Below are 72,089 nucleotides of genomic sequence, written 5' to 3'. Positions count from 1 at the left end.
ATTCATGTCAAATGACCATTTGGCCGACTGGAGTGATATGATTTATTCAAAGAGGGACTTGCAAAGAAGTGGCATGATGAATGGAGCATTGAAAAAAGAGGGAGGCTTTACTTTTTAGGTCCAAGAGTCTGGATTTAATGCAGTGTTTCCCACAGGATTCTGTATTGAAATGAACTATATGCAGTGTTTCCCACAGGATTCTGTATTGAAATGAACTATATGCAGTGTTTCCCACAGGATTCTGTATTGAAATGAACTATATGCAGTGTTTCCCACAGGATTCTGTATTGAAATGAACTATATGCAGTGTTTCCCACAGGATTTAGTGAGACTGTGGTGGGTGCACCTCGGACCCTCTATGGGGGTCTGGGGACGTGCTCCTCTGAAAGAAAAGTTTGTACATTTTAAAGTTAAATGCATAAATCTTGTGCACTTTGAGAGCAACATTAACAAATGAGACTATGGTAGAACAATAGATGTTGGTGGGCCGCCATAGTCTTTAGGTCATTAATGGGGAAACACTGATTTTGGAGGCGACATGACAGTTGCTGTTAAATGGACTGAGCAAACACCCAGGCAGGCTACGTGAAGCTATGTGCTACGTGAGTGTAGCGGTCCAGAGACACTACAGCATGCTGTATTTACTTGTAGGAAGTATGGTAAAGGTGGTGGGAGTTATTATTCAAAGAATTTGGCAATTTAGGAGTTTCTTCTTTTCCGTTCAAAACTTTGGTCAGTCGAGGTAAACAAACCATCAGAACATTCAATTGAAAACTTTGGACACATTACAGGCCCAGATCCTCGGGTATATTACAGGCAGAAGATGAAAGACGGCAGCACAACTCCCCAGCAGCAGCGCTAACAATTCAAAACAAACATAAACATCCAAAATAGCAGTTTTGACATTACAATTGTCAACCAAAACAAACAACTGCTGCCCTACTGGCCAAGTCTGCACACAGCCAATCTGAGAACAGTTGAACAGAAGAAAACCTTTTTTCCCCCGATGCAAGTCGGAAGTCTGTCTCGAGAGATTAGCACACAGCTGACAGTCTATCCTACTTAAGCCAGACACTTTTTCATAATTCATAACTGTGTGTGTGTGTGTGTGTGTGTGTGTGTGTGTGTGTGTGTGTGTGTGTGTGTGTGTGTGTGTGTGTGTGTGTGTGTGTGTGTGTGTGCAGGAGCCGGAGCAGGAGCTTCCAGACAGCATCCAGGACATTTGGGACCGTCTGACAGAGGAGCCTGACAGAGTGCCAGAGTCCAGCTGGAGATACGTCTCTCCCAAATCCCTGGTGGAGAACTTCCGTCGCACCATGCAGTGCCTCTTCACCGACTGCTTTGCCAGTACAGACTCACACGATGACTGTGAGTACCACAGATGCAACGTGTTAAAACAATAGACCGTTAACCGTTACTCCGGTAAGAAAAGCAAAAATGTGCACATTTAAATGTGCTTGCAGTAAAACAGTAAACGCCGTAAAACTTGTGATGAATCACAAAAAACGCACGAAATGTGAGTGTTGTCAGTGGACTGGTCAATAGCCAGGGACATGTGTTGAGCTTCCTTGACCCCATCAAGTACAAGCCGCTGGACGTCCTCTGCCAAGACGTGGACACAGCGGGCGGTACTTGAAGCAGACAGCCGTATTTGTTTAACAGAGCCAATTAACCTGTCCATATATTTGTCGGTGACAAGTTCCTCCAAAACAGTGACAATGCACTCATTGTAACCTCATTGTATGCTATATTGTAACCTCCGCATCAGGAAATGGTTTGTTATGTTCAGAGAGAAACCCGACAGCCTGAAGACAATGCACCTGTTGACCTCAGTTAAAGTTTGCTTAATAATTCCGCTGGCAAGCTTTCAAAGTGGCAATTAAGATTGTATTCAAATTGTATTAAGATTGTATTCAAACCTCTTCTAAAGCCACCTATTTCTGAAGAAAATGGTGAAAACGACATACCCAAACTAAAATGCTTACTGTGGCTGAACCGCTAGGGTTATAGACAACTGCCTGACCTTTTCTTAAAGGTAAGTTTCTGTTCCAAGTGTCAGAATGACTCACACAGTGGTTGATTCTCGCCTAGAATAAAAAACACTTTTAGAGTGTAAACAGTTACCTGTGGTTGTTGTATTTATGGCTAGAAACCCAATGGAGACATAGCCACAGGCCTTACCACATCCCAACTCAAAGAAGATGAAAAAATACCAAAACATGAGTATTTGGCAGTGGTTTTTGTAGGGAGATACCTAGGCGGATTTCTAAAAAGCCATTTGAAAAAGCCAAATAATCTGAAATGTTGTCTATGTTGCTATAACTTCCGCTGTGTTGATCTGACCCGAAAAAGGAAGACATGGTTCGATGCGCAAGATTCAGATGATTAATTTGGTATGTAGCATGAATAGCATTGTTCAGAATTAACCACCTAATTCATCATGTTAATGACAGATGAACAGCAAAAAATCTGAAACGTAACGCCCATGTTACGGTGCACTGCAAGAGAGATTGTATTCAAATTGTATTAAGATATTCAAATTGTATTAAGATTGTATTCAAATTGTATTAAGATTGTATTCAAATTGTATTCAAATTGTATTAAGATTGTATTGTTTTGCAACAGCGATCGTTTCATTGCAAACAAATGAGGCATTACTGGAAGTTGGCAGGATGAATGCATAGCTGGATGAACTGTGGTTTTGCACATCAACTTTCTGCTTTAGGCTGTTTTGCAAGTGACAGCTCCCCAATAGTGAAGCCAAAATATCTTGCCCCCTGGTGGCTGGCTGCAGTATAGGAGTTAGGAGTCAGTTCAGCTAATACAAGTAACATACATGTTGTAATAAAGTGAAAATATTAAACAATAATATGGCCTAATTAGGCCAAAAGTTAGGTGCCTGAAGGTCTCAGAGAGTCTGCTGTGGTCAGGTCATTACCTCTATAGCAGTGTTTCTCAAACTTTTTCAGACCAAGGACCACTTAAACCAATGAAAAAAACTCGGAGACCACCTAACTCCCAAAACATCCCCAAAAACAATAGGCCTACTACTTCAACTGTAAATTACAAATTACAGGCTAATTAAATGACAAATAGCAGTACAATTACCTAATCAAATTTTTGGCTTCCCACAATTATGAAAACAAGATAACGATATAAAAATATATATATATTTAGTCCATTTAACTTTTTTTTTTACATTTATTTCTCCTGTTCAGTTCAAATATATTCAAAGTTCAAAGAAAGTTTTTTCAAGTTCAATAAATGCACAATGTTGCCAAAGTCAAATAGGCTATCTTTTGCCATCTTCAAGTTGCATTCAGACGTATCTCCACAACCGTAAGTCGTAGAGAGTCGAGGGTGGTGGCATTGGATTCGGGGTGAAAAAATACATATAGTCCTTTATAGGCAATGTGATCTGACCTTGAGTTTCCCAGAAAATGTAAACATTTCTCTGATTGGGGTAAAAAAAAGGAAAAAAATATAAATCTACTCGTGGACCACTAGGGGGCGCACTGTTTGAGAAACACTGCTCTATAGGTGCCTGACGGTCTCAGAGTCTGCTGTGGTCAGGTCATTACCTCTATAGGTGCCTGAAGGTCTCAAAGAGTCTGATGTGGTTAGGTCATTACCTCTATAGGTGCCTGAAGGTCTCAGAGTCTGCTGTGGCCGGGTCATTACCTCTATAGGTGCCTGAAGGTCTCAGAGAGTCTGTGGTCAGGTCATTACCTCTATAGGTGCCTGAAGGTCTCAGAGAGTCTGTGGTCAGGTCATTACCTCTATAGGTGCCTGAAGGTCTCAGAGAGTCTGCTGTGGCAGGGTCATTAACTCTATAGGTGCCTGAAGGTCTCAGTCTGCTGTGGTTAGGTCATTAACTCTATAGGTGCCTGAAGGTCTCAGTCTGCTGTAGTCAGGTCATTACCTCTATAGGTGCCTGAAGGTCTCAGAGAGTCTGTGGTCAGGTCATTACCTCTATAGGTGCCTGAAGGTCTCAGAGAGTCTGTGGTCAGGTCATTACCTCTATAGGTGCCTGAAGGTCTCAGTCTGCTGTGGCAGGGTCATTAACTCTATAGGTGCCTGAAGGTCTCAGTCTGCTGTGGCAGGGTCATTAACTCTATAGGTGCCTGAAGGTCTCAGTCTGCTGTGGTCAGGTCATTACCTCTATAGGTGCCTGAAGGTCTCAGAGAGTCTGCTGTGGTCAGGTCATTACCTCTATAGGTGCCTGAAGGTCTCAGAGTCTGCTGTGGTCAGGTCATTACCTCTATAGGTGCCTGAAGGTCTCAGAGAGTCTGTGGTCAGGTCATTACCTCTATAGGTGCCTGAAGGTCTCAGAGAGTCTGTGGTCAGGTCATTACCTCTATAGGTGCCTGAAGGTCTCAGAGAGTCTGCTGTGGCAGGGTCATTACCTCTATAGGTGCCTGAAGGTCTCAGTCTGCTGTGGCAGGGTCATTACCTCTATAGGTGCCTGAAGGTCTCAGTCTGCTGTGGCAGGGTCATTACCTCTATAGGTGCCTGAAGGTCTCAGAGAGTCTGTGGTCAGGTCATTACCTCTATAGGTGCCTGAAGGTCTCAGAGAGTCTGCTGTGGCAGGGTCATTACCTCTATAGGTGCCTGAAGGTCTCAGTCTGCTGTGGCAGGGTCATTACCTCTATAGGTGCCTGAAGGTCTCAGAGAGTCTGTGGTCAGGTCATTACCTCTATAGGTGCCTGAAGGTCTCAGTCTGCTGTGGTCAGGTCATTACCTCTATAGGTGCCTGAAGGTCTCAGAGAGTCTGCTGTGGTCAGGTCATTACCTCTATAGGTGCCTGAAGGTCTCAGTCTGCTGTGGTCAGGAAATCAGCCACATCATGTTTTTTCAACACATTGAGACTCAGACCCAAGTCACTGTGGTTTAGTTTGAATCCTATGCTGCCAACATTTTTGGTTTAGCAAAGACAAAAGATCTCCGCATCTATCTGCAGCTATATCTGGCTCCCCAAAGTGCTGAGAGTTGAGAAAGGACAAGTCAAGTGTGCTTACTGTAAACTGAAGTATTGTATGTCCCGTGGGCAGTCTTTCCATATGGATTACTTCTAAACTTGTAAACAGTGCTGACAAGATGCTGAGAAACTCTGGCAAAGACTTTCTTTTTTTATCATTTCCCCCAGTCATCAAGCAACAGTGTCAATGAGAAGCATAAAAGGGCTATAGCCAACTCTGTATAGCAGCAGTGTGTACTTAGTACAGCACTCTACACAGTACTGTATAGCAGCAGTGTGTACCACTACCTACTAGAGATGTAACGGTATGAAAATTTCACATCACGATTATCGTGACCAAAATTATCACGGTTATCGTATTATCACGGTATTCGTAAAAAATTGCTGAAAATGTTCAAAAAGTACTGAGAGACTCACTGAAATCATTTTACAATGTTTTATACTGAAAACTCAGATGCAAAAAGGATTGATACACTCACTGAAATCATTTCTCCAAGGCTGCACGTTTGCATCGGGGAGACTGTTGCGAACTTTGGTTGAAGATGGACAGTATTTACCATGTTTTTCAAAGCACTGTAGTCACGGTACCACGGTTTTAATGATAATGAAAATTTGAAACGGTACGTTATCGTAAGGAATTTTATCACGGTTATCATTCAAACCGGTTATGGTTACATCCCTACAGTACCTACAGTAGTACAAACATAACAGTACTACTGGCACACAGGTACCTCATCACTACTCTACTAACAACAAGAGTCAGTCCTCAGCTCTGTGCGAGTGCAGGAATGCAAATACATAGTACATACTTGTGGTTTTGTCAGGGAAGTAGTTCTGGCTGCTTCTGTAGTTCTGGCTGGTTCTGTATTTGCTTAGAAAATTACAATGTCTCATAATTTTGCATGATTATTTCATAACGTGGTGAATGTACGAGTCACATGTACATAAGAGTGTTTTGGCGCTGGGATTTGGTGACTTAACAGGGGTAGGCTAGCCATTCCCCTGACTACCAGTCATTGTGCTAAGCTATCTAGCAGGAGGTGGCACATACAGTACCTACTTTCTACTGCACGCACAGAGAAGAGAAGGGCAGCCATCTTCTCGTCTTACTATCGGGAATATGACAAATAGGCCCGTTCCTTTAATGATCTCCTTAAAATGACCACTTAAGTCCCGTATTGCATCATTTGTCCAATACATTTGGCATCCTGAAATGGTGAATCGTGAACTAAAACGGCTGTGGGACGTTAAGAACCGACAGACTCAATGGCCTATAAACAAACAAACAGCAGCTGTGTAAGCATGGGGGGGAGGGGGTTGATGTTTTGAGATGATCTATCTGTTCTTACATCTAGAGTCATATTAGTGAGTGTTCATAGGAAGCAATGACTCAGGCCAGCGGTCAGTGAGCAATGTAGAGAATGGAGGAGTGAATAGAGATCACGGCTTGTGTCTCTTGTCATCTGTGTTTCAGACTGTGCTGTGGCCCATTGGAGGAAAGGCAGGAAGAAGCTCCTACAGCCAGAGAGCTGAGGGGAGGACGCTGTCCCTGTTGTCCCTGTTCCTACTGATTAGGGAGCCTGAAGGGTCAAAAGGACAATCCACCCTGAAACCAGAAAGCCCAGTCCTGTTTGGGAATATCAACAAGTCTCTCCCAACAGCTACCAAATAAAGGCAAGATTGCCTTGATGATGTGATTAAGCAACAATTGACAATTGACAAGGACCATTTCTGGATACAGTAACAGTTACCCACACTGATCTTATGGGTATATGGACACTTTTATGGTATAAGACTTTTACGTCTACAATGAAATAAATCTCCTTTGGGAGTAAAATGTCCAATTCCCCGTCCGTGGGGAAGCCCCGGGTCTTTTGCCTCTTGCTGGCATCTCAGTTCAGAGCCATGGCACTCAGGTTTCTAGCTTTGAGAGAGACTTCTTTGTGCTTCCATGTATTGGCTGAATGCTCGTGTGGTCAATTTGATGTACTGCATGTTCAGTAGGACCGGATTCTGTTTTAAGGTGGATTTTCACGTTAAGTCGAAGAAGGAGGGTGTGGTGGCAGCTGGGGGGCAGCAAAGGGTTTGAACTTCAGCCTGGACTGAGGACGTCACTGTTGCTTTGCCATGTCTCTGGACTGAGGACGTCACTGTTGCTTTGCCATGTCTCTGGACTGAGGACGTCACTGTTGCTTTGCCATGTCTCTGGACTGAGGACGTCACTGTTGCTTTGCCATGTCTCTGGACTGAGGACATCACTGTTACTTTGCCATGTCTCTGGACTGAGGACGTCACTGTTGCTTTGCCATGTCTCTGGACTGAGGACGTCACTGTTGCTTTGCCATGTCTCTGGACTGAGGACGTCACTGTTACTTTGCCATGTCTCTGGACTGAGGACGTCACTGTTGCTTTGCCATGTCTCTGGACTGAGGACATCATTGTTGCTTTGCCATGTCTCTGGACTGAGGACATCACTGTTGCTTTGCCATGTCTCTGGACTGAGGACGTCACTGTTGCTTTGCCATGTCTCTGGACTGAGGACGTCACTGTTGCTTTGTCATGTCTCTGGACTGAGGACGTCACTGTTATTTTGCCATGTCTCTGGACTGAGGACGTCACTGTCTCTGCCCACAAGAGACTGAGACCGACGTGAGAGACGTAAGAAAGGCTCGACATTGATTTCATCCCTTTGAGGAAATTCAACATTCAGCTGCCATGCTTTGACCAAACACCATTGCGCCAGAACCGACAGAACGGTGTACATGAACTGGATTTCTTCACTGAAGGCAAACTATACGATGATAACTGCTGTTTTCCCCGGAGATGTGTTGTCACATGACTTCCTGGCTGTACAAACACTGAGTGCACAAAGCTAACTTGACTTTGCTTCTCTGCAGCCTACAGTCAAGTGTTATTCTTTTTAGAGCGTGTTCTGCTGGTCTCAAAGTAGAGATTCAAAAGCTGTCAAAGTCTATTTATGCCCGTGTCATTCTTTTCTATATTACCGGTATGCACAAAGAGTTGCAATCATGTGTCACTTATAGAGTTCCATCCAAACCATGCATTTGTACATTTAGATATGTTGTGGAGTTTAACATTTGTGGCTGTCTTGACTGTCAGGAGGCTATTCACCTTATGTTCAGACCTTACAGTGGGCCAAATTCTTCCGGGTCCTTTTAACCCTTCCGGCGGTCACTGCGCAAAATAAGAGAATTGTTTTTGGAGCGGACAGTGAAGGGGTAAAATAAAGAACGTAGCCTACTACTTTGAGCCGGTACACAGCAAGCAAGCGAGTATCCACTGTTAGCCAGGTCAGATAACGTTATCGTCGACAATGACGAGCACTTTCTTGTAAAACATACCTGGACTCCAACAAAGAAAGCTTCAGATAGTTGTCTCTCCTCCGAGGCAGCGCGAGCCACTAACGTCAATAAGACCCGCAGACGTTAACGTAATTCCCTGGAATGCGAGACTTAACGAGCCAGTTACATGGCGTTGCATTCTTAGACATTGCCGTTTGCTTTTATTTGGTATGTTACATACAATTGGCTAAATTATTAGTTAATTCAGAGTTAGATGATATTGGAGCAGCGCAGCCATTTTTTATTTTATTTTATTATTATTTTTAGCCGGAAGTTTTGATACGGCCACACAACTGGGTCAAATGGGCGTGGCTACATAAGGTGAATAACACAGTAACAAGCGAATGCTTAGGGAGAGACTGGTAACATTGAGAGCCAATTAGCGGCAGCCTAAAAGTCTTGTTTCTGTCTAGACCTTCGATTGTAACAGAATTACAACATCTTGCAGCAACGGTGAAAAGCATGTGACAGGATGAGGCCAGCAGTGCACAGACATGTATGGTTTGGTGTGGCTTTACTCAGATATGAAGTGTAGCGACATGATCTGGAGGATGATACAGAAGGTGTTGTACCTGACACACCTGTGGGATGCCATGGACATGGCATAGACAATGACACACCTGTGGGATGGCATGGCATAGACAATGACACCTGTGGGATGGCATGGCATAGACAATGACACCTGTGGGATGGCATGGCATAGACAATGACACACCTGTGGGATGCCATGGCATAGATAGACAATGACACATCTCGCCTGCCTGATTTAATCCGTCCCTCCAGTCCTTGTTTAATGATTTATTTTACTCATTCACATACGGACATCTTGCAACCTGTTGCTACCATTTGTTTTGCTATTGAATGCTAAGATTGCTAACCGTTTTTTTTATTCGAAAATTCAAAAAGAGTATTTACACATGAATAGAAGCAGATATGAACTCTTCAAACTCTCTATTTTGACATATTTTATTATGTGTATTTATGACTGTCAGCTGCCAATGTATGCATTTTGTGTGTTTCAAATGTATTTAGCTAATGAATGTGTTCTGTGACCTGCCTATGTATGTATATATATATATATATATATATATATATATACAGTATATATATATATATACAGTATATATATATATATATATATATATATATATATATACTGTGTATATATATATATATATATATATATAGTATATATATATATATACAGTATATATATATATATATATATATATATATATATATATATATATATATATATATATATATATATATATATATATATATATATATATATATATAGTATAGACTGTTATTTGATGCAAGGGACATTATAATGTGCCATACAAGAGAGGTGGAAAGAGTAGTGAAATATTACCGTTGAATTTACTGTTACATCAACTGATCTTTACAATTAAAAGTAAGAGGGCTTGTTGATTTTACAGTAAGTGCATGTCAAAAATATTTCCCCAAAACTTGTTCTTTCTGGACCCTACAGATAACGTGATGGGTCGTTGTAAGTACAGAGAATATTTAGCTACTTTCCACCTCTGCAATAACAGACAATGCTTATTGCCAAAGGTCCTGTACAGTCTAACTTTTATGTTGAATGTTGTTGCTGTTAAATGGAAATCTTGTATTGCCAAAAAGTCAGTTTTTAAGGAATTAAGAAAAACTGATAGACCTCAGATTGTTCAAGTTAGACTTTTTGAATGGGTTTATTAGTCTGTAGAGCTAGGAAGTTCATTTAGCATATTAAGGATAATGCAAAGGTTCAATCCAGGGAAAGCTAAAAACACCTGAACAAAACATAAGGCAACATAGGAAAATATAGGCTCACCAAGGAAATTGGCAGCATGCTTGCATGAGCTATGTGGTGTTTCTGCTCTCTCTACTAAACTCTTACTGCAATAATGACCAAGAAAGCAAACATAATCCGTAAAGAACATAGCTATACTCAATTAGTTACTAATACACATTTAGACTGAATAAAATAAATCCTTCAAAACAGTCAACACAAACTGTACATAAGAAATAGAGAAAGATTGGTCGCCACAAAAGCAGCAGGCATAGCAGCCAGTGAAGCACACAGCTAGCTACGCTTATAGCAGCTTTAGTGTCACAAATCTCCTAGCATCCAGTAGCCTATGTGCCATATCTGAAATCGACAGCTGTGGAGTAAGTTATGATCAGGGTCATTACAGTCACATTTTAAGCAAAACAAAATCATCAGATGAGGTAGATTTGTTTTCAGCTCAGGTAACCTAAATAAATGATTGTTTTTGTTCTGTTTTTTTTTGTTAGGGAACAGACTATCCAGCAAGCTAATTTAGCAAAGCAACTAATGTCGATGTGCAGCTACCAGCCACTTGTAGCTAGTAGCCACTTAGCATCAGTAAAAAAAATAAAAGAAAGATCATTCCCATCTCCCGAGCCAAAAATGTCACAGAAAATAAACGTGTATTCCATGCTGTTGAGATGGAAAGAGTTTTAAAATGTCACCGAAAATAAAGCTGTATTCCAGGCTGTTGAGATGGCAGAGTTTTAAGTTGAGTAATGCAGTCACCTAATTCTTAGTAGCTTGATTGTTGTCAAGAGCTGAGGACCACTGATATGGCCACCAGAGGTGAATGACATCACCTGAGAGACCTCAGTCATTATCAGCACAGTTGGAATGTATCTTTGATCATATAGCTTGGCCGAAACGTCCCATTTCACGTAGGTTCATATGACCGTGTAACGTTTCCCTCGGGGTTACCAGCCTGTTATTATGATGTTCCTCTCTTAACTGAGAAGTGATGCATTTGGGAACGACTGGGATTTCCTTCAGCTTGATTGTTCATGCCTGGCTGGCACGTAAGAAAAATACCATCTTGTATCTAATGTACAAATAATTGTACATTGAGTCATATGGCTCAATGTACCTGGGCCTTCTGGGGTATTTGACCAACTACTGTCCCATAGGAAACTTGGCTTATTTAGTCACGTAACTCTATACCTGAGGCCCCATACATGTAAATGCACTTCCTGTGGCTGGGGGGCAGAGTCTTGCACCGGGTCGTCGGCACCCACTGGCTAACACACACAAAACGTGTTTTAACGGGTAAAAAAATGAATAAAATTCTGGGCGGGCAGCGGGTGAGAACAAACATGTGTTTTTGTTTTTTCTTGCACAAATCAGAAATGAAAATAATTGTGCAAATCACATAATATCACCTAAAATGATCAAGCCACTGCCAGGAAATTGTGAAAGCAACAACACAACCTTTGACTCCCCATCCTGCCAAGTAATGATCAGGCGACAGCGATGTAGGCTAGCTGCTAGCTGTCCGTCAAAATGGATATTTTGACATAAAGGCAAAAATAGCCACGGGTGAATACCAATACATCATCTAAGGTCAAGACGGACATTTGGGAGAAATGTGGTGTGATCAGAGACTGTGAGAAGAACATTGTCAGTGGCTTTGCTACTTGTAAAAACTGCCAAAAAGTATTAGCCTTTGATAGGCGTGAGCTGGCTCTTCATTGCTTTATTTTGAATTCATGTTCATTGTTCAATTGCAAGTAACAAATAAAACAATTTAAAGTGAGTGACTGTGTATGTAGCCTGTGTGTTTAATCTAGGGATGTTCATTTTGAAAATTTTCCAAAATCGATAATCGGTTAATATTAACGATCAATTATCGATCATCGATTTTATTAATACTTAGAAAATTTTCAATATTTTCATTTTTTTTTTTTTTTTTTACAAAATGAATGCCTATGGCAGAAAATACGAAAGACAACGTGTTCTCCTCAATGAACTCTTTATTTCAATGTGTCTCCTCTCCAACACTGCTGTCCCCGGCGCATGCCGGTGTGAATTTCCCATGTTTAAAACAGTTTTGTTGGCACAAAGGCCCATGCCCAGCCAGAAAACTAGAGACTATATGAAGCTCCACCTCACGTTAGTCGGCTGTGCAATGGAGTGGGGCGAGGAGGAACGAATTCCACCCAAACCTAGTCCAAAAAAAAAAAAAAAAAAAAAAAAAATTCTTTTTTTTTTTTTTTTTTTTTTTATAATTAAAAAATCGATCCAAATGCCACAGGATCGATTCCAATCCTTAACGATCGATTATCGATTTTCGATAATTGATGAACATCCCTAGTTTAATCACAGCTGGGCTCGCGGGACTTCTATTATTGAGGGGTCAGGCGGGTCCGCGGGTACGGGTCGGTTCCGGCGCTGCGTGCGGGTACGGGTTTGCAAGACTCTGCCGTAGGCCTGTGTAGGCTATGTTAACCAACAAGTATCTGTGAGAAGTCATGCATACGTACACAATTTGCATTATGCTGATGTTCTGTTCAAGCCTTGCAAGCCTATATGTGTATTTTTTATTGTACATTATCAACCGGTAACTGTGGTTGTCTTATTATAGCCATAATGGTTTAACATTTAAGGAGTTTTCACAAATCCCTTATTGTGAACATATGTCATTTTCCCAAGGTTGACTGTTAACAAGATGATAACTGCAGGAACTTGGTTGGTTGTTGTTTGACTATGGTCTGAACATAGGTTTTAAAAACAGATTTTTTTTTAAATACACATTGAAATACACATATTGAAATTATTTATTTTTTCTGGAAATGTATAATGCTATGAGACAATGCTTCTACAAAGATTAATTTAAAAAAATCATTTTTTATATCGACTGTTTCCAGAGTTCAGTCATGAAAGTCAAATGTTTCTTACAATATAGCTACTGCCTTTATTGTGCAAAATTAAATACAGGTTTTAGTTGGGTCATTTCCGATCATTCCGTGGATTTGTCATCTATGAAGGTTAATAAACAAATTTAGCTCCTGCTCGTTTCATGAAAATGCGGGCAACTTTTTTTATAGCCCTAAATCCAAAATGGCTACCATTGGCTATGTTGGAAAATAACTTTTCAATGGTCTGGCCTACAATGCTGCAAAGTACATGATTTCTGGGACTTTTTGGGTCGAGGGATTAATAATGTACGTCATTTTGATTATTTGACCTATTTTTGACCTTCAAGTGCAAGATGGCTGCCAATTTTCAGCTCAAAAAGGTTGATTTTTCTAAATTGCCTTCATATTAGGCTCTAATGAAATTTCTGCTCATGCTCAGTTGAATTATAAACAGTAAAGCAAAATGTAAGTACACAGAGGTCATCTCAAAGAGGTAAAAAAAGTCAACATTTGTGGTTCATGAGAAACAAACCTTCGCTTGCTATGGTCAGTAATTTCTCAGGCCAGAAATGTCTAATTGAATGACAGAGGTGTTAGTTTATTGGAATACACTGGCATACATTTGTACATCAATATCCCCTTTACAGAGCTGTCACAGTCACAGTTACGTGACATCTCTTGTCCCGGAAGAGAGTTCGCCATTCATTTTCTCAATAGACATTTTGAAAAATCCTTATATAACGAGTATTAAGGCTGGAACCAAGCCAACCTGCTAGTCTATGGCTCTCTCCAGATCAGAAGAGGGTGGAGCGAAAGGGGGGGGGGGGGTGGTCTTGTCAAAGTACAATTGTGGAGAGATTTAGGGGAAAATCAGGAAGAAAATAAATTTGAGACTTTTGCTTCTAAAGATCAAGTCATTTGTGTTTTTCAATTACTGACTTCAGAATTTCAGAAAGCAGACCTTTTCCAAAATGAATACATTTCGGAATAAAACGCTAACATGACCAGAAACACACCTTCCATCAGATGATCAGTGTGAACAGGGGAAAACACTGCACTTCTTCACAGACAAGATTTACAAACCCAAAAGGCCTCAACATTTCTTCACTGTTAAAAGCAGTAACTTTGCAAACTGAATGTGGTGAATATTTCCATAGTCTCTCAGCTATTACACATCATCATTTACATTTGAAATTGAAATACATCTGTCCAAAACACCCAAACCCATATTCACACTGCCGGCAACAAGTGCATTGCACTGGCTCGCAGTGTCCTTTATCATTTATTTTAATGTTATTTTACTTGCATACAAAACGATATAAAAAAACTACATTACAGAATCCCTGGTATTCTACACTCCATCAAGAGCCCTCCGGTCTTCTCCTGCTGGTTTGTTAGAAGTACAAAACTCCACTCAGAAGAAGATGCAGCCTTTTAAACTGTGGAACAGCCAACGAATCAGAGAGGTGGGCTCTGTAAGTCTTTTCAAACGACTGCTATAATCTTTTCAGCTTAGCTTTTAAATAGCCTTCATTAGCTGTTTCTGGTCAGGTAGGTGTATCTTGGTGATAGGAGGGGGCATGGTCAGGAAAGGGGGCAGGGTCAGGGAAAATGGGCCGTCGCTAGGGATAGTCAGGGTTGGAGGGGTGGCTAGGTGTATCTGGGTAGTCGGAGGGGCCATGGTAAGGGGCGGGGCTAGGGAAAAGGGGCCGTAGCTATAGGGGTAGGAAGGTAGAGGGTCTGGGTTCGAGGGGTGGGTAGGGGGAGTGGCTAGGTGCATCAGGGTCAGCGTTCTGATCCGACTCACAAAATACCCTATATATATATATACAATACTCCCAACTTTTTGGGAATTGGGGTTGTACAAATGAGCAGAAACTCCACTCCAAACACACACACACACACACACACACACAGACGCAGATCTCGCTGATTACCACTTTAAAAGATTCATATAAATCTGCAGTGCAGCAGTGGTCAGCCAGCAGCAGCAGTGTGGGGGCGGGGCATCACAGGGCAGCGGTCAGTCAGAGTGCTGCGCCCCCAGCAGCAGCAGCAGTGTGGGGGCGGGGCATCACAGAGCAGCGGTCAGTCAGAGTGCTGCGCCCCCCAGCAGCAGCAGCAGTGTGGGGGCGGGCATCACAGAGCAGCGGTCAGCCAGAGTGCTGCGCCCCCCAGCAGCAGTGTGGGGGCGGGGCATCACAGAGCAGCGGTCAGCCAGAGTGCTGCGCCCCCCGGCAGCAGCAGCAGTGTGGGGGCGGGGCATCACACAGCAGCGGTCAGCCAGAGTGCTGCGCCCCCCAGCAGCAGCAGCAGTGTGGGGGCGGGGCATCTTCCTGCGGAGCGGCTGCGTGTCGTCCACACCGCGCCCTGGATCAGGTTGTTGAGTGTGAGCGGTGAGCGGCACGGCTCCTTCCCGTAGCACAGGCAGTCGAACCTGCGGTCCAACCAAGGTTATTATCGTGAATGAAAACTAACAAAATAACGAAAACTAGGTGTGAGGAAACATTATAACAATAACTGAATTGTGTTTTTACGAAACAAACTAAAAAAAATGAACTAAAATGATAGATACAATGTCTTTAGTTCTTGCCTTTGTCAATTCATTTCATACATAAGCCTTGTATTTTAGGTAGATTCTGGTTGCCTTTGGTGGATGGTTGTTCATCTGTCCTAAGTGAGTACTGTTCTTTCTTTCTTTCTTTTTTCAAATGATATGTTGTTTTTATTACGAATACTTTTTCTGAGCTTTTTTTATCTCGCCCCAAATACCCCCAAAAAGACTCAACCTACAGTAACACTGAAACTAATAAAACCTCAACCTACAGTAACACTGAAACTAATAAAACCTCAACTCAACTCAAATCCAAAACAAAAAGTCCTGAATCCTAAAAAAAAAAAAAAAAAAAAGTAAAGTGCAAAGCTATAATAACCTGCGGTCGAACCAGTCGACGTCGTCCTGCGACAGGCTGCCCTCCACCGCCAGCCTGCCGCCGCGTTGCCGCTGGATGCGGAAGCGCCGGGCGTCCAGATGCAGGAAGTCGTCGGCATCCCACTGCTTCCTCACGCAGCGACCTCTGACCCCGCACAGTGCCTCGCTGCACAGCCGTGTCGCCATGGAAACGTTCAGAATGTACGGGTTCATGACGCGCTCCAGATGGAGGCGGGCGTCCAAACAGGAGTCCTAGGGGGGATTGCGAGATATTTCATAATTTAGTTGTTTCTTCAGTTGGTTATTAAACAAAGAAACAGCATTTTATGATCATCAATGATCAACTCCACAAATGTTTTGTGGACTAAACGTCAGCCGCCCTTCCATCGGCATGCGGGTGAGTAGATAAGGACAGAATTTTCATCTTTGTGTGGACTTATACTTTAATTTGACGTATTTCCTGTTGAAACAGGATATTGGGAGATGGCGCTTGCGTTACCTCGGTGTCAACGACATTCATGTCTCCCCAGGAAACAACGCCAGCGGCACCGAGAGCGGCGGCTTCTCCGATGGTGTTGATCAGGTCGAACTGGAAAGTAACAGTCAGCCAATCAGAGGAGAGCGGTGTGACACGGACAAGCAGCTCTGTGACAGTCAGCCAATCAGAGGACAGCAGTGTGATGTGGACATGCAGCGCTGTGACAGTCAGCCAATCAGAGGACAGCACTGTGATGTGGACATGCAGCCCTGTGACAGTCAGCCAATCAGAGGACAGCACTGTGATGTGGACATGCAGCGCTGTGACAGTCAGCCAATCAGAGGAGAGCAGTGTGACATCGACATGCAGCGTGTCTCAAAGGTCAGAGGTCACAGTACACTGAAAAATTGGGGAACAAATACTCCTGTGAGGCCTTGGCTTTAGTTCTTCTAAAAAAAAAGGGTAATAATCTTCAACATTCCCTTCTAACTCTCTTTCTGTCCCCAAATCCACAGTGATTCAACCTATATCCAGTTCATTTGTGCTGCATTTCTTACTTGAACATATATCGGTAAGAAATTGTGCATTGGAATGCAAATATTACTTGTACTTTTTGCCTGGACAGCAACAGTGGGGTCAGTAGCCCGAATGTCTGTCACTGACTGACTGACTGACTGGCTCATGACGTTAGACCATTAACACAGTCTAGCCATATACTAGGTTTTGACCTAGTCTTGTTCTTTTTCTTTTTAAGTCATCCTGTGTGCTTTGAGTGCCACGCTGGTTAACCTGATTGGGTCAATAAAAGGTTACATTAAGATACATGATGTTGCTGAAACACAGACGTGTGTCATCGACATATCGTTTTAGCGAGTGCAGCTGTGACTGACCTCTGACATGTAGTCGTCGACGCTGTCCTTGTAGACGGGGCGGATGTAGGCGTAGACGGGGATGGCGTAGGAGCTGTTGGGGAGCATCGACACCCTCATGGCCTCCCGGATGCGATGGCGGACGAACAGCCGGGCTTGGTAGGAGTCTCTGAGCTCCTCCTCCAGGTAGATGGAGGGGAAAAGGGCAGTGGACGCGTTCCAGAGCCACATCAGCTCATCGTTCCTCTGCTTCTCGATATCGGGGCATTCTCCGGAGAAGCTGGCCATGTCTTGGTTGTAGTCGTAGTTGTAGCAGTCGGGGTACAGGTAGTACCCCCAGAGTCTGTTCGGCCTCAGTCTCTTCCCGATGCGGATGGATCCGAGGAAGTATCTCTTGGCGGCTCGTTCGAACATGAACTTCGCCCTGTCCTCTGCCTTGTCGTCGGAGAGCGCCGGGTTCTTCTGCTTTGCCGTGTCAATGGAGATCTGTCTGTAGATGTCTTTGCTGCCCCAGTTTCGGTTCCACTGCGGCCTCCACTCTTCGAAGTCGAGCACGGCAAGACCGGGCTGGTGCGAGGGGATGTAGTACTCGATGTCATCCTCCGCCAGCTCGTGGTGCTCGTCGAAGTCGATCAGCTGCGGCAGGCCCTCGTCGTACATCTCGCCCGTGTCCTCGTCCACGTACGGGAAGATGCCGAAGCGGTCGGTGTAGAAGATGGAGATGCTCTGGTTGGTCGCCGCCCTCAGAGTGCTGCTGACCAACTGGAAGTGGGAGAGGTCGAGAGGCACGGCGAAGCGCTCGGCGCACAGCTCCGTCGGCGCGTTCCACATGAACAGGAACGGCTGATCGGGCTTGACGGGTGGGTCTGTCCTCGGTACCGCCCGGCCAAGGGCCACCACGCCTGCCAGCGTGATGAAGAGGGAGATGAAACGCCATCCATCACTGAGCCGTCTGTCTGGGATCATGTTGGAACAGGGTCTGGTCTGTGAGGAAGACACACTGACGCTAATTTGACAGAAGAATGAGAATGAGTTCCTGCAGCATTTTAGATGGTTTGAAGTCTGGATGGAAGCGAGAAGATATTGTCCTGCTGTCAGAGCTGTCAATTATCCCGCCTCCTAGATGGCTCCTAGATAAGCGCCATTATTGCTTGGTTGGCAGATAACTTCTTACAGCTAAATGTTGACAAAACCGAGGTCCTGATCATTCCCCAGATAACGCTGGCTCTTTTAAGAGTTAAGACCCAGATAAAAAGCTACCTGTTTAAACAGGCCTTCACCTGACTCCCTTGCACACTTTGTATTTGCATTTGTTTTGTCTTGCACACATGGGTATTTCCGCACTAAGCATTCATTACTCTCATTGCTTATTGTGTTTTTTATTCTTCTAATATCTTGTTTGCATTATGCTTTGCCGTGTATTGCTTTTCCATTTGTGTGGCTTAGTGCCTTTTTTAATGTCTTTTTTAATGTCTCTATCTCTGCACGTGTAAAGCACTTTCTGTCTGTGAAAAGCGCTGTATAAATAAGATTGACTTACTTTACTTACTTTACTTACTTACAGCTGCAGCTCTCACTGTTATTATTTGATGTTTTTACCTTCTCTTTTTTCTTTTTCTGCTTTTACTGCTGGCATGGCAGAGGAAGAGTTCAAATCACTCAAAAATAACCGCAAAGGGAAACTTGCGGCTTGCACACGCAAGATGAATGAAATGAAAGCGTTACTGGTGCCTGATGGAAATACTGAACAGGTGAATGAAGGTGTTGCAATATTCCAAAAGTCACTCAATGAATTTGTGGAGATACATGGATCTGTTCAAATGCAATTGTCTGAGGAATTAAAGGAGGAGGACAAAGTGAAATGGTTTGAGCCAAAGATGTCCACATACAGGGATTTTCTAAATTATTTTCTAAATTATTCTTTTACGAATAAAATCTTGCACAATATGATATAATCACAGACTTAAATGTGACCTAACAGTGGTGTACTGTAACAAAGAAATAATACTTTGTTACAGTACTTAATCATTTTTTGGGAGTATCTGTAATTTTCTTGAGTATTTACTATCTATATTTCTGCCAACTTTCACTTTTCACGTTTATGATACATTCATATGCCTATTACAATTGTTGATGTTTATATTTTTTCATGCCTGAGTTTGAGCAACTGTAGCATGACTCAATTTCCCCTCTGGGATCAATAAAGTCATTCTGATTCTGATTCTGATTCTGATCTGATTCTGATTGGCTATGTGGGCTCTGTCTATGGTGGTGTCAGTCATGATTTGTGACAATTTGTAACACTAATCAACGAACTGGCGTGCTCAACCCAACGTTTTAAAGATGGTTACTGGGTGCCGATCCAAATATCTCAAAAATTAAATCAAAAACAGCACTCGTTGCAACGCTGAGGAAAGCCTGTGAGGCTGAAACGCATCCGTTGTAGCCTACTATACTGCTGCTGTGCGCATTAAAAGTTTAAACTTTATAGACATCTGTGAGTGCTGTTTTTGACAATTTGTAACAGCAATTGTGACGTCGATCCTTCCTGGCTGAGGCTATATAAGTGGTGGGAGTATAAGTAGGTGACAAGGGTGAGTTAAGGGGAAAAGATAGTTTCTCCAGAGTTTCCACCCTAGAAATTGAGCGCGCGTAGCACACAAGATTTCTAGTATTTGTAAAACTGAATCAAATGTAAATATCAAATCATGCAGCAAACTGAAAGCTGACATCTAGTATTTACCTCTCATCACTGATAGTTGTCTACATGGTACTTTTGTTTAATTTTATTGTTTTGTTTTATTTTATTAATTTTGTCCGTTCAAAAAAACTTGTGCATAGATTCTCACTTGAACGTCTGAGCATGTTTGCACTCATGCCAGTTAACAGTTCATAACAGACACAAAGTTATATTTAGCAGTTCACAGAATCTGAAGTCATATCATGAAATGTGCATATTAAAGGCAGATAGATTCATTCTGACAAGGTTTAATAAACTTAACAGATGTGTCAGTTTAAGTAGTTTGCTGCAGTAACAGCTGGTGAACTTGACCCCAATAACCATCTAGGTTTAACACCCTTTTAAACATGGAACTGCCAATAAACCTTTGATCCACTTAATGAGACGTTAACATTACAGCCACTCGTGTCAGACTCAACCGCTCAAAGTGTCACACTGTGTGTGTGTGTGCGTGTGTGTGTGTGTGTGCGTGCGTGTGTGTGTGTGCACCAACCTGCTCGTCCGCCGTCCAAACTGCGCACTCGATCAATGCTTTGCTGCTGTAAATGATCACCTCTCAGTCATAAAGCGTAGCCTCGTTCTCATCTGGGAGTGTAAATAGCATGTCTTTAAATAAGCTCTGCCTCTGCCACAGCTCGGAGCCTTAAGCTTCAGTTACACACAAAACACTTGTGGAAACTTGTCAGAGTGAGAAGGATTGATTCATGTCCTGGCTGGCTGCCCTGAGGTATTCCACGTGTTATTGTGCTGTGCGCCCGGGTTAGAATGAGACCCTGGAGGGACTTGAGGAAGCTCCTCTATTATGAGGACAATGTGTGGACACCAGCGCTCATGTCAGGTGTTTGTCAGGGCACGCAAGGAAGGAATGTCCCCACTTTTTCACTTGGTCAACTCCAGTAATGTACTGAACACTGTGGGGAATCCACCCGCTTTCATCACACATAAATTGAGCCATGCATGAGACGGATGCTGGTTGTTTCCGCTATTATAAAATCATCATCTTTGACTTGAGCTGAAATACTGGAACAGCAACAACAACAGCAGTGATGCGTGTAGCCGGAGGGCCTGAATCACTGGTCACTGTGTGAGAATTTGGGGAGGGGAAGTGAACTAGAGCAGTGGTTCTCAAATGGGGGTCCGGGGACCCCCATGGGTCCTTGAGGAGTTTCCAGGGGGTCCCCAGCCAAAAGGGGGGTAATTTATTTGAGCTATAATTCCATTCATAAGTAACACAATGACTATTTTGGTGATGGGTTATATAGGCTACACTTTCTGTAATAAAACAATCAGTCTTATTATCATATGGGGGACTGTGGGACAAAATCCTATCAGATGGGGGTCCGTGGTCTAATTTTTGTCAGTTTAGGGGTCCTTCATGTGAAACAATTTGAGAACCACTGAACTAGAGGTGAACACTGACATCATTATCATCAATATTCATTGGAAATGCAAATTGTGGTGCCTTCAAAGCATATTGGCATAATTATGAAATATATCTCCAAATATACACACACACACACACACACACACACACACACACACACACACACACACACACACACACACAGTATCAGTCTTCTACTTTCACTGATGACGAGGCAACATTTACAAGATGAAAGGTATTATATTGTGTTTTATTCTTCAACCTGTTAATTGGTATTGTTGACTGATTTACATGTAACTGTAATAAGACAGTAATACAGAAGCAGCCTCTGTGTGTGTCAGGAGGGGGGGAAGTCTTTGTGACAGTTTGTGAACACATCTGTGCTCGAGTGTTAAATGCATTTTTCATAATGTGAGTTGAAGAATGAATAAGGCAGACATGGTGGGTCAGTGTACCTTCAAAATAAAAGCCGAGACCTTGTTCTAAAAACACTGCAGAGCTGGGCTCTTCTGCCACAGGCGCGGGGGGGAGATCTTCCAGGCGTCTTCATCCAGAGCTGCCGTGAAACATGAAACTTGTCTATGTTGTCGGGCTTCCACGGAGGGGATCCACCCTCCTCCACACGTGGTGGAGGAGGAGGGTGGAGGAGGGTGTGCATGGTGACACATTGTGTGCCTGTGTTGCGTAAACGCTGTGGCAGTCACTTTCCCTAAGCCCTATTAGGGGGTTATTAAGGCTTGTCAGTTTATGATTCATAGCCTACTGGAATAGTGACAGTAAGCAGCATTTTGGCAAACAAACCACGTTCCCGGGTGGAAACGGCAATGGAACCCTATGGAGCCAGCTTTGAGTGCTCACTCAAAGGGGTGCGGTGCACATTTTAAAAACTGTGACAACTTTAACACAACATATATTATACATCAACTTCTTGAGCTACTTCTGCTCTCACTCAGAATGTCAAAATATAAGCGATGTCATGTATAGTTTTTGACATACCGGTATGAATGTTTGTTTGGCACAACTCATACTAGTTAACCGCGGTCCCGGCTGTTTTGCGGTGATTTGTTGTTGTTGTGACGTCACGCTGATTCCTCGTATAGCCTATTCATAGTTTTTTCTGTGATGTCCATAGTAGGCTATAGCCTACTTAAAAACAGATTGATTACTAGGCTATATGGAGTGTGTAAAAACGCTCAAATTGACGATTGGGTAACACTTTACAATAAGGTACACAAATAATGTAGTAGTTACTAGTAAACTAATCATTAACTAATAGTTAGTTAATGAGTAGTTAATTAATAATTGGTCATTAGTTAATCATAGTTAATGAGTAGGTAGTCATTAGTTAATGATTAGTATCTAAGTTCCTGAGTAGAGTAGTTAGTCATTACTTAATGATTACTAAATGTCAGCTCGTGAATATAGTAGTTAATCATTAGTTACTGATTAGTCGGTCAGTTCCATGAGTAGAGTAGTTAATCGTTTGTTAAGGATTAATAAATGTCAGTTCGTGAATATATTACTTAATCGTTAGTTACTGATTAGTCGGTCAATTGATGCATGCAAAGTGATGCATCATACTGAGTAGTTAATGGGTACTGAGTCATTACTTAATTATTACCTGATCATTAGTTACTCTTATACGGAGTAGTTAATGAATACTGAATCATTACTTAGTTATTACCTGCCAATTAGTTACTCATTTTGTGTACCCTATTGTAAAGTGATGCAACAATCATTAACTATGACAGTTTGATTTGAAGTGTCATTATACATGTACATGTTAAGGGGTGCAAGATGCATATTCAGCCTGATTACTGAGCAGCATACAAATAAATTATGCCTTAATATAATCGCTGAAACATTAAAGACCCCCTAAAGTCAAAAATCAGTTTTTCTTCTTCTTGTTCCTTCAGGTGGATGTCTGAGCTTCACTGTGCAGAATGATGTCTGTGCAGAGTTTGACACTAGAAGACTGTTTTTACATTTCTCTGCTGAAAGTGGAACGTTTCTCTGAGCTCACTGAAAAGGACATTTTCAACAAGCATGATTCGTGACATCACAGATACTGGAGCCAATCCCTGTCCAGTATTCAGCAGTTAATGCCACAACACATTCTCACTCCCAACTCGTCATATACTGCACATGATGCAGGCAGCTTGGATGTTTACTGCGTTCTGACATTCCAGAAGAAAAGAAAACTCAAGTCGCCTACCCAGAACTCTGCTTGGTTGTCTTTTCATACTGCATGAATAAATAACTATTTATAGTAACTTTTCTAAATTAAATAAAAGTTTAGAAGGTGCTGTCGTGTAAAATACAAAGAGACACAGATTGACGTTTTTCCATCACAGACATTCAACATTCATTGTGGTCTTCCATGAAGGAGAAAGACACAAAACAGTAAAAACAATCAAAATATATGAATGTAGCTTAACTGTTTTCATATGGGTCTGTTCTGATTCTTCCAAAGTAATGTTCCCCCTTCCTGATAATACTGCTTTGGTTTAAAGTATGTTAGATTTTTAATATGAGTTTTCAGATATCCAAGGCCATTGCCATTATAACATCACCCATATGATTAAGTTTCAGATGTTCAGTATAGTAGTACACATTATTCATTGGTATACCTCTGAGAGGTCTAAGTCAGAAAAAGTAGACATGTGTGCACGTGTGTGTGAGCACTCAGAATAATAGTAAAAGAACTGACAGGGGTAGAATGTTGTTTATTTTATGTTTGACTGGAGCTGTTGCAATATCATCTCTACATCACTAACAACTAACAGTGTGAGCCTAACATGATGGTAATATTAGAAACGTGATAGATGCTAGGTAGAAAGACAAACACCCACACTTTTCAAGGATGATCCACTCCCATATACAGTAGCTTCAGGACAAAATCATGACAAATGTAGGTATTATTTGCAATGCTTTATTGGTATTAGATTTGTTCTTTTGTCATCACATTACAGCAGAGATGTGAAAGGTAACATTTCTGTCTTATTCCTCTTAGAAGTCTGATGAAGACTGATACACTGTTGCTTTCTCTACGGTTGACAAAATGTAGCTACTTTGTAAGTCGCTTTGGACAAAATCGTCTGTGTTACGGTCTTCAAAACACAGGCATAAAAGGCTCAACAGAAGGCCAAAACATATTGAAGGACGCCAGAGAAGGTTTGCAAAGAAAACAAAATGTTTATTTAATATAATCAAAATTTTCAAAGTATAACAAAGCATACAAACCAAAAAGACTGGAGATCCGGCCAAACTGAGCAAAAGGGCCGGGGCCAACTCCTTTGGGCCGTCGAAGCCAGTATAAGGCTATAAAACAAGAAAAGCTAAACTAGACTCAACCCAAAGGACTACTAATAAAGTAATAATAATAATAATAATAATAATAATAATAATAATAATAATAATAATAATAAACTCCACAATTTGGTTCCCAACACCCCAATCATCCTCCGTGGATAACGTGCAACGGTGTCCCATTTACGCATGAGCACCTCCCCTTTAAAAAAATAACCAGTGAGCATTTTCTCAACGTCATCCACTGGAACAACAGCGTCAAAAAGAGGGGTTAGAGACTGATCTCGTTTTTGCTCAATAACAAGCTGCTCCTGTGACATGTGTATGTTAGAGCCTGGCTCACTCACAGGAGAGGACAAAAATAAAAGGTTTGGCTATTGGGACATTACGCTCAGAGACGAGGAATGACCCCTCTCAAACGTCTCCCTGTGAGGGAGTACATACTCATCCGCAAGGACAGCTGCCTCGGACAGTTTGGATACTTTTTGCTCATTGATATATAAGTAGCAATTTTGTCTGGCGAGCAGTTTCTAAATTCCTCCATATATAACAGATCACGAAGATTGTCAAAATCATTTACATTTTTAGAGTGGCACCAATGATCAAACGGAGGTTCTTTCTCATGACCAAACTCAACATATTCATCAACATCAAGTTTTCCTGACCCGGCGAAATGTCTGCCGATACGCCTCAGGAACCAATTCATATGCTCGAAGCACCGCGACCTTGACATGCTCATAGTCAAGACTTGAGTCAGGAGACAAGGATGCATAGGCCTCCTGCGCTTTACCAATAAGCACGCAGTGGAGAAGCAGAAGCCAGATGTATTTGGGCCATTTTAATGTTACTGCGACACGCTCAAACAGGACAAAGTATTTATCCACATCCTTCCCACTAAAAAGGAGGAACCATGCGAAAGCATCTATTCACATTGCGGTTCGGATGCAGTGGAGGAGAAAGCCAGCTGTAATTGAAGCTCCTGTAAGCGAAGCGGTTGTCTTTTAGTTTCCTCTTCCATTTTCTGACTCTCCAAGTCCCTGTTTATCTGCATCTCTGTCTCCCGTACTGCTAAGCTGATCCCCGCGCATCTCAAGGTCTAATTCCTTAGCTCGGATCGCCTCCCCTGGAACGTGCGCCCCCAGCGAAGACTCCTTTACCTCTGGCGACGCACGAGGCAAAAGCCCCTTCTCAGTTAACGCAGACAATAGCTCTGATTTGATCGTTTGATGTTTTGAAACAGTGATGCCAACATGTTAGGCGATAGCAACCAAATCAGTTGAAACCGTCAAGGTAAATAAAAAACATCTATAAACCTATGTCTGATCACAAGAAAACATAAACGTCTAGCAACCAAATCATCCCTTGCATTTATGAAAAACCCAGAGTGTTGGTTGTGCAACAAACTCCTGCAAATTAAAGTCTGCCATAGTCTGGACTAGACTGTCAAAACCTTCTCCCCGTAAGCTACAAAAACCAGGCCTGCGCGCAAAAGCTTGCCAAACGAGCAACAGGCACTAAGCCGAAAAATAACGGAATACAAAGGGTCAAAGCAACACTCCACACTGTTACACTATGTAACGATCAATATGTGGAGGAAAAACGATTTGCCTTTAACACGGTTTGTGATAAAAAAGTAACTGTGCGTGCGCATGTGAAGTACTTTCAATGACAGCAAACAAAACAAAGTTCCCAGCAACACACACACATGTCAGATTAGACACATGGGGGGAAAAAAGTTACTGTCACAGCTTGCGATCACAGTACCCACCGCAAAAACAGCTACAGCACTGAGGCCAGCAACCAGACCAGCAACATTACCGCACAATGCCGGCACGGAAAACGACACTACCTAAAAAAGATGAAACAAAGGGATTACATACACACGGATCACAAAATGTTTGGAACGAGCCCCCATAATATGTTACGGTCTTCAAAACACAGGCATAAAAGGCTCAACAGAAGACCAAAACATATTGAAGGACGACAAGGTTTACAAAGAATACAAAATGTTTATAATCAAAATATTCAAAGTAACAAAGCATACAAACCAAAAAGACTGGAGATCCGGCCAAACTGAACAAAAGGGCCTGGGCCAACCCCTTTGGGCCGTCGAAGCCAGTATAAGGCTATAAAACAAGAAAAGCTAAACTAGACTAAACCGAAAATAGGACTACCGGGGACTCCAGCCTAAACTAAAATAACAAACAAAGTAAGAACAAAAGGTTACTCCTCTCCAGGCGTTGCTGCTGGGATGTGTGTGTCGGAGAGAGATCTGACTGCTCTCTACTCCAGCCTCCATTTAACCCTAGCCAGGGCTGATGGACTCCAGGTGTTCCTGCTCAGGTACTCAGAGCAGAAACCCCAGAGGGAGGTGGAGAGAGAGAGTACAGTGGATGAAGGAGAGAGAGAGAAGAGGAGGAGGCTGGCTGGTCACATAACACCAAGTGACATTTCTCCTCTACCAAATTTTGAAGAAGTCTGTTAGCCTCTTTACAATGCCTGTTTCCTTTTGCCTCTTCTGTTTTCCTTCTTCCATTTCCTGCTCTGTTTTTGTAAGTTTTTCTTTATTGGCTATCTTGGATATGATTCTTGCGCTGTCTTTCATTGCCTCCAGAGATTTAATCCGACCCAGGTAGCCAGGTTTGATCTCTGCTTTTTCTCCTTCAATGAGCAAGTCAATGTACTCTGGAGTGCTCAGTGGGTTAGGCCTCAAGGCGATCTCTTTCAGCCGAGCTAAGTGCTGTGCCAACTCCTCCATGAGGGACACCATCGTATCCTGAAGGTTTGCAATTTCTTCCTCTTGTTTCTTAATCACTTGTTCAACAGACATCTTAGCTCCTTCAGCTTCTTCATACTTCTTCTTCAGTTCGTCACTTGTCTTCTTCTTTGTCGTTGTAACATAATTCCAGCTATACTTCTGGTTGAAATGCACACTCCAAATGCATTTTCCTGGGCATACAGTGCAGTTCCCCGACCTCATGGCTGAACACATATTCTTTTGTTTATCATCTCCATATGCACAGTTATCATGGCATGTTATTGAACAGACCTGGCAGTTGGTGTTGTAATTTGAGATTTTTGGTATCTGAACAGGCTCAGTAATTTTATATTCAATCACAAAAGCTTTATTTGAAGACATGGTAGCTTCATGCTCTTGAAGTTTCTGCTTTTCCAACTTAATTTCTTCAAGTTTTGCTAATCCAGCTTTCATTTGTGGTTGCAAACCTTCAATGGCTGTTTCAAGCTGCTTGCGTTCTTGTAGAACCTCATTGGTCATCTGCAAGCTTTTGGTTGTCATTTTGTTTAAAGCAGTGAAGAAACTTTTCATGCTTTTGAAACCCATGGCCCAAAACATTGGAGAAAAATCCACATCTTCATCAAAATCTGCATCACCAGTTTTGTCACTGGCAGAACTGTTGTCTACAAACAGCGCTGAGTTGTTGAATTGGAAGTGAACTGGAACTCCTCTGTTTGTTTTGGGGCATGGAACCTCAGCTTTGATGATTGCCTCGAGAACCGGTGGCTTCTGACCATCTGCGAATGTCACCAACATCAGAATGTTCTCTGCCACATCTTTGCCAAAAATGGAGAGCACTGCATCAAACACATACTTCTGTGCATATGTTAGTCGTGGAAGAGAGCTCGGGGTGACAAAACACACTGCATCAATCTCCCTGACTCCCTCACGTGAGGTGAAAAACGTCCGGATCTGCTCTGTGATCACCTTGTCTCTTTCTATTCCTCTTGTGTCTCCAAAGCCTGGTGTGTCAACAATGGTCAGAGAATATGGGATTTTAAAGCCCTCTTGATGGATGACTTTGTAAGCAGTCAATTCAGCAGTCTGGCTTTCAGCTTGGGATTTGGGTTCCTCATCAATTAATTTGAATCTGAAAGTGTCATCCCACTCTATACCAACAATGTAGTTGATCATTCCATTGATGAGAGTGGTCTTTCCTGATCCGGTTGCTCCAACAACCATTATAGTGCGATTTCCCCTCACTACGTTTTCTTTGCCAAAACTGTAGCTGCTGCATCTGTCTATCTTCATAGATTCTCTCTTGAGTGGTAGTTGGTAAACTGAGGGTGATTCAGAATTCAGAAGTCTGCTCGTATCTTTGATGCGTTTGGTGAGGCTCACAGATTCACACTTTGTTGTTGAAACATGAACTGTGATGCTTTCCTTGCTGCTGCCAGCTTCACCACAGTTACATATGACCCTGACAATGTACTTTGTCTTTGGCTGAAGCCCAGAAATGACAGCTTGGTTATCTCTTGACACCATTTGCTTCCATTCAAGTTCTTCATGTTCCAGCACGGGGGCTGCTTTTGCATACTCCACAATGTAGCTCAAAATGTTGATATCTTTGCCAAGCTCAGTAGGTGCCTCCCAGCTAACTGTTATCTCACTTGAACTTGCTTCACCTTTAGGTTCCCCAGGAGGACTAGTGGGTAAGGTTGTAATGGATCTGTGTTCACTGGCTGGCCCTCTACCTACTGAGCACACTGCTCTGCATCTGAACATGTACTCTGTGTTAGGAGTCAGACCAGATACTGTGACGTCTTCAGCTTTTGTTGCTATCTTTTGTTGCCTAGCATCTTCTCTATTGACACAGTACTCAACAGAGTAGTGGGTGATGTCCTTTGCTCCAAATCTTGGTGGGCAAATCTTCACTGTCACACTGTTGTGGGTTGTGTCACTTACTGCTGGTGATTCAGGCTTTGAAGGTGGCTCAAAGTGCTCAGTGACTAAGATGCCTTCTTTATACAGACGGACACTTGCACCTTTTTGCATCTCATTTGTCATACCTGCTGTTAGGAACGTAATGTTGTTGTTGTCCTTGTTGGCCTCTGCAAAATAATTGAAGAGCTTTGCTTTTTGCCTCATTGCATCCAATACTCCCTTTGAAAGGTACCATTGCTCCTTTTCCACATCATAAGTGTGAAATGTGATTTCTTGAGGACTCTCTGCTTTGGCGGTTTCTTCTGAGTAGTTGGATAACACTGAGAGGAATGGTTCAGCGTTTCCCAGTGAGGTGAAAGCAAAGCACACAGCATGTTCTGCATTGAGGATGTCTTCCTCAAGAGCAGTTTGAGATGTGACAATCTTGGTGTTTTTCATCATCTTTGTGAGAGATTTTAATTGGTTGAGTTCTTGCTCTTTACAATCAAGCCACTCACTCAAGTTTTTGTTGTTGAATGGAGAGAAATGTCTCTTTTTCAGGATCTCTGCCAGCACAGCCTCCTCTTCCCCACCTCCCCGGATTGATGGTAGTTTATGTGCCAGGGTCTTCTGGAATTCCAGCTTGTACACAGAGCACAGTTCTTTAAACATTTTCAGCTTTTTGAGAATCTGTGGGAATTGCTGGGCCTTGGTTCTTTTCCTTGCATCATTGCACCTCATCTCCAGCTCACTTAAGTCCTCCAGGACTCTTTGTGCTTCCTGCACTAATCTAATACTTATCTCACGGACAACTTGCGCAGCTTTTGAATCTAAAAATTTCAGGGGCAACAGCCAGACCGTCACTGGTACAGCTTTTTCGTCATTTGCTCCCAGTAATTTTGGAAGGCTTTGGTAGACTTGTATTGCATCCTGAAAAGACACAGGGTTCTTCTCAAGTTTAAAATCCCCATAGAATTTGCAGGATACTTTCTCTTCATTTACAATATCCCTGTCTCTCATTTGCAGGGAGCCTTCACCCTCTATTGTAAACGTAGGAATCTTTTTGATCATCACTTTCAGATTGCCCTCAATGTCTTGATGATCCTCCTTTTTGGACACCTCACGATCAAATACAAAGAAGGCTTGCGCACCATAAAGGATACCTGTCACTACATGTGTTGCTATTCCTTTATCAAAAACATATGGATGTTTCACATTGCCTCTTCCAAGATGCTCCATTGACAGTTGCTGGAACTTTGTGGTAGTTTTGTATTTAAGTGTTACTCTGGCCTGATGGTTTGAAGTCTTGTCATCCTTTAGGTATTTGGCAGATCCCTCAACCTGTACCAGTCCACTCAAGAAACTTGCCTTCAGGGAGGCTTCAACATTTAATGCTGAAGATTTGTCCTCAATTGTTTCAGATGCAACTATCTCAAAGTTACTGTTTTGATTGGGTCTTTCTTGTATATCATTTTCCAGGGCATTATGGTCCCACAACGTCATGCCTGCAACAGAGGGGATGAAAGTCCTTAATTGTACTGCCATACAGCCAGGCTGCAGTTCTTTGGAGTTCTTTTCAGTACAGAACAACAACAAAAAATTCAAGATTCAAGATTTTTATTGTCACTCCTTTGTACAAGTATCACGTGTGAAATTCTTGTGCTGTAGACTCCGTTACAACATAGTGCAAAATAACAGGGCATATAGGTGCAGGAAAACAAGAGAAGCAACAAGCAATAAGGCAGTAAAGCGATAAGACAAAGACAGTGACATATTCGCTGCACATAGGTGCAAATGGCATGGACATACTTTAAACATAATTAAACATAATTAACATTCTGTTTGCACATAGCATATACCTAATTAAATAGCATATAGCATATACCTAATTAAACATACAATTAAATATTAGACATACGTAATGGTAGCAGCTACAGTACAGTACAGTACAGCTACTACACTATTTGTGTATGTTAAGGAGTCTCGTGGCCTGCGGGAAGAAACTGTCCCTCAAGCGATTTGTGCGTGCTTTTGGGACCCTGTACCCTGAGGGTAACAGGGAGAACAGGCTGTTGTGGGGGTGGTTTGTGTCTTTGATGATCTTCAGGGACCTCCTGAGGCACCGCTGGTTGTACAGTTCCTGCAGTTCTGGCAGCTCACATCCTGTTACGTGCTGGGCCGCGTGCCTCACTCTTCTTAGCGTCCTGTGGTCCATGGTGGTACAGTTCCCGTACCAGGTGGTGAAGCAGCCAGTCAGCAGGCTTTCAATGGTGCCTCTGTAGAAGTCCCTGAGGATTTTTGGCCTTAGCCCAAATTTCTTCAGGTGCCTGAGTCCGTGTAGTCGCTGTTGGGCCTTTTTGACAACAGTGGCGGTGTGGCTGGCCCATGTCAGGTCCTGGTGGATGTTGACTCCCAGGTACTTGAAGCTGTCCACCTTTTCCACCACTGTGCCGTTGATGGTGATTGGGGGGTGTGCGCCCCCCCCTCCTGTAGTCTACAATGATCTCCTTGGTCTTGGAGACGTTCAGAGAGAGGTGGTTGTCCTGGCACCATTGTTCCAGGGCCCCCACCTCCTCTCTGTAGGCCGTCTCGTCGCTCCTGGAGATCAGCCCCACGACTGCTGTGTCGTCTGCAAACTTCACGATGGTGTTCGAAGTGTGAGTCGCGACGCAGTCGTGCGCAGTCGTGGGTGTAGAGGTCGTACCAGAAGGGGCTGGAGACGCACCCCTGGGGCGCTCCTATGCTGATGGTCAGTGGGGAGGAGGTGAGGTTGCCCACTCTCACCACCTGGCGGCGGTCTGTCAGAAAGTCCAGGATCCAGTCACACATTGCTGTGTTTAGTCCCAGATCCTTGAGCTTGCTTACCAGCCATGGTGTTGAATGCTGAGCTGTAGTCCACGAACAGCATTCTCACATAGGTGTCCTTTCCCTCCAGGTGGGAGAGGGCGGTGTGAAGCACATGTGCTACTGCATCCGCTGTGCTACTGTTGGGGCAGTATGCAGATTGTAGCGGGTGAGCTACATTTTAGATGAAAACAATAGAACACAAATTAAAAAATAAATCATTCCTGGTGTGAATCACCTTATATTTAATTAATTACTGAGATTACAGTGTATGTCTTCCCTTCTGTCTTGTTGCTTGTATACTGATGGGATGTGTTAACTTAACTTGATTTTGCTTCTAGTGTCTTTCTGATTAAAGTCTTTCAGATTCTGATTCTGATAGTGTCAATGCACAATTGTATGGTGGAATGTTGTGAAGGATGTGGAGGAGGGTTTGAGCTTGATTGGATGATGGCGAGAAGGGGGGCGAGCAATAGGCTTGGACATTTCTGTGCTGAGAATGGATGGCATTATTTTGTTTATTAGTTGTTTTTTATGTGTTCCAGTTCCGCCACCGACAGGATGACACGCTAGTTTTCGAGCTCCCCGACAGGTTTATAAAGCTAACCCCAGTGAACATTTGCCGGACGTGGTTCAAAGAAAGAATCTAGCACGAGAAGTAGAATAACAACGGATGATGAAAATGGAGCGCAGCCGAAGCCCAGACCAATAACATACACATGGCGAGGACGGTAACGAAGTTAGCCTGCGATGCATTCTGAAAGAGCTCCGGGAGTTCAGAAAAGAAAACCGCGCACAGCTCTCCGACATTAAACAAGAACTGAAGAGAAATGACAGATTAGACGAGGCAGAGGGGAGAATTGATTAAACGGAGACCGTGCTCCAAGTGACATCAATGCTAAACAAACAGCTAACACGCCAAGCTAGCCTGGAAGCTAGACAAACCAGGAGGGCAGAGCTCGGAGAGACAACTTGAGGATTTACGGAGGACCTGAGGATGAAGAGGGCACAGAAATGCTTGCCTTTCTGGACAAATTGCTGAAAAGTGCGTTGAAGTTCTCCCAGGACAGAGAGCTTGGTATCGAACGAGCACACCGGGCACTAGCACCAACGTCAACCGACCCACAAGTAAACCCCAGATCCATAGTGATTAAGTTTGGGAGCTACCAGATGAAAGAGGAAATACTCAGGAGAGCCTGGCAGAAGAAATAAGGGTAACCCTTTATTTTACAGGTACCCTAGTTACATGAACTATTTGTAATTACACATGAACACCAAATGTAATTACACATGAACACCAAATGTAATTACACATGAACACCAAATGTAATTACATATGAACACCAAATGTAATTACACATGAACACCAAATGTAATTACACAAGAAAACCAAATGTAATTACATAGTAATTACCAATAGTTATAAATTATGTTCATATGTAGTTACATTGTAACGGACCTGTAAAATGGAGTGAGCCTGTTCCATTGTAGTTAATATGCAGTTATATTGTAACGGACCTGTAAAATGGAGTGAGTCTGTTCAACTGTAGTTCATATGTAGTTACATTGTAACGGACCTGTAAAATGGAGTGAGCCTGTTCCATTGTAGTTAATATGTAGTTATATTGTTACTATTGAACTTGTCTTGTACTATGTAAATACATATGAAGTATAATAGACTCGCTTCATGTTACAGGTCTGTTACTATGTAATTACACATGAACTACTGTTGAACTTGTCTGGTACTATGTAAATACATATGAAGTATAATAGACTCGCTTCCTGTTACAGGTCTGTTACTATGTAATTACACATGAACTACTGTTGAACTTGTCTGGTACCAAGTAAATACACATGAAGTACTGTATAAAATCGACTCACTCAATTTTACAGGTCTGGTAGCATGTAACTACATATGAACTACAGTTGAACAGGCTCACTCCATTTTACAGGTCTGTTACAATATAACTACATATTAACTACAATGGAACAGACTCACTCCATTTTACAGGTCCGTTACAATGTAACTACAGTTGAACAAACTCACTCCATTTTACAGGTCCGTTACAATATAACTACATATTAACTACAGTTGAACAGACTCACTCCATTTTACAGGTCCGTTACAATATAACTACATATTAACTACAATGGAACAGGCTCACTCCATTTTACAGGTCAGTTACAATGTAACTACATATGAACTACAGTTGAACAGACTCACTCCATTTTACAGGTCCGTTACAATATAACTACATATGAACTACAATGGAACAGGCTCACTCCATTTTACAGGTCCGTTACTATGTAACTACATATGAACATAATTTATAACTATTGGTAATTACTATGTAATTACATTTGGTGTTCATGTGTAATTACATTTTGTAACTACATATGAACATGATTTATAATTATTGGTAATTACTATGTAATTACATTTGGTGTTCATGTGTAATTACATTTGGTGTTCATGTGTAATTACAAATAGTTCATATGTAACTAGGGTACCTGTAAAATAAAGGGAAATAAGTGTTTTGTAACACAATCCATTATACATCGACCATGATTCACCCCCCCCCCCCCGAAGTGCTTAAAAGCTGCATTCAGCGATGGTTTTGTGTTAAAATAAGTTTTAAATGGCTCTATATTCTGACAGCAAGGATTTTCTTCAGCTGCCGGTGGAGCCCCTCGAGTTCTTGTTGCACAGCATTGAAACAAGGCTGCTCCCAGAGGTTAGAGAAAAACAAAATATATATATTTTTTAACCGATGGGTTCCCAGATTGCTGCAACCGTAACTCGTAGCGAGGCAGAGAGCATGTACATGTAGGGTCTCTGCAGATACACCACCACACACTTCTAGTGGATCGTGATGTTTGAGAGTTGAGAGGGATGACTTTATTTTATTCTTAAAAAAAAAAGAAAAGATGCTGCATAGTCTGCCTTTAAAGGCCCATTCCATCGGTTCTGGCGAGAAATAAATGTGCACAAAGTGTTTTTTATTGGCAATGAGTGAATGCACCTTGACGTAACTTAAAAATGGCGACCAGGGGCGTTTCTCTCCGACCAGCCATTCAGAAGATACATGGAAATACCGCAGTTTCGAAGGGGTTAGCATTTCCCGCCACAGCTAGAGGATGTGACGTCTGCGCGCGTTCACGAGCTTGCCTCTTGTCCTAGACGGCTAACAGGAAATGGCTAACATTATGTTCGTCGCTAGCTGCTAGCAAAAGAAAACAACAACACAGACTCCAGAAAAAGTCCACACTAAATAAATAAATATTTATCTAATGAAGCCCGTCTGGCCAGACAGCAGCAAGACCGACATTGGGGGGAACTAGAGTCAGGAGGACTGTGTTTTCGGTTCATGAACAGCCGCGGCGCCAGGGGGGTCCAGGGGGGGCTTTAGCCCCCCCTGAAATTAGCCAAGCCCCCCCTAAGCCCCCCCTGGAAATTTCCACCTCTCTCTGTTCCTCAGTTGTTGCGCGTGCTCCTGCAGCCTCTCTCTCTCTCTCTCTCTCTCGCTCTCTCTCTGTCCGCTCCGCTGCTGTACGCACACACAGCTTGTTTCTCTCTCTCTCTCTCTCTCTCTCTCTCTCTCTCTCTCTGTTCGGGAGCAGTCCGCTGCTGTACACCGACGGACACGCGGCACATGGCTTGTTTCGTTGTTTTTTACATACTGACAGCACGCTGTCTGTCGCTGACTGAGCAGAAAGCTACATGTCATGACATGAGTCCTGGCAGACTAACGTCAGGTGAGGGTCTGTGTGTGACTGTGTGGCTGGGGGAGTGTCTGTGCACTCCTCTTTGTCTGACTGCTCTGCTGTGTAAAATTTTTATAGTCTTTGGTATGACTCGCCCGGTGATCGAACTCACACAACCTCCCAGTCTCAGGGCGGACACTGTTTTGATAAAAGTATCAAAAAACGCCTCAGTCACTATACAGTCTTGTTGTCACTGGCGATATAGTGCAATCTATCAATGGTTCTATTTATTTTTACTCTGGCACAGACTATTGATTAATGGATGTGCCTGTGTATGTGGCACTGTTTATTTACATATAGCCTATATGCAGTGCCTAATTTGTCTCTAAAATATAGCACATTTTAAATCTTTTGTGTAAATTGTGAATATAAACTCTTGATTTACCATCTAAATGTGTGTGCTGCATATGTGTAACTGGACTCATCAGTCTCAACATACAGTGGGACATAGGGCTAAATACACAGTCAGTCTTCAGCTCATTGAAGCACTTAAATGCATAATGTTGGGTTGGCGATTTGGCTCTCAAAGGAAAAGCAGTGGGCCCTCCTTGTCTAATAGTAGAGCCTAATTCACACCCTATCATATTTTTATAATTTCTTATATTAGTGTTTCTCATCCTTTTTACACAAGTACCTGATAAATTACCACCATATGAATGTATGAGAGGGAGGGGCCCCCGCGTACCACCAGTGGTACCTGTACCACAGGTTGAGAAGAGAACCACTGTCTATTTATGTAGAAAAAGTTAGCCCCCGCTGTAAATATTTAAGCCCCCCCTTAGCCCCCCCAGGCACAATTGGCTGGAGCCGCTACTGTTCATGAAGGGAACTTGCTGCTTGTAGCTACTGTAATGTGGTTTTGACCAGATAACGTTAGCTGTTTGCTAATGGATTTTCAAGATTCAAGATTTTTATTGTCACTCCGTAGTACAAGTATCTGACCACCTGGTCAGAAACTCTGCTAACATTACCGTCTTGTGTGAAGTAATGCAACCCTAATGTTACTACCGTTATGCTTATGGTCATGGAACATTATTGTTTGACTGCAGTTAGCTGCGGTGGTGAGTGCCTATTATAACCATAACGTTAGCTTGATGCTATACGCGGCTAACTAATAGATTTAGCTATATTTATAGAAATTACCACCAGCCCCACTAATAACGTTACTGTCTTGTGTTGATAATGAATCTAACAGTCGGAAATATGCCTAACGTTAGCCTACTGTCTGTTATGCTTACGGTACATTGTTTGACTGTTCAGTTTGGTCAACTCCAGGCATTACACGGTACCGTACATACAGGGGGAGCAGGCTATTTCCTGGCTTGTGCTAACGTGAGTATCCACTTCCCCGCAGCCAGCAGGCTCTGACTGCAGTTAGCTGCAGTGGGACTGCACATAATAATGTTAGCTTGATGCTAATCGCGGCTAACTAATATTAATTTACATTTATAGAAATTACCACCAGCCCCACTAATAACGTTACCGTCTTGTGTGGATAATGAATTTAACAGTCGTAAATATGCCTAACGTTACTGTTATGCTTATGAAACATTGTTTGATTGTTCAGTTTGGTCAACTCCAGGCATTACAGGGTACCGTACATACAGGGGGAGCAGGCTATTTCCTGGCTTGTGCTAACGTGAGTATCCACTTCCCCGCAGCCAACGCAAGCCAAAACACGGCCAAACATGCCACAATAACGTCCCCTAATTCATCCAGAATCCTTCCTGGGCATCTCGAGGCTGATCTGACCGATAAATTGTCCAGGTTGCCTTTTTCAAGGGACTTTTATGAGTTAACGTTACAAAGCAACCAACAGCTCTGCTGTTGCCAGGCAACTGCTTGTGCGCGTGCGAGTATGGTGCCCGTGCGTCAACTCGTTCACACGCTGCCTGCAGTTACTCTAACGGCCACCGGCGTCAGTAAGAGTGAGTATTGACGGAATGGGCCTTTAACCAACATGTTTTTGCAAAGACGATATTTGAAAGAAAAAAAACAGCATCAGACCGGCTGGATACGTCAGTCACTGTGACTATATGATTGGTTATGGCCGGGTTAGAGCAGGCAGATGGAGCAGAACATACATTTATTTAGTTGAAAATGTTGCAGATTATTCCTTTTGAATATTGCATGTTTTTGAGTTACAGAAAACATATGAGGCATTCAAGAGGGTGATAGATTTAAAAAGCCTTAATACTTCATGGTGACTAAGCAGCAATTATTAAAGGGCTTTTAAATCCATCACATCACCATCTTTAGTGCCTTTGTTCTGCTCCTCCTAGATGTCACATAGACTCAGACACACTCTCTTTTAGTAAGTACAGTTTAGTGCCATCTGCTGGAATTGTTCATGTAGTGTTAGTTTAATTTAGCGCCATCTGGTGGCTGTGTTAATGTGAAGCTCAGGCACTTAATAAAGTTTTCAAGTTTTGAATCGGCCAATTTGACAGACACCACATGGAAAGAAGCATCTCCCATTCCTCAATTTTGCTTGTTTTGTTCTTCAAGAAGCATAATCTGTAAATTGATTTGTTTACTGTTAACATGTCAGATTGTAGTATTATTACTGTAAGATGTTAGCTTAATTGCCAGTATTATTGAGAATTATTTTGTGATGTGTAGACCTATACCTCTTTGCCTACTTGAGTTGCTCTGCTGCCGACCTTAGGTTTAGGCGTGGCGGGTGGAAGAGGTTAGGTTTGGGGTTAGGGTCTGGGGGAGGTTAGGTTTAGGTGTGAGGGGTGGGAGAGGTTAGGTTTAGGGTCTGGGGGAGGTTAGGTTTAGGCGTGGGGAGAGGTTAGGTTTAGGCGTGGGGGCTGGGAGAGCTTAGCTCCAGCCGCCCCCCCGACACGCTGCACGCCGCCTCGCTCAGCTGCTTCTGCTTGTGGGCTATCGGCATTGCGGCCTGTCGGCACTGCGGCCTGTCGGCACATAGACGCGGCACCGCTCTGCTGGCTTTCATGCTACATCTTAGCTTTGTTATGATGGCTAAAGTTGCTATTTCCTTTGGATATATTATTGTGTTATATGGGACTTAATATGTCTGTCTTTTGTATTGTTTTACAGTTTTACACCGCTTCCATTAAAACGCCTAAAGCCAGCTGCTGTCTTGGGAGAGTGTTTAGCTCGCTGCATAACTATGTACGCAAACGCATAGTGAGGGCAGAAGAGGCTCAGATGTATTAACTCTTAACTATAGGATCCCCAAACTGAAGAGCACCAGAGGGACACCTTTCTACAACCAACCAGCACTTCATGCATCTATATTTTGATTGAATGTTACCTAGTTGCAAATTGAATAGGTCTACATTAAAGGCTTACCAGGGATCAGTTCATCTGTGCGGCGGTCGTAGAGCATCCCAAGGCTGAAAGGCCGGCCAAGTGCTGCTAACGTTATCGTCTTCGACTCCATCGCTCAGTCTGCAGTGGAGAAAACAGACAACAGTTTGTAGTTCTGTTAGTTCGTTAGTACTTATGTATTTGTCACTTTGTAAAGTTGCTGCAACACAGCAGAGCTGCAGTGAGGTGCAGAGTGAAATCATGAGGGAATCACTGGTAAGAAACAACATATTCAGTGTCAGTGAGATCATCTAACCAGGCCTACAGCGCGACTGGCACCGCTTTCAGACAGACACGATTCTGGTTCTGGCTCCGTTCTGGAGTCTCAGAACCTTGGTGCTTTCTGGCGAACCAGTCCGAGTTCACCCCAGTTTAATCGGAACCAAAGTGGGAAGACGTTATTCGGTAGTCCTTCTTCAGTTTTTATCTCATTGAGTGCCAGCCACTTTTGGAGAACGGACGCTCCCAGTGCCAGAGTTTCAGAGCGTTTTCAGTGATTTCTCGAGGCCCACAGAATATTGTGTGATATTACTATGTAAATACTGAACACACACAAAGAACGATGAGACTCTCTTCTATCATCTGCAAAAAAAAGTTTATTGATCCCATTTTCCGTTCTTTAGTTATGAGCCGGAGAAGATAGCTTGATTTAACCAAAAACAGCAATTTTTTTCTAGAAGCTGAGATAATGAGCCTTTTGTGAAATTAAACATTTCAAGCACATCACTGACTCTGAAGCTAATATTTTCTAATGTAGTCACACCTCAAAAGTAATTTCCTTCAATAAAAGAGTGAAAACAAAGGAAATTTTGTTTGGCCAAATAATATTTTTTAGCTGCAACGAGCAGCGCTGGCCCCTGCGTGCGCAGACCCTACACCTTCTTGCTGGTCTTGATTTACTGCTGGTGGGCATCAGATAGCCTATTCTAGCTTGTTTGCTCTCTATGCATCGAGCCTGCTGCTGCTTGGGTCTGTCAGTGTACTGTCAATGGTTGTATGCTGTAGTGCCCTGCGTGCCCCACCCCCCTCCTCCTCCTCCTCCTCCGTGGTGGGAGGAGTGTCTCTGCTGCGGTTTGATCTGCACTGAAAAGTCCGCTGCATCCCCCCGCTTTTTTACAGCGTGTCGCCAGCTGAGAATAATGTAACTTTTCAGAAAGACGCTGGTGTCGCCATGTCGGCAACTAAATCATATGGATGGACTATCGCAGCGGACACGGATGGGGCTCAATTGTGGCAGCAGATGACTGCTGTTCACAGGCACAGCTAACGTTATGCACGCTTCATGCATATCATTGCGATTTCCGTTTCCTCATGACTTCTTCTCTCTTTTCTCCTGGCCGTTCTCTAATCTGGAGAGGACTGTCGCCACCTAAGGGTTCTGTAAAATAGGTTAGACACATTCAATAGCTCCCATATTGTAAGAGGCGATGTAAGAGGCTTAGATCGACATCCCCCCGTCAAAATATGAATTTGGAGTTATTGACGCCATTTGGCGTCGCTGGCAGCCTACGGTAAATTTCTCCTGACGCCATTTGGCGTCGCTGGCACTCAATGTGTTAATGCCTCCGCCGGCGATAGCCAGGCCGGAGGCATTATGGATCCGGGTTGTCCGTCCGTACGTCCGTCTGTCCGTCCATATGATGTTCGTTAACACGATATCTGAGGAACGCCTTGACGGAATTTCATCAAATTTGCCTCAAACATCGACTTAGACTCAAGGATGATCTGATTAGATTTTGGTGGTCAAAGGTCAAGGTCACTGTGACCTCTCAAACGCCATTTTCAAGCTTGTTAACGCGATATCTCAGGAATGCCTTGACAGAATTTAATCAAACTTGTCTCAAACATCAACTTGGACTCAAGGATGAACTGATTAGATTTTGGTGGTCAAAGGTCAAAGGTCAAGGTCACTGTGACCTCTCAAACACCATTTTCCAGCTTGTTAACGCGATATTTCAAGAATGCCTTGACGGAAGTTCATCAAATTTGCCTCAAACATCGACTTAGACTCAAGGATGAACTGATTAAATTTTAATGGTCGAAGGTCAAGGTCACTGTGACCTCACGAATGCCATTCCCAAGTTCGTTAAAGCGATATCTCAAGAACGGCTTGATGGAATTTCTGCCAATTTGGCTCAAACGTCGACTTGGGCGTAAGGATGAAAGGATTACATTTTGGTGATCAAAGGTCAAGGTCACTGTGACCTCTCCAATGCCATTTTCAAGCTCGTTAACGCCATATCTCAGGAATTGAGATTGAGGGAATTTCATCAAATTTGCCTCAAACATTAACTTGGCCTCAAGGATGAACTGATTACATTTTGGTGGTCAAACTTCATGGTCACTGTGACCTCACGAACGCCATTCCCAAGTTGATTAACGCAATATCTCAAGAATGGCTTCATAGAATTTCTTCTGATTTGGCTCAAACATCGACTTGGATGCAAGGATGATCTGATTCCATTTTGGTTATCAAAGGTCAAGGTCACTGTGACCTCTCGAATGCCATTTTCAAGCTTGTTAACGCGATATCTCAGGAATGTCTTGATGGAATTTCTTCGAATTTGCCTCAAACGTCCACTTGGACTCAAGGATGAACTGATTACATTTTGGTGGTCAAAGTTCAAGGTCACTGTGACCTCACACACCCAATTTCCAAGCTCTGTAACGCAACATCTCAGGAGCGCCTTGACGGAATTTCTTCCAATTTGCCTCAAATGGCGATTTGGACTCAAGAATGAACTAATGGCGGAAGTCTTCTAGTTTAAGTTTATTATTTGATCTGGTGTTCGAGTGAACCCAGCCTTGGCCATCTCTTCCGCAAGTTCAGCATACAACTTGCTCTTTCTTGTACTGCTTTCTAGCTTTTCTTGAAATTCGGTATATGCCCAAATCGCCACTAAACATTTGGTTTCCTCAGCAGACCAGTGCAAATTATTTTTCTCCATGTTGTCGCTGCCTTCTTCTCCTTCGTGCTCGTCTTCACAGCCTAGAACAAGACACGCCCACCGATGATGTCACGGTTCGCAAGGAAAAAACAACTATGAAACAACCCACTGAGAACAAACTTTTCAGGTTCTGAAATAAAAAAAATTTGGTCTGAACGCGCTGGCCGGTTCAAATTTGGGTTCCGGCACGGAGCCCTGCCCGTGTGAAAGCCCTGGGAGATAATAGTAGTGAGTGATGCTGTATCGCTGTGGGGGGGTGTGGGGGGTTTGCACCAGTGCTGATTGGGCGAGTGATGGCACCTGTGCAGGAGGAGGGCTCCAGCAAACCACTTAGGTTGAAAGGGGCAGATTCAATGGCCGCATTTGTCTCTGGAGAGCAGAGCCCGGTGCATGTTACAGGGCAGAAGCCCAGCCGAGCAAACTGCTTTGTACTCATTTAGTGCAGGGTGGACAGGTGGGTGCCATTCGGCGTTCGCATGCCGTTGGGCTGCCAGCAGTGAAGATAGACAGCAAAGTTAGCATTCGTATATTAACTCATTGAGTGCCAGCCATTTTTGGAGAACGGACGCTCCCAGTGCCAGAGTTTTCAGAGCGTTTTCAGTGATTTCTCGAGGCCCACAGAATATTGTGTGATATTACTATGTAAACACCGAACAAGCACAAAGAACGAGCTGGCTCTATTGTATCATCAGCAAAAAAAAGTTTATTGATACCATTTTCCGTTCTTTAGTTATGAGCCGGAGAAGATAGGTTGTTTTGAGCAAAAAGACACATTTCAATTTAGAATCTGAGATATTCAGCCTTTTGTGAAAGGAAGCATTTCAAGCACATCATTGACTCTGAAGCTAATATTTTCTGATAAAATGACACCTCAAAAATAATTTCCTTCAATAAAAGAGTGAAAACAAAGGAATTTTGTTTGGCCAAATAATATTTTTTAGCTGCAACCAGCAGCGCTGGCCCCTGCGTGCGCAGACCCTACACCTTCTTGCTGGTCTTGATTTACTGCTGGTGGGCATCAGATAGCCTATTCTAGCTTGTTTGCTCTCTATGCATCAAGCCTGCTGCTGCCTGGGTCTGTGTGTACTGTCAATGGTTGTATGCTGTAGTGCCCTGCGTGCCCCACCCCCCTCCTCCTCCTCCTCCGTGGTGGGAGGAGTGTCTCTGCTGCGGTTTGCTCTGAGTTTGATCTGCACTGTCTGCTGCATCCCCCCGCTTTTTTACAGCGTGTCCCCGGCTCCCAGCTGAGAATAATGTAACTTTTCAGAAAGACGCTGGTGTCGCCGTGTCGGCAACTAAATCATATGGATGGGCTATCGCAGCGGACACGGATGGGGCTCAATTGTGGCAGCAGATGACTGCTGTTCACAGGCACAGCTGACGTTATGCTTCACGCATATCGATGCGATTTCCGTTTCCTCATGACTTCTTCTCTCTTTTCTCCTGGCCTTTTTCTAATCTGGAGAGCACTGTCGCCACCTAATGGGTCCCTAAAATAGCTTTTACACATTCAACAGCCACCATACTTTCACAGGAGATGGATCTGGCTTTGATCGACGTCCCACCGTCAAAAAACGCATTGGACGTCGAAAGACGTCCTTGGCACTCTACGTCACTATTTAATTGGACGTCGAAAGACGCTGCTCGTTAAAGATTTCCAATAGGCGTTATTCTGATAAACTGGTCACATATATGTGACACCGGCGGTCGGAAGGTACCGTAATTCGGCCGTGGCAGTTCTGTGCAGCAGAGCGTCAAAGTATTTTCTTGAAAAAATGTGGTTTTGCTTTTTTTCCAATAGTACAAAATATATTATTTGAACTATCCATTCCACATAAAATTGAGTCGTTTTAGAATCAGTAAATAGGTATATTTAGCGATTTAAAAAATCAAGATTTCAGGCTTGAGTCGCCTAGCTGAGGCGACTCAAGCTCATTTGCATGCGGCGTTTCACTGGCTATAATGTCTCTATTGTTCAGAGTTTCGGCCAATGAGTCACATCAATAGAATTCAGCGTGTTACATGGGGGCGGGGTGCAAAGCTCTGTTTACAACAACCCAAGCAGGCGAAACATGGCCGCCAGACAGTGTGGCTGACTGTTTCAAATTATAACAAAACAACCACTATTGCAATTTGCAATACATGTCCCGCAAGGTTTCTGAGATTAGGGGAAAGTCTGAGCTGGCGTTATGCTAAACCAAACATGGGGAGGAGTTGCGGATTTGTTTGGCGTTAACGTTAGCTGTTGTGTGGTGGCTAGCTGGTTGTGGCCTACCTAGCTAGTAGTTCAGCAGGCAGCGGTCCACAAGCTTGTTGTGACCAAAATCCCCGCATTTAAAGCACTTCATACTCCCAGAGCTTGCGTAAACCATAGAGAACCTCATGCATTACTCAAAATGAAACGTCCAGGGTTTGTGTCTCCAAAAGCAACCGCTAACTTTACATGCAAGGTAACGCAAAGCTAATGTAGCTAGCAGCTAGCTACGTTAGCTTGCATGTAACGTTAGTTACCCCAGGTGTGCATAAAATACAGGTTAAGAACTTATGGAAAAGTCATGGAAATCCATTGGTCAAAATGTGTATGAACCCTGAAGGGTTAAATTGAGCATTTATGAGTGCTGTAGGCTGTATAATATAAATGTTTTAGCACGTTTTGACGTGTGGAGTAGTCGAAGAGTACACAAAGAAGCAAAGAAAGAAGTGAGTCTTAGATCAGCGCTGCCGCCATTTTGGCCCGAAAATCGTCCCCTTTTGCGTGGTGTCATCGTCATGGGTGTCTCCAAAATGGCGGGTTTCTTGTGTGCGATTGACCCTCTCCAGCGCTTCTTATCAATAGGTTCTTTGGCGGGACATAAACCATAGATTATTCGCCTATTTTCAGATCAACTGTAACAATCAATGAGGGGAAACACGGGAAACACACACATCTCTTGTTGAGAACACAACTTTAGCGTGCTAGCGAGGCCTGCTAGCCACGGTGTGTGTGTGTGTGTGTGTGTGTTTTATTTTTGTTCAGCAGCTCCTGTCTCTTATCAAATCTTTATTCATATTATATCCTATTATTATTATTATATAAATGAAACCTTTATTGCCCCTCAGGGAATTTTCTCTGCACAAGGAGCCCAAAAAGAACATAATAGGCACACATGTAATAATAATTACAATAATCCAGATGAGAAGTGATAAAAGCATGGATACCTCAAAATTAGACCACGCGTACCCCATTTGATAAGATTTTTGCTTTCAGATGTTTTATTACAGAAAGTTTATGAAACCCATCACCTAAACAGTAGGCTATTACATTCTATCATTGTCTTACTTGTGGCCTGTGTCCCAGTGTGTCAGAGTGACAGTTATCAGCTGTTGGGAGTGGTCAATGTAAATGAGGAGCCAATGTTCACTCCCCCTTGGCTGGCTGTCCCAGGTGTGAAAAACTTATCAAACTTTGGGAGCAGATTTCTCAGTTCCTGCTTCCCAGAGTGTGAACAATCAAATAAGCATATCTCCTTCAATTTTTTTCAGATTACAATGTGTGACACATCATTTGAAAGCTTACAGTCTGCCATTTCAGAATCTGTAAAAATCTGAAAAATGCCCTTGGCCTAATTGAGGGTCAAAACGCCAGCTGGTGTCACATATGTTACATTCTCACCCGACAAATATTAAAACTTTTAAACAGTTTGGTTTTTTTTTTTAGCTTGAAAAAAGCTTTTTGGCAAGTCTAAATGACTGCGGAAGGCGGACTCTACTTCAGTGTTTAAAAACCGGAAAGACGATTACGAAATTACGTCATGCAGCAGCCTCCTTGTATGGGCAAAGAATAAGGTGATCACACTGCCACCTAGCGACCTGGCATGTACATTACGGCGTTTTAAAAATTCAACGGCGCTCATGTAAACAGGGAGAAGGTGTGAAGGAAAAGGTGTGAAGGAAACGCTATTGTGTAGTTTCTTTCAGAAACTGTCCTCGTGTAAAGGGCCCCTCAGTCCTTCCATAGGCACGGGGGGTGTTTGGAGAAGAATGAAGAAGGTAAGTGTCTTTCCAAGTCGAGTCAAAGAGAGATAAGTCAAAGTCTGGGATTTGGGCTGTGCAAGGGGGAAGTTGAGCGTACGAGTAGGGCTGGCGTTGTGTGATTATGATTGTTCGTCCTACCGCCGTGGCAGGAGAGGGGTAAGGTTGGCAGTTCTTGGCCCTGGGTTCTACTCAGGGACCTTCAATCCAGGAATCCAGGAATCATCAATCCAGGGGTCTAGAGATCTCATCTAGGTTGGGTTGGCTCGCCATCGAACTTCAAATCGACTCAAAAAACCTGACCAATTCGAGAGTTCCTCTGTTTTGTTCGGTCGGTTTCGGTGAGCAAGGCTTCTCACGCACAGGCATCTACAAGCTTACAACAAAGTACAGGCTGTTACCATTCTGATTTGACAACTTTAGATTGTGTTTTTTAAAGTTTTATCTGTGTTGCATTTTTACCGTTCAGCACAGGTTTTCTCTCCACTGTGTCTCCCAGCGTCTGACTAATGTCTATCTCGTCAACAGTGCTATGGATCGGCGCTCTGATTGGCTCCCCCCTCTCTTTCTCTTTCCCCCTTCCCCCGCTCCTTCCCTTCTTCCCCCTTCCTGTTCTCCCCTCTCCCACATTTCCCATTCTCCCCCACCTCCTCTCTTTCCATGCTCTTTCCTCCCCCACATCCCACCGCTCTCCCCCCTCCCTTCTCCTGCTCTCTCCTCCTTCTCCCCTCCTCTGCTCCTTCTCCTTCTTCTCTTCTCCCCTATTTTTCCGGAATCCCTGCCACTTCCTGCTCTCTCACATTCCCCCTGCTCTCCCTCCCCTGCACCCTCCCACCTCTTCTTCTCTGTTCTCTCCTCCTCCACATTTCCCATTTTCTCCCCACCTCCTCCCTCTCCTCCCCCACATCCCCCCGCTCTTCCCCCCTTCCCCCACTACTCTAAAGCATAGTACACATTCTACTCCAAAGCATGGCACCCACTCTATCCCCTCCAATATTTTGCCACTATTTAAAGCGTGGCACCCATGCTCTTAGTATTTCGCCACTATTTAAAGCATGGCACCCATTCTTCCGTAAAGCGAGGCACCCATAAGCTCTATATGTGAACATGTGTTTATTTAGCAAAGGGACTCACTACTAAAGGCTTGCAGCCAATTAAATTAGGCATAGTTTGGTTGCTAAGAAATTGACATATGTCCGTTTGCAAGATGTGTGTCTATATTTCTCTATCATATAATTGCTCGATATGTTATTATTACTATTGTAATTTCAGTTAGCCCTCCCTTCCCTGTTCTCTCCATATAGTCTCCCATACTCCTCTATACTCCCATACTCTTCCTTACGCTCTCTCCTCCCCCACATTTCCAATTCTCTCCCCACCTCCTCCCTCCCCCTGCTCTCTTCTCCCCCACACCCCCCCCCCTTCCCCTCTCCTGCTCTCTCCTCTTGCTCCTTGCCCACCTCCTATACCCTCCAACATCTCCCATTCCCTCCCCACCCCATCACTCTCTCACATTCCCCCTGCTCTTCTCCCTTCTCCTGCTCTCTCCTCTGCTCTCTTCATTTCTATATTTTCTATATTTCTCCATCAATTGTTCAAATGTTATCTTTATTCTGTATATTCTTGCTACTGTTGTGTCAGCTAGAATTAGCTAGACATACTTTCTGTGAAGCCCTCTGAGACATGCTTGTGAATTAGGGCTATATAAATAAACTTGACTTGACTCGACTTGACTAAGGCACTTCAGTGCTGTTACTTCTCATTGGCTAAGGCACTTCCTGGGTTTTGTTAACTCTTTGTGACCTGGTTCAGACAGGCATGAGAGAGAATAATGTACTGCTGTTTTCTTATTTCAGTTGTATTGTACATGTGACTTTTCTATTTAAGGATTATACTGTTTTTATATTTTATTTGTGACCTGGGTTACAAATGCATTTAATAACAATTTGTAGGCTACGTGCATGTGCATACAGGATGTAAAAGAGATAGTGACTGATTGAGTTTCAGCATTTTCTCTCATTACCAACAGTAATGAGAGAACAAGAAGAAGAACAGGAACAGTGGTGGCTGGCCAATAGAGGCCGCTAGGGATTTGAAATATATAATTTATTTTTTAAATGAGAAAGGTAAATATTATTAAATAAGTAAAATGTACAATCTGCAATAAGATGTAGATTAATAAAGATGTTTGGTGTCTAAAGTTACTGATGGGTTACATATTTCCAGGCCTGGGGTCTAGTTTCAAGGATGCAACAACAACTTTCTTACCGTCTCTGTCAGCTGCTGCGACAGTCAGAGCCTCCACGTCTTCATCAGCATGTTCTTCCCTTTAAAAGAAGATATAATTAAACTATTAATAGGACTGTTACCTCTGTTAATGGTACTACTTCAATGAGCAGCGAACAGTGTAATAATTATTAGTTAATGTAATAAAACTACTAATATAATACAGGTATAATAATGGAATAACTTTTCCCATCAGCATAATTTATACATAAGGAAGGTTGAAACTTTTATATTTTTCCGGACATCATAGTGAATGACAGTTGAGGTGGATTTTCATGAGTAGCTGCAACGTATTATTTTAATGGGAATTTATTATAGCTATGGCTATTGTATAGTATCAGTACTATTACAATACTACTGAACTGTAGCTACTGCACTGTACTGGTGTATTAGTACTAGTATTACAGTAGTTTTACATTCGCTACATTCAAATTGCTGTTTGAAGATTACTCTTTGATAGATATCCATTGGAGCATGCAATCACTGTGTGTGTGTGTGTGTGTGTGTGTGTGTGTGTGTGTGTGTGTGTGTGTGTGTGTGTGTGTGTGTGTGTGTGTGTGTGTCACCTGCTGGCTGGTGTGTGTGTGCGCACGTGCACGTGCGCGTACGTACATATAGCTTACTGTATAGTCAATGGCGTCAAAAGGAAAAAAATATAGATTTATAGATACATATATTTTTGGTCCATCTTGGCCCAGATTTCTCGTTGTCATATCGTTATTGGCCACTGGTAGGCTACATATGTGTATATATATATATGCACAGAATACTGTCTTATTGCCGAATGTATTCTGACACACTGTTAACGAGGGTTGCATCAATATAGCATACAAGTTAATAGCATGCGATTCGGGCCCATATAAAAGCCGCTGCGGTATGCTAGCTGAACTTGAATCTCAACTGCGTAATTGCGCACGGGATCTACGGTCACCAAATCCTATCCAACAGGGTAGGCTCAGCGAGTGTGTGTGTGTGTGTGTGTGACACAGAGGAAGGGACACAGCCCATCACCATGCAATCAATGCGCATCTCACAGACCTGTCCGTCATTAGACCACTCTAAAACCCTAAATCTGAACCGATTGCTGTCATTCCCCTTGCTCTGTAACCACAACATCCAACTGACATTTCCATAGGCCTATATGCCAAGCATGCTATAGCACCTGTCAATCAAAGACCGCGACTCAAAACGCACAAGTCGGGTTTAATGCTCTTCAATGTAGAGAAAATAAGGCTTGATGACTGAACTTCTCTTTAGCCCCGTTAGAACTCTTTCGGTAGCTATGCTACCCTAGAAAGAGTCCCGTCTCCATACATAGACTTGCATGCGACTCTCTCTCTCAAGCCGTCTAAATCAGCGATACGCACATATTTACAAGTGTCACAGAAACATTTCAAAGCCACCTACTTGAAAAGAAGGGTTCATAGCTTCTCGACGTCGCCGGGGGTTAGAAAGCTTGACGCTGCTCATAAATGCCTCTTTTCATCCCAAGTCTGTGCTGGTGATATTATTGTTACTGTATGTATACTGTTGAGCGCTGTGACGGCTCTAACCCGGACTCGAGCGTCTCACTCCTGCAGAAGTGGCCCCCCCAAAGCTAAAAGTCAAACTCCGCCTATGCTTCTTTGTGAAGAAAGAATGGAAAATTGTTTCTACTGTGCTATCGCCGCTATCTCAATTTGGCCATACCGGCATAGGCGGAGTGTGACTTTTAGCTTTGAGGGGGCCACTTCTGCAGGAGTCAGGCTCGCCACCGGCAATTTGCCGTTTGAAACCAAATTTAGAGGAATTATTATTGTACAATAATTACAACAATTAGTCTCTGAATAATTAAGTATTATTATTAGTATTATTAATAATAATAATAATAATAATAATAATAATAATAATAATAATAATAGGCTGCTACTGCTACTGCTACTACTACTACTAATAATAATAATAAAGTCATTATTATTGTTAATGTTTTATTATTGTTTAGTGTTATTAATCAGAGTAATTATTGTAATTATTGTTTAATAAGTATAAGAATGGAAATATAAGAAATATTAGAATATAAGTAGAATTACAGAACATTAATAACTCATTTTTGTATGTTTAGTAATGTAATGTTGTACACTACATTTACATGTAATGTACATTTATATTATATAGCGCTTCCCTGTTGCTTTTGACCGTGCTCAAAGACACTTTACAAATACAGGATAAAACAATTTTAATAAAGAGAGAAAATATTAAGAGATATGAGAGAGAGAGAGAGAGAATACATGACAATAAATGAAGCTACAGAGTAGACGCACGCACAGTCAACATGAAGTCTGTTAGATTATCGTACATGATCTAAAATATATACCTGTCTCATCACTGGTTGGAATCATGAAACTGAATTAGCGAGGCAACCTCGCAATGAAAGTTCCAGTAGGAACATTCACGTTGAAACTCAAGTACTCAATAAAAATCTCTGTTGAGGACAGTATATATCAGAAAATGCAATGACAACCTTCAACAAATCGACATCCTATTGGTTAATACACAGGACTCTGAAGCCACCGCCCCGTGAACGAATCCCGCACAAGGTTTTTTTTTCTTTAATGTAGCAAAAATGGTAGAATCTGGACATACCGTAGGGCGTAGGCTATATGCAACGCTGCTGAATGCACACTATGCAGGTTTTTATCTGAATATCTTATACAGTAGCCATTGTGGGAGCAGCATATTTCGACGTTGTGGGGAAGGAAACGATCTACGTGATCGACGTCGCTACAATTTTCATTACGGACATATAATTAGACCCTGACTAGACGTAGTGGTTTGACGTGCAGCAAACGGTCGTTATACATGAAAATGTTTGCTGGGTTAAACTGATTTACACAACAGAAATAAAACATGAGGACTGAATTTAACATTATTTTCATAAAGCAGCATCAAATGTAGAGAGAGGTACTTACAGGAGAAGAGTCTCTTCTGATTCTGTGAGCTTAGAGTCTGGTTTCTGTCTTTATAGCCTGTCTGCAGGTAGAACCTCCTCCTCTGGACTCACACACTTCCTTCATGAGGAGGAGGCTCAAACCACCCAGACACACACACACGCACGCACACACACACACACACACACACACACACACACACACACACAACCCCCCCCCCCCCACACACACACACACACACCACACCACACCACACCACACACACACACAGTGAGTAAAACAGCTGGTGAGTGATAATAGTGAGTAGAAATAGGTAGTGTTGTATGGTATGGTATGGTGTTTATTCTTAATCCCCGAGGGGAAACATAGTTTGCCACCAGAGCGAGTACAGATACATACAAGAAACAGTAACATACAGCACAATAACAATAATACAGTAGAGAGAGAGAGAGAGCCTCACAATACAGAGCTAGCAGTGTTCATTAAAGAATTTTACAGAAGCAGGAACAAAAGATCTTCTAAATCGCTCAGTAGAGCACCGAGGCATCAGAAGCCTATTGCTAAATGAACTGCGCAGGGCATTAAATACAATAAACAAAGGATGGCCTTCAGAAGAAAGAATAGAGTTCAGTTTTCTCCTTGTTCTCTTGGCTATAATCATCTCCAAAGAATCAGGGGGAAGGCCAATCACTGAGCCAGCTTTTTTAATCATTTTGTTTATCCTATTTCTGTCCATGACTGTGAGGCTGCCCCCCACAGCACAGCATAGAAAAGGACACTAGCTAGGATACCTTGGTAGAACACATGAAGAAGTGACCTGCTGATGTCAAACGATCTAAGCTTCCTCAAGTGGAAAAGTCGAGACTGGGCCTTCTTGAACACAGAATCTGTGTTCTTCTTCCAGTCCAGCTTACTGTCCAGGTGGACACCGAGATACTTGTAGGACTGGACTATTTCTACCTCCAACCCTTTAATTATGACAGGGGAGACTTCTGCCTTCTTCCTCCCAAAATCAATAACTAGCTCTTTGGTTTTTTCAACATTGAGCAGTAAAAAGTTGTCGTCACACCAGGAAACAAATGAATCAATCTCCTTTTTATAGGCCCGATCGTCACCTTTGTTGATGAGACCGATAAGAGCAGTGTCATCAGAGAATTTCTGCATATGACACATGGCCTCACTATGTCTGCAGTCCGCAGTATAAAGAATAAAGAAAAAAGGAGCTAAAACTGTTCCTTGAGGGGCTCCAGTTTTTGTCCAGATGATATCTGATACAGTGTCGTCCAGCCTAACAAACTGAGGTCGAGGCACAAGATATCTCATGCACCAGTCGATGGTTGAATTATGCAATTTATATTTAATCAATTTATTTGCTAGAATATGAGGCTGGATAGTGTTGAAGGCGCTCGAAAAATCAAAGAACATTTCCCTAACAGAGCTGGCAGATGATTCAAGGTGACTATACATACGATGTAACATCAAAATAAGCGCATCATCAACTCCTACACTCTTCCTGTATGCAAATTGCAAGGGATCTAAATAAGGTGCCACCTGATCCCTGAGGTGGCCCAGCACAATCCTTTCAAAACACTTCATAATGTGACATGTCAAAGCAATAGGTCTCAGGTTAGTGAGGCTATCACGCACATTGTTCTTTTTAGGAATAGGGACAAGACATGAAGTTAACCACATTACAGGAAAAGCAGATGAAGACAGCGACAGAGAGAAAAGAGTATGAAAAACATGGCACAACTGGTCAGCACAGACCTTGAGGGTGCGTGGATAGACACCATCAGGCCCAGGACCCTTGTTCACCTTGATACGCTTAAACTCCTGACGAACCTCTTCAATAGAAATAACAATAGGGGGACAACAATCCTCAGGACTAGGTTGAGCCAGAGAGGAGAGGATGCTCTCCTGCTCAGCAGAGAAATCAAATTTATCAAACCTAGCAAAAAACTGGTTTGCCTGATTAACATCCATCCCAGAGCCCGAACAACTGGAATTGTTGGTCCAATCAGTGATGGATTTAATGCCTTTCCAAAGGCCCCTTGTATTGGTATTGGACATTTGTTTTTCTACCCGATCTCTATATTTAAGTTTTGCCTGTTTTATTTTAGCTTTCAGCTCCTTTTGAGCATGTTTGATCATATCTCTATCACCACTGAAAAATGCACTCTTCTTCCGGTTAATTGCAGCTTTCACCTCCCTAGTCATCCAGAGTTTATCATTGGGGAAAGTTTTAATGAGTTTAACGGGGATGGCATCGTCAACACAGAAATTAATATAAGCAGTGACTCTATCAGCTATACTGTTCAGATCAAGATCATCATCATCTAAGAATACTGACCAATCAGTACATTCAAAACTCGCTTGAAGTTTATCACAAGCGTCATCCGACCACACACGCACAGTTTTAGACTTAATAGGCTGTCTCCGGATAACAGGAGAATAGCTGGGCATCACAGATAACAAGTTGTGGTCAGATTGACCAAGAGGGGGGAGCCGCTTCACAACATAGCTCTTCTTAATGTTCGAGTAGAACAGATCAAGTGTTCGATCACCCCGCGTGGGGCACTTCACAAACTGCTTAAAGGACGGCAGAGTGGCAGACAGTGTACAATTGTTAAAATCTCCATTGATTATCACGAGCACGTCTGGCGAGGCACGCTGCAGGTCCTGTGTGACTCGGGAGATTGTCTCGGTAGCCAGCTGGGTATTGACAAATTCCTAACACGGCCTATCTAAAGTCTTTTCTTGAAAACGCATGCAACTAAATGAAACAAAACGAATAAGAAGGTGGCAGGAAGATTTCTTTCAGAGTTTATTGGTAGCTTCTCAACTGCTTGACAAGTCTCATCAGACTGGGGAAGAAGATCAACTTTTACATGGTGTAGATGCAGGGCCGTAGCCAGGGTTCCGAAATAGGGGAGGTCCAGCAAGGGGAGGCGGATTCGGCGGCGCCCGTTAGGGGTTAGGATTTCCCCCCCCCCCTTTTTAAGCCAAGTAATATATCATTTTAAATCAACATTAGGATTATACTGTTGTGATGTCATTATTCAGTATATTCTCTTTCATGTCACCACCTGCTCAGCTCTCCTGTCAACATAATTGTAACTAACAAACACAAACTGTTTGTTAGTTAAAACTAACAAAAACAAACAGACTAGACACTTACTTTCTTGGTTGTTGCTAAAAAATCTGTCAGTGTGTGTCACTCACTGTCTGTCGTTCACTCGCTCACTGTCTCGCAGCTCGCTCACCTTCAATTATCTTGCCAGGCAGACAGACAGTCATCACTCACCACCATGCTGCTGCTCTCTCAGAATCAAGTACTTGAAGTACTGTATTTGATGCTGTGCAAAAACTACAGTCAATATCACCTGAAGCACCAAATCTATTACTTGGAGATTTTAATCACGTGTCCCTGAAAAAGACCCTGACTAACTTTGATCAATATAATACCTGTCCAACCAGGCAGAATAAGATATTAGATCTCTGTTATGTACAGTAAAGGGTGCATATAAATCAATCCCCTTGCCCCCCTTAGGGTCTGCCGACCACAACTGTGTGCTGCTGCTCCCTACATATAAAACTGTCTTAAGGAGAGAGAAAATCCAAACCAAAGAAGTCCAAATCTGGTCAGAGGATTCCACTGCTTGTCTCCAGGGGTGCTTTGACTGCACCAATTGGGAGACGTTTACAGACTCTTGTAATGACATTGATGAACTATCTGATGTAATCTGCTCCTACGTTACTTTTTGCGAGAGCATGATCATTCCTACTAAAACGATTAAGGTTTACCCCAATAACAAACCGTGGATGTCTAAAGCAGTTAAATCTAGCCTACAGAGGAAAAAGCAATTGTTCAGTCAAGGAGGGGCTCCTGAAATGGAAGCAGCCAAAAAGGAGGTAAAAGTCGAAATACTAAGGTACAAAAGTATAAAACTAAGATAGAGAGTAAATTGGCCGAAAGGAACCTTGCCTCAGCCTGGTCTGGCATGAAAACAATCGCAGGCATACAGCAATGCAAGAGCAAAACCAACATCACTATTGATGGCTTTAGGTCAAATAGGGAATTTGCCAACTCTCTTAATACTTTTTATCAGAGATTTGATCAACAGCATGATTTTAAAGATGAAATTAAGGAACTGAGACATAAGCTAAAGGATGATCAACACTCCTAGTCCTAGAGCAGAGACAAGTGGAAAAGTCCTTCCTCTCACTGAAAACAAACAAAAGCCCTGGCCCTGACAATATCAATGGCATTTTACTTAAGTCCTGTGAAAGGCAATTAAGTTTTATTTTTTCTTATATTTTTAACCTGTCTCTGAGCCAACAGCGTGTACCTAGCCTGTGGAAGCAGGCTGTGATTATCCCTGTTCCAAAAAGCAGCAGACCCAAAGCTCTGAACGACCTAAGGCCGGTCGCCCTCACTTCTCTTGTGATGAAATCCTTTGAAAGGCTTGTCAAGGTACAGCTCACAAGAGAAACGGAGCATGCACTCGACCCTATGCAGTTTGCATACAGGGCACACAGAGGAGTGGTGGACGCTTCAACCACCCTCTTTAACCTTTTATTTAAACACCTTGAGGGAAACAAAACCCACGCCAGACTTTTATTCGTTGACTTTTCCTCGGCTTTTAACCCCATCTTAGCCACGAGGTTAATCGAGGAGTTTAACCTGAGTCACAATCTGGTGGGGTGGATTTTAGATTTCTTAACAAACAGATCGCAGCAAGTCAAAGTGAATGGCTTTTTATCTGACTTTTTACGTTCCTCTACCGGCTCACCTCAAGGCTGTGTGCTCTCAGCTCTGCTCTATATCCTGTACACAAACATGTGCCAGAGTAAGCACGCAAACAGGACCCTACTTAAATTTGCAGACGACACAGTCATTGTCAGCCTGCTCGGTGAACATGAGTTCAGTCATGGCCCTGTCATTGATGATTTTGTCAGATGGTGCGATGAGTCTTTTCTGCAGCTGAACATATCCAAAACTAAAGACATGGTTATTGATTTTAGAACCCGCACTGGCGACAGGCCCACCACAGTCATTAAAGGCCAGGCTGTGGACTGTGTAGACAGCTACAAGTACCTCGGCACAGTCATAGACTCTAAGCTGACCTTCGAGAAGAACTGTGAGGCAGTGTGCAAAAAGGGTCATCAACGTCTCTATTGCCTGAGAAAACTGTCCCGTCTTTACATAGACAAAACCATGCTGACCCTCTTTTACCGGGCCTATGTTGAATCGATCCTGTCCTTCTCTCTTGTGTCATGGTTTGGTAACCTGTCACTGAAAAACAGAAACGCTCTGAACCAAATTGTGAAGTGGGCTAGTAAGCTTATAGGTGAGCCTCAACTCAACCTATCAGTTATCTACTGCTCACAGCTGCAGTGTAAGGCCAGCTCTATTCTACAACACTGTTTCCATCCCTTACACAGTGAATTCCAGCTCCTTCGCTCTGGCCGGCGGTTTGCGGTCCCTCGCTGTAGGACCAAACGCTACAAAAGCACTTTTGTACCTGCTGCCATTGCACTGCTAAACAAAGCTGTTACGGGATGATTTCTTTGTTTTATTTCTCATCTTTACTCCGCACATACATGACACTCTGAGCGATTCATGAGTAGCTACATGTGTGTGTGTGTGTGTGTGTGTGTGTATGTGTATGTGTGTGTGTGTGTGTGTGTGTGTGTGTGTGTGTGTGTGTGTGTGTGCGTGCACGAGTGTGCGCGCACAAGCGTGTGCAGAAGCACTTTAGTCTTTCAGCACTTTAGTGTCTTGTCACAAAGCACTTTATCATGGTTTTACTTTGATCTTACTGTATTTTAATGTGCTCTATTGTATTGATGCTTGTTTGATGTCTTGTGTTTTCGTATGTTTTGTTTTTATCTTCTGGACAGCTGAACTTCCCGTCTGCATAACTATTTTACCCTCGGGTACTAATAAAGAAACCTTGAACCTTGAACCTTGAAAGTCCAGACCAAACAAGGTAGATGTGAAAGCCCTCTAACAGTGATGTTATTCCTAATTTAAGGTCAGGCCAGGGCTCATGCAGAATCTAAACTACTGAGAATGAATGATGCCAAGCAGAGTAGGGACGTGTGTGTGTGTGTGTGTGTGTGTGTGTGTGTGTGTGTGTGTGTGTGTGTGTGTGTGTGTGTGTGTGTGTGTGTGTGTGTGTGTGTGTGTGTGCGCACGCGCGCGTGCGTTTTGTGTGTGGTTCTTTTCTTTCCTGTCAAACAAGTTTTTTGTTTTTCTTTTCTCTTCGTTCCAACATTTTTTATTTCCTGTCAAACAAGTTTTTTGTTTTTGTTTTCTCTTCGTTCCAACATTTTTTATTTCCTGTCAAACAAGCCCCCCCCCCTTCCTCCCCATGAAACAATTGCTTTCACCTCCAACCACCTCATTACGTAACAATCAGACAAAAGTATCATGATGACTGTCACTTGTCACATTCCAGAGCCACCTCTGCTTCATGGCCAATTCCCATCACCATGTCTCATGTCTCTTTAAATGCAGGCTACATAATTGCCTGACACTGACCCTCTTGTTTGTCCCTGCGGTTACAGGCAGAAGTGCTTCAAAAATACACAGAAATTATCAGAAATAGTGATATCAGTCACTGAATCTTTATCAATACTAAGCACCTTTGACATCCCCGCAAGTCAAGTGTATTACCTTGACGATGTGTTGGCTAATGGACATACTGGGTGAGATCTAGACTGCCTATAGACTCCATGTACCCCTACGGCAGTAGCGTAGCCAGACTTGGCTCATTGGGTGTGCCACAGAAAGCCAGGGTATGCCAGGGGGCGGACCATTTGGGCAGTTCATCAGTTCACCTGATGAAGACACACTGACGTCGAAACGTTGTCCTTATACTCTGCACCTTAAATAAAAGGCATCCTATGGCCCGAGTTGCTCCAGACTTCTTCCTTAATTGTGATTGTGCGTCCCTCCTGTGATGCACCGGACCTGCCTGTCTTTATAGCTGAAGCGAGGTGGGATTCTCTCTTTTTGGATGAAACAGTGTTTGTTAGTTTGGATGTCCACATCAGGACAATGGGTTATCTGGGTTAACATAGTCTCAAGCCAGTCAGACTATTAGTCTGACTGGTTTAAAGCAGCATGGTGGATTTAGCTCTCCCATTGGTGCCATTTCAGTTGGTGCCAGATGGAAATCCCATTCCGCTCCCTACAAGCTCTGCAATTGGCTCCGACCCGCTCTGACTGCAGCTGCGAACATATATGGATTTCCTTTCCACGCCCCCCGTGTTGAATCTGTATGTCTCTGCTGCTGTGCGTGTAGAATCTGCCAATCTCAATGCCTGCGCCACTGCCTTTGAAACAATAACAACAGCAGCGCTAGCCGCTAGCTCGTTGCTACATGCCGAAAACTATTGATGTGGATTATGCAATGAAGCCAGCCTGCATGGTACTTTTGGTGGATGCTGTAAAGCCTTTTTCCCCTCTAGTCCACACTGCTGCTATTAGCCAGACTCTCTCCTGCTGCAGGGAGGGAGAGAGTCTGGCAAGCGAGACTACAGTTAACATGTATGATCCACATTTTGAACCAGGCTGATAGATGATTATAGGCAAATAATCTGCATTGTTGCATTGAATCATGTCAAAGGCAGGAAGCCCTTTAGTCTGTTGTTCTCACGGAAGCCCAAATAAAAGGTGACAAGGATGCAGCGGTCTTTAATTGGTATCTGGGCCATGCCAGGTCCTTGGCAGATTAAACAAAGACAACACAGAAACGTAAAGACCATGGAGCAGGGTAAATCCTTCACGAAATGTATACTTAACCTTGTCCATATAGGTCCATCTGAAAAGTTAATGCAGGATTTAATTTGTTTAAAAACCCACGAAAAAAAATATGGGGGAAAAAATTATACAACTAAGCTGTTAGTAATTTAATATAATAATAATATAATAATTTACCAATGCACTTTGCTTAACCCAGCAATCTAAACAGGATGTTCAATTTGTGGAACAATATTTGTTCCCTAAACATAGACTCAATAATGCACTAATGCTGCTTCTTTTTAAGAACACGTGCATGGACGCACGCACGCACACACATGCACACACACACAGACACACACACACACACACACACACACACACACACACACACACACACACACACATACATACACACACACACACACACACACACACACACACACATGGGGGAGGGGAATTTATGCATCAAGGTGTTTGTAAACAGGAACACGTGCTAATCTAGTTTTATTTGGCGTTTTCAAGGAAGATGCAGACTTTCGTTTTGGGATTAATTATAAGGACTAAAACAGGGGTTCCCAACCTTTTTTAGCTCGTGACCCTACTTTAACGTCGCAAAAAACTAGAGACCCACAACATTCAAATTCCGGTACACCATCGATAATGTCATCAGTGACATTGTCAGTGATGTCACATAGTATGCTTCTTTTGTCCCTGCAGAATTCTGACTTTAATCTGAGAATTCTGACTTTAACTCATTGAGTGCCAGCCACTTTTGGAAAACGGATGCTCCCAGTGCCAGCCCTTTCAGAGCGTTTTCAGTGATTTCTCGAGGCCCACAGAATATTGTGTGATATTACTATGTAAACACCGAACACGCCCAAAGAACGATGAGACTCTATTGTATCATCAGCAAAAAAAAGTTTATTGATATCATTTTCCGTTCTTTAGTTATCAGCAGTAGAAGATAGGTTGTTTTCACCAAAAACAGACGTTTCAAACTAGAAGCTGAGATAATGAGCCTTTTGTGAAATGAAGCATTTCAAGCACATCACTGACTCTGAAGCTAATATTTTCTGATGTAGTGACGTGGTGTAGTTGTGTGGTGCCCTGCGTGCCCCACCCCCATCAACTGCAAACTCCTCCTCCGTGGGAGTGTCTCTGGTGGCTCTGCTCGAATCTCTGCTACCTGCGTCAGGCGACGAATCTCTGCATGGAGCTGGGATAAACTCATCCCCACACTAACACACAGCTTGCATGCTGGAGCTGGGAGAAACTCACCCCCACACTAACACACAGCCTGCATGCCGGCGGAGCTGGGAGAAACTCATCCCCACACCACACTAACACACAGCCTAACACGCACCCAGCGTCTATTTTCGGAGCGCTCCGCCATTTTTGTGCGCCCGCTCCCAGCGCGACACCGAAAAGCCAAACCGGACTGCTGAGAATGGTTTGGCTTTTCAGTGTCGGGTGCTGCTTTTCTGGCGCCTAATCGTGTGGAGAAACTATGCAGCAGAGACAGAGGGGCTCAGTTGTGGGAGCGGATTGGCTGCTGTTCGCAGCTAACGTTAGCTCCAGCCAGAGCAATCTATACGGCTCTGGCTCAAGATTCAAGATTCAAGATTTTTATTGTCACTCCATGGTACAAGTTAACCTGACGCTGCCAGATTGATGAGTTTGCTTCACATTCTGTTTCACAAACGACATCCATCTGGATTTGGTCAAGCTACCCTGCTGAAGAGGGCGGTCACTTTTTTCAAGCTACTTGGCAGGTGATTGGATGGACCGTCTGTCTGTCACCGTCTGGGCGTGCCAACGCCAACCAATCAGATCGACTTGCCTTCATGACGTAGCCTCGCCTGGTAAACACGAACGGCTAGGACTACAATTGCTAATTAGTTAGCATGGAGGTCGCAGATTTTTTGCTGTTTTTGTAAGGTGAATATTGGGTGCAACCATTGACTATTCAATTTGCCAAAAGAAAGAAGAATTACTGCAGATGTCTGACTGAGGATGAAGTGCAGGTAGGCCGTTTTGCACGTTAAATGTAACTGATTGGATTAACTGATGTTACGCTAACGTTAGCAACATTTGGAGGTTGGGGTGCTACGTCTGATGATTATTGATTTGATGTTAACGTTAACAGCGATTCATGACTAACACATATCGTTGTTCGTTTCTTCAGGGAACTGATGACACGATATGACACCGAGTGGCACGCACCCTGGACTGGCCTGGACAGCTAACGTCATGGAGACACAACGCTCTCTAGCCTTTATGATCATGGCAATCAGAATCAGAATCAGAAAGACTTTAATGATCCCCGGGGGTAAATTGGGACAAGTTACAGTAGCTCGCTCAATAACAACCAAAACAATCAATAACAACCAAATACTTTGATACGATATAATGATTTAACGCTACTATTTAGCATTAAGGACTGGTGAATTTTAGCATATCTGTCAGTGGAATGGTAGATGTTTACGCATGACTGGAGAATGTTATTTGCTACTTTTGTGATAATAAACTAAACGGAGAAAAGACGGCCGTGTGGTGTTGTTGTTACATAATCTGCTGGTCTTGAGGCACGATTGGGTAAAATGATAAGATGATGTAAATTCATAAAGATGTTTATGTCAGAGATGAATCTGCGAAAGGGAGCTGCCTGGAGCCCAGAGGACGTCAACGGAGAAGAGGAAAAGCACCCTTTAGGTTACACCATGCAGCATTTGGATATAATCTAGTATTGGCTCCCATGCCGTTAGTTTGTTTACCCCCTATCTAAAGAAAGTACAAGTGCAAAATCTTAAACTATGTTCTATCGATAAACCAATTTATCGAGTAACATCCTGTTATCCTGAGATCTTTAATCTCGCCTGTATAACATAATATGTCACTCGGAGACCAACGTGAGTTAACGTGGTTTATTAAACAGCAGCAAACATTCCAATCATAGCAGAATACACTTCAGCTAGCAGTAGGGACAATACATCACACTGATCTTTGCAGTTCTGTGTTGATTAGCTAATATTTCAGTGGCATTTTGATTAATGTTATGATTTATTTCTATTTGGAACAAAAATGATGGTTTAACAGATTGCATGTTTACTGGGCTGTGGTGAGAAGGGCTTTGTGTTTGTGTGACTTGCGTGAATGGCTAACTGCTAGCCATTCACTAGCCTTACAGCTAGCTGATGGCTGCTATGTTCTCCCAGCCTAACAACCGTCTGAAGGCTATCTCCCCAAATTCTACAACAATGTCTTGTTTACTAACGTTCATAGTTGATAACGTTACAGCAATACAGTTACGGTTTCGTACTCACTGTAAGATCAAGTGTTTAACGTTTATGTTAGCTTATTGTTTTGAATAGAATGTTTGACTAGCTCACTGGAGCTAGCCTCGGTAGCCGCCGCCATGTTGAATAGTGAAAGAACTACAAACGTCCAGCGCCTCTCGGTGGCGTCACATCCGGTCTCGCAAAGCCCGCCCTTAGCTCACGCTGATTGGTGCGCCTGGGTGGCGGCCGGTTTGAACGCCTCTCTGAGGCCAGGGCCAGACTGAGGTGGATTGTGAATTTGTGGAACAATGCCGCCCCCGTCTGGTGGAGTCAGGCTAGGTACAAGTATCACGTGTGAAATTCTTGTGCTGTGAACTCCGTTTACAACATAGTACAAATATAACAGGGCATTTGAGTGCAAAAACAACAAGAGACACAACAAGCAATAAGGCAGTATAGTGATAAGACAAGTCAGAGCATGCATCGGTTTCCGTTTCATCACGGGGCTTCTTCTGCTGTTTTTCCTCACCTTTCTCTAATCTGGAGAGCACTGTCGCCACCTAATGGGTCCGTAAAATAGCTTATACACCTTCAACACCCACCATATTTTTACAGGAGATGCATCAGGCTTTGATCCACGTCCCACCGTCAAAAAACGCAATTGACGTCTTTAGACGTTTGAATTGACGTCTTTAGACGTCATTGGCACTCAATGAGTTAATCTCAAAATGAACTTTTTTCTCAAAATTCTGACAGTAACTCGGAATTCTGAGTTTAATCTCAGAATTCTGACTTTAATCTTAGAATTCTGACTTTTTTCTCAGAATCCTGATTTAAAGTTATAATCTCAAAGTTTTTCATCTAAAAAAAATAAAATAAGAGTCACTCACAATGTTGATTGAGGCTATGGTCCATTGATGGAAGCCTTTGCAGTATTTAGTGACATTATGTGACATTAGTAACATAATGTCACATAATGCAACACTAGTCGTGTTTCCATTACCCTCAGAAATGCGCAAAATCTAAATATCGCAATAGGTGCTGCTGACTGAAGTGAATACAGTGACTGTGAGTAATAGCCTACATTACACACGTTTCAGGTGCAATGTTATAATTATAATACACGACATTCCGATTATTGCACCAAATCAGCCTTTTCCCCCCTCCATCTCTAAATCGGACCAGTTGTATTAGGCTACCTTTTTTCCTCTGTCTGTCGCGCTCACTGCATTCACCGCAGCCAGCAACATGTTGCCACTCATTTTCTTTTGAATTGATAATCAGGCTCGTTTATATGTGTTGTAACTTCATGTTGTGATTTACATTGACCATTGGTTGGATTTGAGCATGCAGGGGACGGGATATGGGGCAGATCCCCGTGCATAATCACTGTGGCAGCTGCTGGTAAGGGGAATAGCGTTCAGGTGTGCGCGCCGTCAGACCAAACTTAACTTCAATGGAAACGCCTACAAGTCGCAATTGTACATTGTCGAAGTTGTAGAAATATCGCAATTATTTTGCGAAAAACTGTAATTTTTATTTTATTTAACCTTTATTTAACCAGGAAAATCCCATTGAGATTAAGAACCTCTTTTTCAAGGGAGACCTGGCCAAGATAGGCAGCAGCAAGTACAAAAGTTACAGTTACAAAAATTTCACAGATAAAACAAACATAACGTATTGACTTTTCAAGCAGATCATGAAAAACAAGCACATGTAGTGGAGTCGGCCACAAGTACACTCAATTTGGATTTAAAGGCGTTCAAAGAAATTAACCCTGTTAGTTTCCAATCATTCTGCAGCATATTCCATGCTAAAGGTGCAGAGTGGACAAAAGCCTTTTTACCCAATTCAGTACGAGCATATGGAACAGAAAGCAACAAGTAATCTTGAGAACGGAGGGAGTGAGGACCAGCACTTCTCTGTGCAATTAAGGCACAAATGTAGGAAGGCAGTAGACCAAGTAATGCCTTATATATAAAAGTATACCAGTGACTGAGCCTTCGGGTGACCAGAGCAGACCATCCTACCCGAGAGTACAACTCACAGTGGTGTGTCAGTGATTTACAATTAGTAATGAACCTCAGAGAAGCAGTGTCAACCATGTGAAGACATTTAGCAGGAGCATTCATATATAAAATATCTCCATAATCCAACACAGGTAAAAAGGTAGCAGCAATAAGTCGCTTTTTTGCATTAAAAGAAAAACACAGCTTATTTCGAAAATAAAAACCCAATTTTATCCTCAGCTTCTTTACAAGTTTCTCAATATGCGGCTTGAAAGTGAGGGAGTCATCAATCAGGACACGAACACCCAGGTATTTGTACTCGTGAACCACCTCTATTTCATTTCCCTCGAGAGTGGTCACTGAGCTAACTTGTGGCCTCTTCCTAGAATTAGAGAACAGCATAAGCTTAGTCTTGTCCGCATTGAGAACAAGTTTTAGCTGAAATAATGAGTGCTGGACAGCTACAAAGGCTTTCTGCAGGGATTCAATAGCCTGAACAAGAGTTGATCCACAGCAGTAAATAATTGTGTCATCAGCATAGAAATGCAAATTAGCATCTGTCACATTTATACCCAGATCAGGACCTAATACTGAACCCTGTGGCACCCCCTTGTGGACAGTAACAATATCAGAACACAAGCCATCATATTTAATACACTGAGTCCTATTACTGAGATACCGGTAGTTGGTGAACCAAGTAACTGCTTGTTCCGAGAGTCCTGATTGCAGGAGTCTGAGTTTTAAAATATCGTGGTCTACCCTGTCGAACGCTTTCGACAAATCGATAAAAAGAGATACACAATGTTGTTTCTTGTCAAGTGCAACAGAAATGTCATTTACCACCTTCATTGCAGCTGTGATGGTACTATGCTTTTTTCTGAAGCCTGATTGGTATTGTGATAAGATGGTGTTGGAATGTAAAAACACCTTTACTTGCTCACTCACAAGTGCTTCAAGAACTTTGGCCAGCACTGATAAATTAGATATTGGTCTATAATTAGTTAAAATCGCTGGGTCACCCCCTTTTAATAAGGGGAGAACAAAAGCTGATTTCCATATAGAGGGAATTTCATTCTTCTCCACTGTAAGATTAAAAAGGAATGCAAGAGGCTCTGCTACAAAATCAGCTGCCAGTTTCAAAAAGTAGGGATCAATTAAGTCAGGTCCAGAAGATTTTCTAGGATCTAACTCTTTAAGAGCTTTAAGAACTTCTTGAACAGAGAAGGGTACAAAGTTGAAAGACTGACCAGTATACATTGGAAGGTCAGTGGGGGGTTTCGCAGAGACAGATCCCACAGAGTCAAATAAAGAACCGGAAGATATAAAATGCTTGTTAAAACTATTTAATACCTCCATTCTGTCATAGACAGGAACAGAATCCTTTAAAACATATGTAGGTAGGGCTTGAGTGCTTTTACTCACAGAAAGAGAATTTATAACTTTCCAAAATTTCTGTGGATTGTTTAGGTTCTCAGTGGTGACAGACAAATAATATTCAGATTTGGCTTTCTTAATAAGAGAAGAGCATTTATTTCTTAATTGTCTGAAAACAAGCCAATCAATAGGAGAACCTGTTTTCCTTGCCTTGGCCCAAGCCAGGTTACGCTCATGAATGTTTTCTGACAGCTCTGGAGAGAACCAGGGATTTTCACGCCCCTTTACCCTGAATCTCCTAATAGGGGAATGTTTATTTACAATTTGCATAAAACCATCCCTAAAGAATGTCCAAGCTAACTCTACATCAGGGATCAGACCTATTTTTTTCCAGTCAAAATTAGACAAATCATGATGATAGGCTTGCTCATTAAAATGTTTAAGGTTCCTCTTATAAATGATACGAGGCTTTGATTTGGGCATCTTAGTGTTTCTAATAGCAGCGACAGCACAGTGGTCGCTTAAGTCATTGCAGAACACACCCACAGAAGAGAATTTATGAGGAACATTCGTCAAGATTAAATCAATCAAGGTGGACTTCTCAGGGCTTTTAAGGTTTGGCCGAGTGGGTGAATTGACCAACTGGGTAAAATTAATAGAATCACAGAAAGATTTAAAATCATCAGAAACTGGCTTAAGCCAATCCCAATTCAGATCTCCAGCTAAGACAAGTTCACTATAATTCAGTCTTGACAAAAGATGCTTCAAAGAATGTAATGCTTCCTTGGAGGCAGATGGAGGCCTATAGCATCCAACAACAGTTATACAAAGGCCCTTAATAATTTGCATGTTCAATGCCAAAACTTCTAGTTGTTTGCAGATTGATTCAGACAGAACTATGCAAGCATCAAATTTTGATTTGGTATAGATAGCAACACCGCCACCTTTCTTTGGCCTGTCTGTACGAAAAACATTGTATCCAACCATGTTAATATCTTCATCAGCAATAGATTTGGTCAACCAAGTTTCAGAAATTACTACAATATCTGCATCTGTTGATTTAACCCAAATCCTGACCATGTCCATCTTGGATAACAAGCTGCGCACATTAAGATGAACAATTTTAAGACCAGACAAGGATTTAAAATCAGAAGGTGTCTGTATACACTGCAGCTCAGGGCCAGGGTTAGGCTGTACATTACCAGATAAAAGTAATAATAAGACAATCAATAATCTTTGCTTAGCAACATTACGTGCTAAAACCAAGCTGGATCTCTCACGAAGCGTGAGGTGATTATGCAGAGCTAAAAGGCTTTGAAGTCGAGGAAAGTCTCTGGGCAGGTCAGGTGATAAGTTCATGTCCTGTGCCAAGTGGCATGGTGGTTGTACAGGTTGTACAGCAGCCATAGTGCAGGTGCATCCATGAAAAATGTCCACATTGTCAGATGTGCTCACCCAGGAACGATCATTTGCCCCCAAATCCCACACAGCCGATAAACAAAGTAAAGTCAATAGAAATGCCATAATTCCACAAATCTCAACACTTATAAATGAAGCGAGAAGTAGATATCAGCAAGCTGCACAGGCCTCAGTGAGATGTGAACAGCCTCAGCAAACAGCACAGACCTCAATGTGAAGAAGAAGAAAGCTCCAGCAGACAGCACAGGCCACAGAGAGATGAAAAAGGCTCCAGCACCGTGGCGTGGATGGCCTCTGCTCCAGCAGACAGTGCAGGCCTCAGTGTGGTGTGGATGGCTTCTGCTCCAGCAGACAGCGTAGGCCTCGGTGTGGTGTGGATGGCTTCAACAAACAGCACAGGCCTCAGTTTGGTGTAGATGGTTTCAGCACACAACTCAAGCCAGTATAGCCAGTGTGACTGACTTGCTGCTGCAGTTCCAGGCTAGAAGCACACCACAGTGCAGCAGGAGATGGGACTCATCTGTATTGCTGTAACAGTTCTAGGTTGAAAGCAAACCACACTGCAGCAGTTCCCTGGGTTCCTGGAGTTAGCTACAGCCAGTGGACCAGCCACAGTCCCAAAAACTTTCAAAATGTTTAAAGCAAATTAACAAAAGAAACATAAAAACCTTTTTTCAAGAGCGAGAAAAGGCACTAAAGTCAATTAAAAAATAATTAAGACAGACAGACACTGAGCAGACAATGGACATGCTGCCATCTTGGATTGGTCTGCAATGGTCTGATTAAAAAAACACAGGATAATAAGATGTAAATATCCCTTGTGCAAGCACTTACTAGAGAGTCTTTTGATGGTATCTGCAACACTGAAGTGGCTAATGATGGAATTTGACACAGAGGGGCGAGGGTTAAAAGAGTCATTGGAGTCATCAGGTGGTAACCCCCCTTCACCGGCGTTTCGACGACAAAACCACTACACCTCTAGAGGGCTCGTCGGCAACACCTGGCGTCCCAGGTGTGCCCTCCTCTGCTTTCAACCCTCCCCTCTGTGTCGTCTCCCACAGTTTATCAGCAGCACCGGGCAACAGCTTCCGTGCTAACTCCAACTCCTCCATGACAGTGGTATTGATGCACTGCAAACTTTGGTTTACATCCCGTTGCTGTGCTTCACTCGACTGATTTGACCTTGCCTTCGCAGATGTATGACAGTCAGAAGGGTATAGTCAACGCGAGGCCTCTGTCCCTCCTCCCTCCAACACGGAAGCCTGTGGGCAACAGCCTCCGTGCCCGAGTCAGACTCCTCCATGACACCATTCTCCCTCAAACACCGAAGCTTGTGGCCCGCCGCTGCGATTCCTGTGGTGCTCTCTTGCACTGTGCTCGTGTTGCTCATAGTCGTTTCCGGTCCAAAGTCTATTACCGCGATATCAGCCGATGAGTCCTCTTCCGCCCCCACTCTCGCAGACTCCGGGGGTATTCTCTTATATTTACTTTTCGTAGCTAAAGCGGGTGTTTCCAACGTGCTGAAAAGCCTGGGAAACTACAGCCATGGGAAGCTAACCCATGCCTGTCCCGGTGGGGTCTGTTCCCTCCTGTCAGCTGTCTCTCCATGCCGCCACAAGGACTTTCCCCTGTCGTCAGCTGACCTTTCTCAGCAGTCACTGGACAAATCCAGAACATCAGATTCAAAAAACACAGGATAATAAGATGTAAATATCCCTTGTGCAAGCACTTACTAGAGAGTCTTTTGATGGTATCTGCAACACTGAAGTGGCTAATGATGGAATTTGACACAGAGGGGCGAGGGTTGAAAGAGTCATTGGAGTCATCAGGTGGTAACCCCCCTTCACCGGCGTTTCGACGACAAAACCACTACACCTCTAGAGGGCTCGTCGGCAACACCTGGCGTCCCAGGTGTGCCCTCCTCTGCTTTCAACCCTCCCCTCTGTGTCGTCTCCCACAGTTTATCAGCAGCACCGGGCAACAGCTTCCGTGCCAACTCCTCCATGACAGTGGTATTGATGCACTGCAAACTTTGGTTTACATCCCGTTGCTGTGCTTCACTCGACTGATTTGACCTTGCCTTCGCAGATGTATGACAGTCAGAAGGGTATAGTCAACGCGAGGCCTCTGTCCCTCCTCCCTCCAACACGGAAGCCTGTGGGCAACAGCCTCTGTGCCCGAGTCAGACTCCTCCATGACACCATTCTCCCTCAAACACCGAAGCTTGTGGCCCGCCGCTGCGATTCCTGTGGTGCTCTCTTGCACTGTGCTCGTGTTGCTCATAGTCGTTTCCGGTCCAAAGTCTATTACCGCGATATCAGCCGATGAGTCCTCTTCCGCCCCCACTCTCGCAGACTCCGGGGGTATTCTCTTATATTTACTTTTCGTAGCTAAAGCGGGTGTTTCCAACGTGCTGAAAAGCCTGGGAAACTACAGCCATGGGAAGCTAACCCATGCCTGTCACTGCAATGCAGTGGAGAGCAGAGCAGCAGAGTAATGGAAACACAGCTACTGTTTGGGTGTCACCTGCAATTACCACTCACCGCCCAAGAGAACAAAGCTGAAATCTTAGAGATTATCACTTTAAACTCAGGGGGAGGGGGAGGGGAGGCACACAAGTGACCCCAATCATCTTCGGTAGTATTATATTGTGTCTGGTGTATTTTTTATGCCTCCGCCGGCGATAGCCAGTCCGTAAGTCCGTCCGTCCGTCCGTCCAATGTTCGTTAACGCGATATCTGAGGAACGCCTTGACGGAATTTCATCAAAGTTGCCTCAAACATCGACATAGACTCAAGGATGATCTGATTAGATTTTCGTGGTCAAAGGTCAAAGGCCAAGGTCACTGTGACCTCTCGAACGCCATTTTCAAGCTTGTTAACGCGATATCTCAGGAATGCCTTGACGGAGTTTCATCAAATTTGCCTCAAACATCGACTTGGACTCAAGGATGAACTGATTAGATTTTCGTGGTCAAAGGTCAAGGTCACTGTGACCTCACGAACGCGATTCCCAAGAATTAACTAATGGTGGACCCATAAATCCGCGGTGCGGTCGTTCTATTTTTTTTTTTTTACATTTCAGGTGACCCTATTTGAATTCCAAGTGACCCCACTTAGGGTTGCGACCCTAAGGTTTGGAACCACTGGACTAAAACATTGGCAGGAGGAGAGGACTTTATGATCGCTGCTGAGGCAACTTATTGGTGTGTGTTCATTCATCAGGCTTATTTTGCCTAGCGTTAATCTGCCGCTTTGTGATGCGGAAAGTGCGTAGATTTGACTTCACTTCTAGATGGGATTGGGAATGGTAACGTATAAGTCTCCTCTCTCTCTCTCTCTCTCTGTAGCCACCATTGCTGCTGTTGCATTGTTTGTGTGTGATACAGCTACCTTGTATCAGGCAGTCTGCGGTGTTGAAGTTTCCAACGCTTAAAAACACTCGGCTGTTTCTCCTCCTTGATAAACACAGCTGACATGACAACACAGTGCCACGAAACAAGATTACTGGCTTAGCGAGGTAATTTCAGGTTTAATCCTAGTTTTGCCATACCACGATGCTAGTTAACTTCTTATCGAGATAGATCACCATAGCAACTTATGCTCTACGGCTAACCTGCTTTGTAGCAGGTTAAGTCCAGAGGATAAGATGAAAACCCACGAAAGACCCACCTGCTTACCAATCAGCTCTCTGGAAACAGCGAGTCACCATTCATATGGTCCCCATATGAAAAATACATTGCATTCAAATGAAAAAGAAAAAAAAAAAAAAAAAAAAAAAAAAGGCTCCTGTTGAATTAATCAAGGACCTTGCACTTGCCTTGCACTTGATTCATTTTTTACTTCATTTTTGTGCTCTCAAGTAGCCTAGATACGTTGTTTGACCCCGCCGATCGATTGCAGCTGAATGGTGAGTGGAGAAATATCACTAAACCGGCATAAAAAGGTTACATAAACGTCTCCAAAGCGCACGGTGCCGTGTGCGCAACGGAGCTGAGACTGACGTTGGGTTGGAAATGGTCATACATGCTAGAATAGCCTACTACATCTAAGCAATTTAATATGGGATCGCCTGCACACAGAATCTGTGTGCAGGCGATCCCATATTAAGATGATTCATATCTAGGCTACTCCTGCATTTTGCAGCTGCAACTGTGTTGCTTTTGGCCTGTATGATGTGATTGAACTTCATATTTCCAGCATCATTATATGAAATATGGAGATATGCGACTCTGCTGACAGTAGCCTATATATGTGACCACAAAATAGGCTATTTTTTATAAATGAAATCTCTGCCCGCATGTACCATGTCGATTCAGTTCAGAAGCCTTTTTTAATTTTATTATCATTCTTTTTTTTATTGATTAGCCTATAGGAATTATTCAATCAGTGCGACTAAACACATCATGAGATCATTATTATTCATTGAGCCTAAATGGTCTATTAGAGTACTGCAGGAATGAGTCTGGGCTGGATGTTACCACTTCCAGCTCTTACGTCTAAAAGTCAATGGGATTTTTGTAATGGGATTTTGGTTAAATGCACGAAATAAGGTCTGTAGTTAACAAAGGTTTATGAAACAACTTTGTGTTCAGCAAGATAATCTAAACAAATGAGCAGGAGGCCCCAAAATTCCCTTTCCCTGGCCACATAATGACATCATCAGTCACATCACACGATGATTGTGGAGCATCATGCCCCGGGCATGTGTATGACATCATCAGTCGGGGGTGTCT

General features: G+C 43.1%; 3 protein-coding genes across 3 annotated transcripts in view; 1 reads left to right on the top strand and 2 right to left on the bottom strand.

Moving 5' to 3' along the window:
- Positions 1 to 6,734, top strand: part of il34 (interleukin 34) — a gene marked incomplete at its 5' end in the record, with an annotated part of 17,427 nt that extends 10,693 nt beyond the window's left edge. Inside the window, 2 exons of the mRNA XM_083654815.1 lie at positions 1,185 to 1,368; positions 6,453 to 6,734. Of these exons, the coding sequence (XP_083510941.1) occupies positions 1,185 to 1,368; positions 6,453 to 6,511 (243 nt within the window). The 3' untranslated portion in view covers positions 6,512 to 6,734. The remainder of the gene's footprint in view (positions 1 to 1,184; positions 1,369 to 6,452) is intronic.
- Positions 6,735 to 13,387: 6,653 nt separating this feature from the next.
- Positions 13,388 to 20,629, bottom strand: LOC310792670 (hyaluronidase-5-like). Its single transcript, XM_083654390.1, has 5 exons — positions 20,542 to 20,629; positions 17,330 to 18,314; positions 16,461 to 16,550; positions 15,963 to 16,213; positions 13,388 to 15,466 (listed from the first exon to the last, which is right to left on the bottom strand). Exons 2-5 carry the CDS (start codon positions 18,272 to 18,274, stop codon positions 15,295 to 15,297), a joined length of 1,458 nt encoding a protein of 485 aa, XP_083510516.1. The 5' UTR covers positions 18,275 to 18,314; positions 20,542 to 20,629; the 3' UTR covers positions 13,388 to 15,294.
- Positions 20,630 to 27,199: 6,570 nt separating this feature from the next.
- Positions 27,200 to 48,635, bottom strand: LOC310793068 (stonustoxin subunit alpha-like; the record flags this gene model as incomplete). The annotated part of the gene is made up of 5 exons (XM_083654814.1): positions 48,577 to 48,635; positions 39,332 to 39,430; positions 29,233 to 30,906; positions 28,273 to 28,500; positions 27,200 to 27,723 (listed from the first exon to the last, which is right to left on the bottom strand). Exons 2-5 carry the CDS (start codon positions 39,420 to 39,422, stop codon positions 27,200 to 27,202), a joined length of 2,517 nt encoding a protein of 838 aa, XP_083510940.1. The 5' UTR covers positions 39,423 to 39,430; positions 48,577 to 48,635.
- Between the last annotated feature and the right edge of the window lie 23,454 nt (positions 48,636 to 72,089).

The sequence above is a fragment of the Poromitra crassiceps genome, assembly GCF_964638095.1.
Source record: "Poromitra crassiceps genome assembly, chromosome: 18".
Taxonomy (NCBI): Eukaryota; Metazoa; Chordata; class Actinopteri; order Beryciformes; family Melamphaidae; genus Poromitra; species Poromitra crassiceps.
The sequence above is the reverse complement of the archived record's forward strand: the minus strand, read 5'-3'. Positions and strand labels throughout refer to the sequence as shown.

What these genes read in the sequence shown, in the direction of transcription:
- LOC310792670 (XM_083654390.1), bottom strand. Translation starts at nt 18,274, where the DNA reads ATGATCCCAGACAGACGGCTCAGTGATGGATGGCGTTTCATCTCCCTC. An exon ending in TCGACGACTACATGTCAGAG is followed by an intron (nt 16,551 to 17,329) that starts GTCAGTCACAGC and finishes GTTACTTTCCAG; the next exon opens with TTCGACCTGATCAACACCAT. An exon ending in TGAATGTCGTTGACACCGAG is followed by an intron (nt 16,214 to 16,460) that starts GTAACGCAAGCG and finishes AATCCCCCCTAG; the next exon opens with GACTCCTGTTTGGACGCCCG.